Source organism: Gossypium raimondii, chromosome 9, assembly GCF_025698545.1.
Source record: "Gossypium raimondii isolate GPD5lz chromosome 9, ASM2569854v1, whole genome shotgun sequence".
Lineage (NCBI taxonomy): Eukaryota > Viridiplantae > Streptophyta > Magnoliopsida > Malvales > Malvaceae > Gossypium > Gossypium raimondii.
Window position 1 is genome coordinate 46625503 of NC_068573.1, and position 68531 is coordinate 46694033.

A 68531-nucleotide genomic window follows, 5' to 3' on the forward strand; every position below is an offset into this window, starting at 1 on the left:
TTGAGAGAATTTTGAAGGAAATTGATATTGAATTTGTTTGTGAAAATAAAAGGGTGGGGGTTTAAAAAAATTTACTGTTGGGGGCAACGGTCAATTTTTGACCGTTGAGCACGTTCACGCTGTAGCGACCATCATCGTCGTCACGTCGGTGCGACTGCCGACGTGGAGGAAATTGCGTCCTTGAGGAAGCGATTTCCTCCACGCCAGGTCGCTACCGACGTGACGCTGATGTCCCGTCACGCACTCTCGACATCGCTACCGACGTGGACGCGATTTTGGGAAAATGGCCCATTCCGTAAATAATTAAAAACCGCCCATTTCAAGATTTTTTAAAAAATTGGCTTTTTTGGTAAATTAGCCGAGTAAAACGCTCTTAAAAAATTATAAAACATTTTTAAAATAAATAAATAGTAATATTTTTCCACATCAAATTATAATAAAACATTTTAAAATAAATAAATCTATTATTAAATTATATATTTAAGCATACTAAATAAATAATATTCCTACTAAGCACTGTGATAAGAATTTAGGGATGGACATATTATACCACAAGTAATAAGAGTGAGCATTCGATAAAATTGAGTGAAAAAATTCTGAGTTGATGAGTCTTATTTTATCATCCTAGCTCGATTTGAAATTTTTTTCGAATCGAGTCAAGTAGAATCGAGTGAAATTATTCGAGTTAATTTAAAAAATTAAACATATCAAATTAAAATATTGTTACAGTATAACTAGTTACATGTTAGAGCACATAAATTTGAAACCATATATATTTGAAAACTTTTTCAAAGCAAAATAACAAAAAAATAAAGATATTTTAGTATGATAAACTTGAATAATTAATTAACTTATTTAGATCCCAAAATTATTATTTTAGAAAAATTTTAAAATTTTAACTTTCTTTATATATTCTTTAAATTTTTTAAAAATTTTATAATTTAAAAAAATAAAAATTTTGGAATTTTATAAATATTTTGAATTTTAAAATTATTTTGAATTTTCTAAATTTATTTTGAAATTATTTTGTATTTTTGTTAAGATAGAGAATAATTTGCTCATTTTCAAAATTAACCAGAACTAAAGGCGTATTTACACCAATCTATTATTCGAATTATTTGAGTTATTCGAATTGTAAAGTTCAACTCGACTTGAACTCGAAATTTGATTTTTTTTAAATTTTTTCGAATCGAATTAAGTTTTGCTCACCTCTACGAGTAAAAATAAAATCCCTTATCGTTTGCGAATGGACTTGATATAAAACATTGGTTTAATCTATACTTATTATTTATAAAGTCATTATTACCCATTAATCGGATTTTTCTTTTGAAGTTATTTATATCTTTTATATTTTAATAAGTCTAGAAAAATATTTTAAGATCGTATGATTTTCTCTTTAATTTTACCATTTCAACCAAGTTGGTTTGTATAAATTTTTAGGTATAATGACTTATTTGACCTTTTCAACTTAAAAAAAAATTATTTTAGCTCCCATTTATTTTTTTGCCTCTTTTAGCCCTTAAACTTACATTGTTTGAGTTGGTCAAATCACTGCCACGTGAATGTTATGTTAGAAATTAATTAATTTTTAAAAAAAATTAAAAATTAATTAATTGATGAAGCAGAAATCACGTATACGCCACGTCGGTAAAGTTTATAGATATTAACTTATCCATCCATTTTGAGTTGATTTAATAAACAACGCAAGTTTAAGAGCTAAAAGAGACAAAAAATTAAATAAATGACTAAAATGAATTTTTGTAAAGTTGAAAGGTAAAATAAATTATTATGCCAATTTTTTATAACTTTATTACATAAAACTTTCACCCACAATCCATACTCTAGTGATAGGTTAAGACCATGGGCAAAGCGATAATTTTTTTTTGAAGGGTGGAATTTAAATAATAAATTTTGGAGAGAGTTAAAATGAAATTTCATTATTGTAAGAAAGCAAAATTTTATAAATTTTAATGAATTAAACTATAAAATTTTCATTTTGTAAGACCATAATTAAATTTTAAAATTTAGGAAGGGTCAAATTATAATTTTATTATTGAATTAATTTAAAACTTTACAATTTCGAAATGTAATAAAGAAGTAAATTTTGTTAAATCTTTGGGACTAGGTTCAATCCGAATCATTTGATGTTATTCAAGTCGTATCATATACATGAGTATTATCCAAATTTATTCTAATTTAAATTCGATTATATACATATATTTTTTGTAATTTCAATTTTCATTATATCTATAATTTGCGTTGTAAGTTTTGATATATTTGATATATATGACTATACTTATATTTTATTTAAATTTAATTATAAAATATACAAACTTTTCTCTTTCGCAATTTATTTTTAGTATTTTTTAACTGTTCTTGTAGTGATTTTTCTAGAAAACAAGATCTATTAGATACTATTAAGTAAGAGATATTCATAAATAAAACTCGTTCTACTTTACTTGAAAAAAGTAGCAGTGTCAATAGTCCGCTATGCTTTCTCTAAAAGCGATGTTAATAGTTGTAGTTTTAGTGTTTTTTTTAAGGTGGGTTTGAATTGACGGTGCATTTAATTGCAGTTAGTGTAAAAACAGTAGTGAATGTGAGATTAGATACTTTAACAATATTGTAGCAAAAGACAAAAAATAAGCTAAACGCACTGCACCGCATCTGACCATCTCCAAACTCATGCTCAATTATTTTTTTACTTTTTAGATTTTTTTTTCCAAAATAGGGCCGTTTTCAGACTGATTTTATGCATCCTCAACATTACAAGAGAATTTTTTGAGAACCTTTTTTGAGAACTTTAACATTATGATCATGGTTAGCCCAAATTCATTATCGGCACAATTTAACAGTGATAAAGCTAAAATGAAATCATCAAAAGTTGATCAAGATGGTGCACTCTGTTACAAATTTAACCATAGTTATGGTGTATATCTTTTATTGTTTGCACTTAACTCTTCAACACGTTGAGTAAAATATGCCCAAAATTCAAATTTTGTCTCCTCAGTGAAGATGGATAACTGTAATAAAAAGTTGTAGATTATAGGTAAAAATGAATAAATTTATACTCGTGTAATACTAATGCTGTTTTTCTTTAGAGAAAACAAACATAACTTATGATGGGTTTGGATGGGCGATTGGGTGCGGTGCGGTGCGTTTAGTTTACTTTTTATCTCACGCTACAGTATCTAATCTTACCGCCACCATTGTTTTACACTAACTCATTTAGAACGCATCACCATCCAAACTCACCCTTAGTCAGTAGTGTCGGTGGAAAGCAACTTATTATTGAAAAGCAAAATGTTTTTAAAGAGACAAAAGACTAAAAACAAAAAGCTTTGATTGAGAAAAACAATAAAATAAAATTTGTCGTAAAGAATAAGAAAGTAGTGGGTGGGTTTCTATATGGTTAAATTTTGTTATTAATCCTTGTATTTTTTGAAAGTTGTAAATTTAGTCTCTATATTTTGATTTGAATAATTTTATTAATCCAAATTGTAAGATTTTAGTTTTCACGGAAGATAACTGTTAAATTTATCAATTTTGTTACTTTCAAAATTTGACTTAACTAACCATAATATTATATATGTAATGCTATGTTAGCTTGATATTTCAACATATCATTCACTAAAAATTCAGTTAATGAATTGATGATTGTCATTTGTGTCGAGAATAAAATTTCAAATATTGAAAAGTATAGGGATGTAGAATGATCCAATTGGATGACATAGACCAAATCTACAACTGTATACATAGTACACTACTAATAATTGAAATTAACCAAACATATTTAACTACCTCTGTTTGGGTTAGAACTAAAATTTCAAAATTCAAAAATATAATGACTAATTTTATCAAATTAAAGTACGAGAACAAATCCACAACTTTCACGAAGTATATGGACTAATAGAAGAACATAACATATATATTTATACTATATAATATGGCTAGTGTTTTTTTTTTCACTTATTTTCATATGAGTATAACATCATAATTTCTGATATTTATTTTCTATCACTTGTTTATATTTTTTTCAAATTTTGTAAAACTACTAGAAAATATTTAAGACCCTTCATTATATCCTCAACTACCTATAACTTGATTTCTTTTTGTCATTTCTTGAAGTAAATTAATATTTACTTATGACACCAAACTATCACCCTGGTTTTACCAAACAAGAAGGGCAATGACTTCACTTTGTATGTCATTTTCATTTGATGGCCTACTCAAAATCATTTATTATTTGAATAGTGATTATTAAAGCACACGCATCCTAATTCATGTCGATCCCTCATAACAATGTCAATTTTCGAGATTTGAATATGTATTTTATTATTAAAAATGTAATATATCTTATTATTATATTGCACCTAATATTTATTGGTTTGAGATACATTTATCAACTTTTTGTCTCAAACAGGGCTGGAGCCAGAAGGGCTGGTAGGGGCTCCGATTTCTCTAAAATGGATAATTTTTCATTTAAGTTCCTTTATAATTTATAAGATTTTAAATTGGTAATGGTAAAAATACATTTTGACCCCTCTAGAATGAAAAAAAAGTTGATTTAATCCTTTAAACAATTTAAAGATATAGGCTATTAAAATGAAAAATTACATTTTTACGATCGTAAAATATATAATTTAATTCCGCCCCTAATTTTTTTTTGGTTTCCCCTTATAATTATTAATAAACCTTCATTGACCCTTAGATATTTAACTTTTAGTTATTTTATTTGATCATTTCATATAAAAATAGTAAAAGATATAAACACATTTATATTAATATTCAATACTTTATTAAAATTAAAATTTTAAGTAATTTCTCTAATTAAGTTGGTGTAAAATTAATCCATGCCACCAACTCACTTAACACATTATATATAGTTAAATACAATTAAAAGTAGAAGTGTTGATATTTTATTTTGGTGTAAAGAGTAATTAGCCCATAATGCTTGCCTCTTTTGTGACATTAGTCTTAATTCTTTTCTTATCACTTGGTCCTCAATTTTCAAATTTTAATTAAATTACATTTATTAGATGAAAATATTTACTGAATTATTAAAATTTTAACGACATTGATGTGACAACTCATGTCTATTTCATAAAAGTTTAAAAAATAAAAAAGGTTTAATCTTTTTCTAAAAATATTTTTTATGTCCAACAAATTGTCATATAAATGTTGTTAAAATTTTAATAGTTCAAACATTTTTGATCAAAAGAAAGAATTTAATTAATTTTGAATGTTGAGGATTAAACTGATAAAATAAATAACACTGTGAGCCTAAATTTGGTTCAAATATAATTTACTAAATACATTTTATGTGTATATTAATTAAATTAGATTAGTGATACTTATATAGTAGGTAATAAGAAAATAATATTATATTAACAGCAAAGATTTTAACCCTTGCTTTAAGAATTATAAAATTTTCAACCTAGCTATTCATTTTCTTTTGAGATTTAAAAAATACATTTTCAAATAATTGATTTTTAATCATAATAAAAAATAAATACCTAATAATAAAATTTGTTGATTTTAGAAATTTGTAAATTTTTAACTACGTTGATATTTAAATAACTCGTGATGCTAATTGGTATAAAGATTTTATAGATGATATAAATATTTGATAACTTATTCAAAGTTGTATGGAGTATCCGAGGTTTATTTTGTATTTAATTTAATTTTTAGTTTATAAATATAATGATTTAATATATTTAAATAAGAATTTTTAATAATAGTCAAATTAAAATATCATATAAAATTTAAATTTTAAATTAAAAATACCCCTATATTTTCTCATCCGAATAAAATACAAAATATATTCGGAAATAACAAAATACAAAACAATGCAAGAATTTAAAAAAAAAAATAAAACAAAAGAAAATAAAATGACGATTAACATTTACTTTACTACTATATAGAGTAGGTAAGGCATTAGGTAATGAAGGTTGACCTTTGGAAAGGTTTTGATTTCCTGTACTGGACACCACGTGTTCCCACTTTTCCAACTCTATATTTTATAATGGGTTAAATCACAATGTGGGGCCTGAACTTGACAACTATTTTCACATTGGGGCTTGAATTTTTTTTGTCCAAATTAGGCCTTGAGCTTTGCAATTATTCGTACAATAGGGATTGAACTTTACGGTTTTTAAGGACTAACTTGGACAAAAAAAAGGTTAAAGTCCCAATGTAAGAACAATTGCCAAGTTTAGGGCCTAACTTAAATAAAAAAAGGTTCAGGTCCGAATGTGGGACAATTGCCAAATTCAGGGCTAACTTAGAAAAAAAAATTAACTCCCAATGTGGGAAAAGTTGTCAAGTTTAGGTCCCAAAAAAGTGATTTAACCCTTTATAATTTACCTTCCTTTTCCATTTACTACTAGAAGAAGAAGAACAAGTCTTTTGTTAGACTCAAATAACCTTATAAAAATTATTTTATATTAAATTAATCCCTTTATTTAACTTGTATTTCATTTTAGCTTAAATCATTATTTGACTTTTAAATTATTTTTTAATTTTGGTAAACTTTTGTCTTTCTTTGATATCATTTTTTCTCTCAATTTTTTCCAATAAAAACATAATGTGTGACAGATTCTTATTGGACATAATTAATTTTGGAGCAAAATGGAATGAAGATAATTGTTGAGATACTAAAGTAAAAAAATTAATATAATTCAAAGATAAACATAAATCAAAATAGTTGTTGTTGGTCCCTATACTTTAGCAAAAATTGACATTTAGTCATTGTACCTAAAAATTAAAAATTAAATTCTCAAAAAATTCTAATCCAATCGTTTACTCTTTTAATATTTTCCATTAAAATTTACCAAATCGGCATGTTTATTAACATTTCATATGTTAAATTGGCTAAATTTATTATAAGAAAATTTTGAAGAAAAATATGAACTGGTTTAATAGTTAAACTAAATTTCTGAATAAAAGAAAAGTAAATCACACAAATTTTTAAAGTACAGGGACTAGTTGTAGATTTAAACCTTTCTTTCTTTCTGGAAGTGGCCACTCTTTTTCACCTATAATTTTCAAATTCCCATTTCAATTCCACTAAAAGTCAGTACCCAATGGAAAAAGGCAAAATGAAAACCCGCTATTGAGCTCTAGAAAACGTGTCTTCTTTCTTTCTTCATCAACCCAACCAGCCCAGCTAATATAAATTGTCTTTTCTTTTACATATATATACATATAGACAGATAATCAAGTCTAAACTAGCCTACAATCATAAAGGCAGACCGCCTAATCTTGTACTATTCTTTTCTAACAAAATAAATGAACCCAAAGCTCCATTTCTATAGCTGGTGCTGATTTGAGGCTCTGAGCTAGAGATTTAGAGGAGAGCAAAAAAAAAAAGAAAAAAGAAAAAAGAAAAAGAAAAGGGTATGGGTATGGGTATGGAGGAAACTGAGAAACCAATAGAGGTACGAGCTGTGGAAGCTTTGGGAAAAGGGTTTGATATAAGTGGTGATTTCAGGTTGAAATATGCTAAAGGTACAAGATTGGTTGTGCTTGACGAAACCAATAAAAGAGACATTGTATTCCCAGGTGCTTTTACCGTTCAAGACGTTTCTCAAGATATTCGTCTCGATAAAGGCGATCGTATTCGATTCAAATCTGATGTTCTTGAATTCAACCAGGTCTGTTCCTTTTTTTTTCCTTCTTCTTCTTCTTCTTTTTTTAAAAATTTATTTGATGAACTATATTGGGGTTTAACTTTATTATGTGTTCAAAGTATAAATTCAGAAAAAAAAAATTCTCATAGTTTGATTTGTATCAGTTTCCTGATAAATCCATGAATTTGTTTATGTTGTGTTTTTTCATGGTTTACTTTGATGGGTCCAAAAAGATGAGCTAATTCTGTAGTTCTGAAATGGCTAAAGGTTGATTAAACTTGTGGGATTGAAAAAAGTGTGAAAATTTTGACCAAAGGGAATGCTAATGAATGCTAGTGTGGTAAGCAAAGGTGCTATCTGTGGAGATTCTTTTTCCATTGCATTTAAACTATATAATATATATTTTTAGCAATCTGAAAAAAATACTATATATTATTATACTTAGCTTATGCCTTCTGATTCATAGGCATTACTTTTTGGAGAATGAGCCTTGAAAATTGTGGGATGAAATGTCACCTTTATGTCACATCTGGATAAACTTGTTTATTCAACTCTTTTGACTATGGGCATCTCTTATGCAATTTCAGAGTTTAGAGTTGAAAAAACAAGTAAAGGTAGATTACTTGCATGATTGGTTTTGTATTTAATGATATTTGTTTAAAGTTGGAAGGGAAATTTGGGTTTTATTTGCATGAGTTGGATTTGTCTTTAAAAGTTCTTTTACTCCTTTACATGTGAAGTATGCAAGCATGTTTTGATATGTAACTATTTGAAAGTTTGAAGCTCAGTCAAGGGTTTATCCCTAGTTATTCTCTAGTATGATGTCAATGATGATGATAAACAATTTGTTGCCTTCTTTTTGTTTTTGTTTTTATGTGATGATTCATAATTTAAGTAAGCCATGAGCTACAAATTGGATGTCGGTAGAGTTGGGAAAATGATATTTCTACTTAAAAATCCTAATGTCAAAGTATCTTGAAGGGAGCAAAAGAACAGACGGGCAGGGTTTAATATGAAAATTATCAAGGACTATGCAGTCTGTTCAATTTTGTACTGATTAAGAGCCTTATATGGTTTCAATAAATTTATTTGATGCTGTATTGATGTTGTACCTTTTATCTGCTGCCAAAATCTTACTTCTCTTGCAGATGTCCGAGTTACTTAATCAAAAGTCTTCGATTCAAGGAAAAGTTCCTTCAGGCTACCTCAACTCTATTTTTGGTTTGAGAGGAGATTGGCTTCATGATGCTGAAGACACCAAAAATCTTGCTTTCGATGGTTACTTTATTTCGTTATATCATTTACACCTTACAGCATCTCCACTTGTACTACACGACAGAGTTAAGAAGTCTGTTCCACCGCACTGGGATCCAGCAGCGTTGTCTAGGTACCTTTTTCATATATTGTTTCTGCAATTTATTGGTGTAAGAATCATTATATCAATGAGAGATCATATGGATTATGTGGAGACTGTTTGCTTGAAGAAAGAAATATTAAGAAATAAGAATATTGTCGAGTGTCAACTGTATGTTATATGCACTCTTGTCTATTATTAGGGAAATATATTGCTTGTTTTGCAGAATTAAACGTGGTTTTCAAATGGTTATGTTGATCTTGTGACTGTATGCTGGAAAAAATATATATTTTAGTATAACTAATGAAATTATAAGATGATGAAGTAGCTGCAATAATCGAAAACCTAATGAATGAACCATTCGTTGATAGTTCATACAACATGCAACCACCCCTAGCTGTCCTAGGTGAACTATTATAATTAGTGTTCTTTATCTATTCATTCCCATTTTTGAGCCAGAGTAGTGTTCTTAAGATAACAAATATAAAATTTAAACTAAAACAGGAATGCTGAAGGTGTATATTACTAACATTTTGGTTAGAGCATCACTTTCCAATAAAAGAAGGGGTTGACCGGTTGGGGAGTCCCTGTATGCACACATATGCACATTGTAGTATTTCCTATCAACAAAGTTTCTGCATAGTGTTTTATCTGTGATGCATCTAAATTTGCAAATTCATGGATGCTGGGGAAAACATGCATCGTTTTGATCACTCGGCATTTATCATCATTATTGGTTTCATGCATTACATATCTAATAAATTGTATTAGGCAGATTCATTCGGACATATGGGACACACATAATAGTCGGAATGGCTATTGGAGGTCAAGATTTAATTTGTGTCAGACAGAACTATTCCTCTACAATTCCACCTTCGGAACTCAGAGGGTATTTGGAGGATCTCGGAGATGTTATGTTTTCAGATGGGAAAAGCCCTTCATTACTACAAAGAAAAATGGGAGATGGCAAACAAAAAGTATTAGCTTCTCATCGAGATTTAAAGTCTCTTGATTTGGTGAACAGCAATATCGTTTATAAATTCCATCTGTTTATGTAGGTGCCCGAGGTCTTTAACCGCATTTTGCAGTCCAACACCTTACAGTTGGCCAGCATTGCAGAAACATCAAGCAAAGATGTGAGTCTAGAGCTCGTGTGGTGTGATTTTTTTTAATTAATCGTTTGAATCCATGAATTTATTTTGTTTCCTCTATTTTCAACTTGAATAGGGACTCACCATCATTTGTTCGAAAAGAGGAGGAAATGTGTTCTTGCATGGTCACTCCAACTGGCTCCAGACTGTACCTGCGAAACCTGAGGGAATTTTGTTCAAGTTCGTTCCCATTACTTCTCTTCTGACTGGGATTCCAGGAAGCGGGTATCTCAGTCATGCAATCAACTTGTATCTTCGTTGTAAGTATTAGACTGCCGAACTTGTTTGACTACTTTCTTCTGCATGGTTTATATTTTGTGATTTTGAAGTTTGGTTTGGTCGGAGAGAAAGTGCTTCAAGATCTGAAGAGTCTATTTGATTGTTGAGGCATATCCTCTTCAAATCATTCGCTATATAAAGCCACATGAAAGAAATGCCACATAACCTGTTGTCTGAAACAGAATCTGCCATGTCAATGCCAAGTCGAGAAAAACATTATAGTTTTTTGTGATAGTAAAGTTCTTTAAACTTGCTGAATCTGTGTGTAGACAAGCCTGCTCCGGAGGATTTGCGGTTTTTCTTGGAGTTTCAAGTTCCACTACAGTGGGCCCCTATGTTTTGTGAGCTGCCTCTTAGGCATCATAGGAAAAAAGCTTCTTGCCCTTCCCTGCAATTTGCTTTCTTGGGTCCTAAGATACAAGTCAGCTCCACGCAGGTACTCAACTGCACATGAAGTTTTGTTTTATCATAGTCAATTTATCAGTTCTACTTTTTCATGTCTTCGTATTATCTTGTCACCTGCATTACGTTTTATGCTATGTTTCTCCTACTGTTCATTTTTCTTTAAAATGAGCATACTTTACTCGGGGACTTATGGTGAAATTTGTTGGTTTTGAACATGTTTTTCTGTAGTTTTACCTATACAGTCCATGTTTTTTTTATGTATATGTAGAAATGTATGTATAGGCTAGGCATGAAAATGAGTTAAATGTGTAAAATACAAGGATAAATTGCTTGAGCCCTAAGAGTTGCTATCAAGATTTATCTTATATTTACTTCTTTTAGATGGATTTTGTAATTAGCAACCGTAATTCAGTCATATTCAGTTATTACGTGTTCCGTAAATTTCAGGTTTCAAGTGATCTAAAACCAGCTGTTGGCCTCCGACTGTACTTAGAAGGAAAGAAATGCAACAGGCTGGCAATACACGTGCAGCATCTCTCGAGTCTTCCGAATATAATGACGGTCACATCAGGCCAATCATGCCGATGGCGAGGTTCAGACGACTATAAATCAAGCGACCAATTTTTAGAGCCCGTTCGGTGGAAGAGATACTCAAATGTGTGCACATCTGTTGTTGAACATGACCCTAACTGGTTACAAGAAGTCTCAAATGGTGTTTTTATAGTAACCGGTGCACAGCTCATTAGTAAAGGGAAGTGGCCAAAGACAGTTTTGCACCTCCGTCTGCTTTACACGCATATACCGAACTGCACAATCCGGAAGACCGAGTGGGCTGCTCCACCAGAAACTTCTCGTAAGGCCAGTTTCCTCACAAATCTCAGCACGACTTTCTCGTTCACTCAACGGGCAGTCACCGGACAACAAAAACCAGCTCCAACCACACTTAATTCGGGCGTGTTTCCCGAAGGTCCACCAGCACCAATTCGTGCCAAAAAGTTGCTTAAATATGTAGATGTATCGGAGGTCGTCCGTGGTCCACACGATGCTCCGGGACATTGGCTGGTAACAGCAGCCAAGCTAGTGAATGAAGGTGGTAAGATTAGTTTGCATGTGAAGTTTGCATTGTTGGATTATCCATGAATTTCTGGATTTAAGCTTCTTTTGTACATATAAAGTGAGATTTATATATGTTTACTATAAAAGGAAAAAAAAGTTGTTTTGAATTTTTTTCTTTTCTTTTAATCTACATTATTATAATAGTATGTCAAAATATACCGACACAAATTAGATATTAATTTAATAAAAGGTTAGGCTAAATACGTAATTTTATTGTTTTCTTTTTTGGGTCGTCACATTATTTTAATTGTTTAATCACTATATTTTCCATACTTAAATTAAGCAGCAATTAAAGTGAAGAAAAATTGGTTTTTTCTTCAATTTTTCGTGGGCTAAATTCTCATTAATACCGAGTTAAGCGCCCGTCATTTTAGGGGTGTGCATAATTCGGGGGTCGGTTAATTTTTTTATGATTTTTCGGTTAACGGTTAATTCGGTTCGAAACCGGTCGGTTAACCGAAAAAATTAATAAATAAAATTATCCAACCCAGCCCAAACTCAATTACCCAACTCAATAAAACTAAAACTAAAGTTCACCCAATTACCCAATCCAATAAAACTAAAACTAAAAGACAACCCAATTGACTAAAGTCTAAAACCCAATTTACTTTAATAATTTATAAATTTTTAAATTTTAAAATAAAAATAAAAAAATTCGGTAATTCGGTATTTTTCGTAATTCGTTAATTCGTTAATTGGGTAATTTTAACCAAAATAAAAATACATAATTTTCGGTTAATTCGGTTAACCGAAAAAATTTCGGTTCGGTTAATTTTTTTTTTAAAAATCGGTTCGGTTAACGGTTAAAATTTTTAGAAGGTCGGTTAATTCGGTTATAGTAATTTCGGGTCGGTTAACCGGTCGGTTAACTGAATGAACACCTCTACGTGATTTTCATGAACAACGTAAATATTCTCTTTGATTTAAATAATATTTAATTATAAAATATATGTAAATTTTAAGAAATTTAGTAAAATACTAAAAAAAAATTAAAAAAGAGATATATGATATTTTTAAGATTAGTTGTGGAATAAAAAATACAATCAAAATTATTTTTTAATATCTTTGAATAATAAAAATATGTTTTTGGTTCAGATTAGATATAAAAAAATTTATTTTAACTTTATTTTATTCAGATTTCGGTCAATAATTCGAAGCTTTGGAACCATGTAAGCCATAATAATAATAATAGGTGTGATCAAGAATTGGGTTATTTCTTAAGTTCGTTCGGAAAATGAACTTCAAAAAATTTAGATCTATTTAAAATGTAGACTAAACTCTAAGTCCAACCTTCAAAGTCCGAGCATGGCTCGACTTGACTTATTTTCAAATTTACAATATCTTGTTTTTCTTTTCTTTTATGTATTATGTAATTTATGTCATAAAAAATTGAATATACTATACTATAATATAAATTATAAAAATATGTCAAATTGTTTATATATAACCGTAGTAAAACAAATATCTTTATATAAAATTGCTACATCTTAAATAAAAATAATATATGTTTCAAATAAAAAAATAATATGACCCAAAGAGTTCGAATTAATCATTTATTAGTATAAGTGGACTTGAGCAACTATGTATATTATTAATATCATGATTTTCATCTAATTCAACCCATGAATATCAATTAGTGCAAAGTTATTATTATTTTTAAAAATGTTATAATAATATATTAATTAAATAAATTTAAATAAAAAATATAATTGAGAAGAAATTATCTGAAAATTTTAAAACAGGATTAATAAAATGTTATAAAAATCTTAAGATATTTTAAAACAAATGTTTGGACCATGATATATAATTTGACATATTATTATTTTTATTTTTATTTTTTGGTCCTTTGGAATCTTGCAATGAAAGGCATATATATAAATAGAGAAAGTGTTAAACTTAAATCATGGCACATGGCCTTTCATTATTTCTCTGTCATTTTCAGCCCCACAAACATGTAATTAATTTTCATAAAAATAATATTTTTAGTGAATTATAGGATGAGGACAAACAACAACGCAATTAACATGATCACGCTTAAGTTGATGAATACTCTGATCATCAGACCAACACACGAAATTTTCTTTTATGTATGATTTTTACAACCTTAATTAAAGAATATATATATATATATATATATATATATATATATATATATATATATATATGAAAACCTCTATTTATAGACACAGACAAAACCAAAAAAAAAAATCCAGACAGTAACACAAAAATTGCAGATACAATAAATTTTGTAAGAAGAGAAAACACATAAAAGAAAAAAGAAAAAAAACCCAAAATATAAAAAAAAGGGTAAAAATTCAAGAGTTGTTTGATGGCCAGTTCTTCTTGATTTCAAAGTGGTAATTCATATCCAAATAAGCTTTGCCATCATCATCTACAAACTGCATAAAACAATTTTTATTTTAATGTAGTTCTCTATCTTTGAGATAAATATACAGCAACTTCCTTTATAATAAAATATAATATATAATAAATTAATGGATAATGATGAATTTAGTCTTTGACGTTTCTATTTTTATCAATTTGATCCTTATTTTTTCTTAGTTAAATTTAACTATCGATATTTCAAAAGAGTCAAATTATATTTTTAATAGAAATGTGGCCTAAAATATTAATTTTTAACGATGTTGGCGTGACAATCTATATACACTTTATATTGTACACTATTTATTTTATATGTGACATTAACAAATGGTTTTAAAATTATAAAATATTCAAAAAATTAACATGAAGTATACGAAGATTACCATGCAAGATGTTATGTTTAAAATTTTAACATTTTAATATGTTGTTCTAAATTCGACTCTTTTTAAAATATGAAGTACGACATTTAGCTAAAAAAAGAATAAAAAATAATTTGACATGATTATGGCTATAATAAATAGTAGTTTAGTTACCTTGGTAGTTGCAGAGTAGGAGCCTCTAGCAAACAAACCAGAAGGGGTGGTTTCTTCTTCCAATTCATAAGTGTAAGGATCTTTTCGAGGGCTAAATGTTCCCAACATCACTTTTGTTTTCTCTACTGCCATGTTGTTTCATTAATGGATCATGTTAGAATTGTTGTGTTGGAGATTTAAGTTGGATTCTGACGAGATATCTTTAAATATAGATATGGCTTGTATCTATACATATCCCAACATGAAAGTATATGATACTCACCTCTAACACCGGATTTCCAGACAGTGTTAGTGTAGTTAAGACCAGAGACAACGTTGTGGGATACAGTGAAGGAGAATTTGAGACGATAACGACTTCCTTCCTTTAGTATAAACAAGCTGCTTTTAGGGTTTGAAACAAATGGAATGGGCAAAACAATATCTGGTCGGCCCCGACATACGATTGACAGCCTTTCTATCTTCACTTCTGCCGCCTCCATCTCTGATTTATCACAAAAATATAATTCAACACGTGTTTGCTCCTTGAATAACAGATAGGAAAAACAGTACCTCCAAGAGCAGACATATCAACGCTCCCAAGAAGCTGTTCTTTCCATCTCCTCAGACTTTCATCATCCTTGAGAATCAATAAATACAAAACACAGTGCTTTACTTACTTGGCTTCATGCAAATACATGCATACACACACACACAGAGATGTACCTTGTCCTTTTCAAGCTGCTCTTTGAGTGAAAGAGGAGGGCCAAGATCCAACTCCTTCTCGGGTTTCAGCTTGGGATCATCATCTTCTTCATCAACCTCATTCTCATCATCAACATTATTGTTCTTTGCTTCATTATCATCAACAAACTTGTTGTTGTTCTTCTTCTTCTCTTCTCTCGCCTCTTCGTTATTGTTTCTTTCATTTTTCTTCAAACCATCTTGTTTGGATGCTGAGAAAATTCCTACAGCAGCTGACATTTTTCTTTCTTTCTTTTTTCCCTACGGAGCTTTGCCCAAGGAAACCATTTATATATATGGTAGGGATTAAAGAAGGAAGCTTCACATTCAAAGTTGGTTTTGTGGGGTTGAAATTGCACCAAATTTTAGATGATTTAAAGGAAGAATTTATGGATTCTTATTAATGATTATTTTGTATTTATATCCATCAACATTCCTTGTTTGAGATTAGCAAAAAAGAAAGGAAGACATTAATTCATGACACAAGACCTGACATGAAAGGCAGTTGGAACAAAAAAAGGACGGTAATTAAAAGTTGAAAGTTAATTTTAAGTCTCTATCCATAGTTGAGTTTGCTTGTATTATTTTATATTTAATTTTATAAAAAATTATAGAAAGTAATAAAAATTGTATAAAAGGAAATCAATGGTTATTGAAAAAAGATATCAGTAATAATTATGGGCTTGAAATGGAAGCAGTGGTTAGGCTTTGGAACCATTGGCTTGTGGTGGCAATAGCACAGTGGTTAGGGTTGGACCAGCTCTTCTCGATGACCCACTAACTTGCTTAAAAACTCCACCCATCTAATAATATTCAAGAAATTAATCCATTACAACATCCCAATCAATATTTTATTTATTTCATGATTTCATCTCTTCAACTTGAATTCGGTGGTACAATTCAATAAAATCCTTTTTTTTCTTTTTTAAATTATTTATTATTTGTTGGGTTTTGAAGTTTGAAAACAAGCTTATCATTTAAATTAAAATTATATTTAATTTTTATATAAATTTTTAATAAATTTATTACATAATTATTTACTCATATGCTTTTAATCTAGTAATATATTATTTGATTTTTTTAATACTTGTTATATTTATATCTCATATAATATGGATGTATGATCCTTTACATAAGAGGAAAAAACTTTAAAAATATATATAATCCTATTAAACACGTACTTACATCCGAAATCCAAACAACATATGTAAAATAAGTAATATTTCAAAATTAATTAGAGATTAAAAAAGTGTTGAATTAATTATTTTAAGCACAATTTCAAAATTTATTCAAAACAGAATACAAATCCAAAGCTGTTATTCCAACTTCAACAATAAGCAAAAAGTAGGGAAATTGATGCTTATCAGCCAACTGCAATAGCAAAAGAATTATGGGGTTACCTTTCATTCTCAAAGTTGAAGAAGACATCCACAAGATTTAGATTTCCTCGATTCAACTGCCATCCTCGGATTTACATAAACTGACTGGCACAAAACAATAGACTGAACCTGCAGGGACAACCCTTATTCGACTATCTTTATATAATAAACATAAACTACTTGACATATTAGCAGTACCTCGAGATTGATAGAACCTCGTCTTTCAGCTTCCATGTACAAGTTTTATAATCTATAACTTGTGATTACGCAATCTATACTGTATATGCGAACATAGGTAGCTTAAAACCGCTTACATACTGGGTATGTAAAGAGTGGAACGCTTGAAAACGAAGACAATGCTTGCATTGCCAAAGATTGGAAGTGCTTATTTTCAATGTGGATGACAGTCTAATTAGATACATGCTAAGCTACTGGCCATTAGTGGGGTTGGGGGCGTGTCTGAACCACGTAAATATCTTCCCCGAGAAGACATCCTTCAACATCTTGGGGGCAGCCAAACTTCTGCTCCAGGAAAAGCCCAATGGCACCGAGATGCTGACTAAACTGCTGACGGAATTTAGGATCAACTGTTAACGGTTTTTTGCTGTAGTCTACTGTCAAATGGTGAACTTCCCCATCAGCAGGGTCTGCACCTGATACTGCCATCTCCTCACTGAAATTTGCAAATGCTAGTGTCCGGACAGTCCTGTCAAACTTCCCAGACAATACACGCCAGGGTGTGCCACGAGTTCCTGAAGCAAGAGTTTCGCCTAACCCTGGAGCAATCTCAGCCTCAACAATGTTATGGTCCTGTTCAGTTGGGCTGAGTGTGTGGAGTATGAATGAAAGATCCGGTAAAAGCATTTCTTGGACCAACACTGCCATTGTAGCATCTTTCTGCGATATACCAGCAGCTCGGCGGCTCAGCACTGCCCTTCGTGTAAAGAGTGAGGCCCATACTTGACTAACAGCATCAGAAAAAACTGTTGGATTTGATAGACTGACATTTGGGATCGATTCGTAAAGTCCAGCAGCTGACATCCCCGCCAAATCCTCCACATTTGCACTTGAACGAACAATCAAGCGTGCTTCGTCTGGAAACATGCTCATGATGCTATCGAATATGTCATCCGAGAGATGGAGGGAAGAGACCAGTAGCTGAAGTTGTTTGCATAGTTTGTCAAGTGCATCGTTCTCGACTCCTTCTGTTTCTATCTTTTGTAGAAGAGTCATGAATTTTTTCGTCGATTTGTTTTCCTCTAAAGCCAAGTCCATCGAACCAAACGGTATAACTACTCCAGCAGGAACACGAAATGAAGCTGACACACCATTGTCATTGTTTACCGCCATAAAGAAAAAAAAAAGATCAATGACAATATATGAATGTATAATTTATAAGATAGAAGATTAATCAAAGTCCAACACAACAAATACAAAATGAATTTGTAAAACCATTAGCATAGGAACTCTTAAACAAATAAAATACTTTTGTATAATACTTCATTACTATGATACTTGGAGTTGAGTGTGAGCGTCCAATAAGGATATGCATCCAATATAGGTATGTTCAAATCTTTTAAAGCTTTTCCATGTATTTGAAGGATCCTTGGAGAGTCATATCCCTATTCCTATGTCCAAGTACATATCAGAAATGCATGTCAAAACATAGATATTTCAAGAAAAATGAAGATTCGGAGAAAACATAGCTTCATTGGCCTCTATTATGGTATTTTTTCAACATTATTTACATACAATATCATATGACTGAAGCCGCATTTTTGGCATTGGAGGATTGGGGGTGGATGGGGAGATGGTTAAGGCCTAAGGGGCACTTACCCGTATTGGAAGCAGCTGCCAAGGAAGCTAAACGGCTGCAAGCAGCTGCCTTAGCTCCTGAAGTTAGTACATCTGCCTCGGCAAGTGGTATAAGTCTTAAGGAAGAATTTCCCTGTATGAAAAAGAAAAGCCACTATTTTAAAAGAAAAAACTGAGATTGCTAGTTTAATGCAGTTTAAAATGGCAAAGAGCGAAACATGCCTTATTAAAGGCCGGGACTTTAACAGCCACCCCCTTGGCTGCAGATGAACCATTATTCGAAAGATTCTTCTTAAAAGAAACAGCATCACGATCATTTGAAGATGGACTTAGGTTCACGCCACTTGATGATGCTTCTAGTCTTCAAAAATTTACAAAAACAAGGAGGAAACAAACAAAGCATTCAAGTCAACGGTAAAAAGAGTTGACTTTCAAAGCTGATTGATGAGGTTGAAAGTTGATTATAGACTGTGGAGTATTTCAGAAATAACCTCATGTATTTTCCTGCGTGCTTTTGTATATCGGAAACTTGTTCTTCATCTTCACATGTAACAAAGACAACCTTTTCCTGCATAAAAGCATGTCGTTCATTAGTCTATCACATACTCATGTTACTCGAATTCAGATGTGAGTATCTAATACGGGTATGCGTCCAAAACAGATATCACAGGTATTAGATACAAGTACTTCAAGCAAAACGAAGAGTCAAAATAACATTGTTTCTATCAAAAGTATAATAAGAAAAAATTCGATGTCATAAGAGAGAAAGAACTTGCTTGTCGGGCCCTAACACCAAGATGAGACAAGTGAGGCAATTCCTGCAAAAGTATGACTCCGGTAATATTGGATCCAGCTGTTGTCACCTGTCGAAATGTATCAAAAGAGGCCGTGTGACAACTTTGCTCGTACATAAATGACAAGCAACATACAAGGACCGGGACAAATAATGTATTGAGAACAATCTGAAACCTCCTCATCTCCTTCAGCTTTATTGACCATGAGAATAACAGGTCCTTCCAAAGATGATGGCAGTGATCCAGGGACAATTGTCTCAACCTGAAGCAAAACTAATTCGACATCATGTATAAATAAAGGGACAGAATTTCACATGTCGGAAGGTAAGGTAGCACATGAAAACAAAGAGAGACAAGTTTTTTGACTAAACAACACTGTTCTATTGTTTCTCTATTTTCTCTATTCCAAAAATTAGATATAAGTTTTTAAAATCTGGTTAAAGTTTTTCAGAGAGTAGCTAGGACAACGATATACACGGTGTCTCATGTATCAACCATATTTTCAACAATAAAAACATATGCAGGTTTTATTTCCTAATGTATAGGCTCATTGACAAGAAAGGAATGAAATGAGAGAAACAAAGCTGTAAACATTGCTATCCTTGTAATTATCTGCAGTCACTCAAGTTATTGACGTACCTGAACCAATGTCCCAGACACGGATCCTGGAACAAGGACATCCCAACCTTGAGAACCTAGTGCTGTTCTCACAGCTTTCAGAAGAAAAGTACATAGTTTTGAAACCTGAAAAATTACCCTACGAATGATATTTCCTGTTAGTAACATAGAAAAAAAAGTAAATAAAGTCACAAACTTAAGGAGCATAACATTCTTTTGAAATTTATCAGAAACTTAAATGTCACCGTACCCAGCTCGAATCTCAGCTTCAGCATATGTCCTTATGCTGTTTTCCGGAATTCCAAGAGCTTTACCAAGCATCTTCAAGAGTAAAAAAATAATAATTTCAATTGAGGATTCCAGTTACTCCATTTATAATTTTTTTAATAGATTACTTATAGTATGAAGCTGCATTATCTTTCCAGAGTTTATCTCACATTACCTCCAAAGGTTACAGTCTAAACAGCTCCTTAACTTTAGCACTAAGATGATTTAAACACTTCCTTCCATAAGAAACATTTTCTTAGGCTGACATCAATCTCGAGTATAAAAAATTTTCATCCTGCAGTATGGAGCTTTTCTTTTTCACAAGAATATCAAATTCTTTACCTGCACTTTTTTAGGGAATATTTGCAGAAGTGCGTCGGAATATTCCTCGGTTAGCCTCCTTGTCCTGTCGAGTGTAGCTTTGAGTCTTAATGCCCAAATTCTTTTTCCATCTTCGCTTCCTTCATAGCAAACAACAGGGGACAAGAAAATAACATAAACCAATGTACCTAGGGCTAATTGAGTAACCATGCAAAACATTTCAAGAACAAAGAGATTAAAAGATGAGAAAGGCTATCTTAGTCGGACCTGAATGTGAGTGTCAGACATGAGTATATATCCAACATGGGTATATTTGAATTTTTCCAAGTTTTTCCAGGCAATTGGAGGGTTATTGGAAGGTCATATCCCCGTACACAAATCCAGATATGTGTCAGTATTGGACACGGGTACTTTAGCAAAAAGAAGAGTCAAGAGTAACATTGGAGAAAGGTACCTTCTTTGTCAAGAAGACCTTTCTCTTGCCATGCAGTGAGCTCACTTCCAATAGCAGCACATTCTCCGGGTTTCCAACCAGATAAACCAAGCTGATGAACACCAAGAATTAGGGACCTAAGTGGATTATTCCAAGAACTAGCTTTCTTCGTATCCAGATTATCTGCAAGCCAATTGGTTCCTCCCATAGCTTCATGTGTATTGTGCAGCCTAAGTCAATGCAAGTCAGTGCAGCATGAATAAGAGAAATGGAGAGAAAAGGACGGTAACGCTAAAACACATCTAAATGGAGCGATGGGACACCAGAAAGTACAATAATTCAGTATCTGTAGGAAACTATATTATTTGGAAAAAGAAAAAAAATCGTTACAAATGCAATAAAGCAATTCTGTTGTGGCTGAATAGGTATGATATGGATGATCATAAACACCTTTCATAAAGCAATTGTTGGCAGGGTCAAGCATATATTTGCATGCATGATATTGCATATTGTGTTGTATGAATACCATGCACAAATGAGCAACATATACAACTTTCTGTTCCGAGATTAGAAGCTCACTTTAATTGGCTCAAGCAGCCCTAGCAAAACATGATATAGTTCCTTTATTCTAGCTCACTTTGTTGCCCTTTCAGATTACCAAAAATATGACATCATTACATCCTATTAATATCAAATCTTGATATCATAATATTCTATAGAACTTCCCGATTTTAAGCATTACGTGGATCTTAGCTACAAATTCTACAAACAAAAGAATATAGATAAGTGACATCAGACATCAAGGGCATTAACTAAAATTAACAAGAATTTGGTGAGTAAAACAAACCCATAAGCTGATTAGGATTTTTGGCGTAGAGTCATAAACTGCTAATAAATTATTCTTCATAATTGGCAGAGGTATCATAATAGCTGAAAATTTTACAAGTCTAAGCATAATTATCAAAGCAACCGGAAAAAGGTTTAGATATATACCTGCTTAAGAGGAAAAAGGTATAGTCCTCGAGGCCAATCTCACAAAGCCGCCACTAACAATTGCAAACAACAGTGACCAGCAAAATAAGATGAGAGCAAGAGGAGAAAATTTCGAGTCAAAATTTCTGTTTCTATGAAGCTTATACCTAAACATTAGAACAATTGGACTTACCTTTTGACGCATTGCTATGGCTGCATCAGAAGCATCATTTTTAAGACCACTTTCGAGGCCCTTTACAATTACTTGTCTCAAAGCGCTCAAGGAAAGCATGGTCTTGATTAAATCCAAAACACTATTTGACTCTGCTGCAGCATCCAGACTCTGAAAATATAAATATGAAATAGAGAAATTAAGCAGATGCAACAAAAGTTAATCACTTAGAAAAGATTTGCAATAACAACAAAGCATTTTCTACTGGCTTAAAAAGTTTCATTAGTTGTACAACAATAAGCCTTTTTAGTTTTACACTACATGGGATTGGCTACATGCAGTGGTGGAGCGTAGTGGAGATAATAGGCCCTAAAATGGTAAAATTTTAATTTAGGCCCTTTATAATTTATAAAATTTTAAATTAGTAATAGTAAATTTGCACTTTGGCCCCAAAAAATGATAAAAAATTGATTTAACCCTTTAAAAATGATAAAGATATAGCTATTAAAATGATGAAATTGCATTTTTACTATCGTAAAAACGGCAAGCAGAAAAACAACAACCTACCTTTTTGCATTCTAGAAATGCTGCAAGAGCTGAAACGCCTCGCTCATCCAAGGATTCTCTAAGTGACTCAAGTTGTTCAGTGAGGCTGCCATAATATAAAATCTTAGATGCATAGATGTACAACAAGGAGTCTTGAGAAGTAAGACATAGCAATAAATAAAGAACTGGATCACCGCATGAAGTGGAAAACTCGAAGTAATCATGCATATATGATGCAAAAGGTTTAGAGTAGAAATCCACTCTTCTTGGTGAGCAACTTTACGTAGTAAATTGCTGAGAGGAGTTAAAACTAGACAGGAAGGATGAGAAATTTAAAACATAAGTAGAAAGAAGTTCAAATTATTCGAAATGAACCTTCCTGCATTGAAAAAATCTTTGAGTTCCTGATGGAATATCTTGAATTGTTCTATAAATGCTTCACTATATTCTCCAGGATTCTTGGTGATTCTTGCAAGCATTGCTTCTGTCGAAACTAAGTCTTCAGGGCCAGCATTTCGATGAAGCTTGTTCTGTATTGTATGCTTAATTTCTTGCTGGAACGTGTAAATTGAAATTTAATATAAAGGGTAAAAAAAGGAAAAATGGCCAAGTATTTCTAGAATCTGACCTTCAGATCATGAGAAATATCATTCCGATGAGCAATGTCTCTAATCCGAGTCAGTGGGACAGGTGCTGTAAATTCTGCTTTAAAAGATGGCAAACAAGGATGGATCTTGCGAATAACAAGCAGTTCCTGAAAATATAATTGATGTAACTGACATTACAAAAAGGAAAAGATATGAAAACTATCAATACAAGAACTGCAGTAATAGAGCACCTGAGGTGAAGTGTCTTTCCTACAAGTGATTTTTTCTAATTCACAAAATATATCCCTGGAAATCTCAGCATGTTTGTTTGGCCGGTGATGACCGCCGTCTTCAAAACAAGGAATTTGGCCAGTGTTTACCCACTGCATAAGATGAAGATTAAAGAGCAGTACATGGAAGAATAAAAGACGAAACCAAAATGTAACAAATGATATACAATAATACCTTTAAATAGACAGCAGAGCATATTAGAGCCTCTAACAGTTCCCCAATTTCCAAACTTTCATGTATTAGCTCACGAACTACTTCGAGCTTTCATTAGCAATAGGAACATAGACAGTGAAATATGTCAATGGTCAAAGAAATATAAAACAATCACAATCATCACCCACAACAATAGACGTTTACTTGCTGAGCAATGATCTAAAATAATGAATGGACAAGCCTTTTATAAAATAAGCGCATTTACTGTAAGAGCAAGCATGTGAACATAGATGGCATGGAACATCATACTCAGGTAATCAATCAAATGAATTAATGCTACACACGTATCACAATTTCCATATATGAATTCTGCAGTTAACATAAATTAACCATATGTACCTTTCTCCACCAATTCCTTGCATTTTTATCTTCTTCAACTAGCTTTAGAGCAAACCCTTTAAGACCGGTTGTATCCCATTTCCTCTCAACTTCTCTATCGTGATGCTCATTCGACTGGATGAAGGAGGCAGCCCTCCCCTGCCATTGTCCGACAAAAGGACTTGTTCCAACCTCTGATGCATCGACAGTGGGCTTATGACCAACACCCTCCACTCTGTCTCGATAATCTTCCAAACCTAAAGGCAATAGTTTCACTGGCTCGCCTGTCGAGTTCCAGTGGCATACTATCACATAACTCCCTCCTTCAGGCAGTTTCAGGATACGGTTATTCCCAGTTTCCCATACCAAAGTCTTATCGTTCCCCACAATCACAAATTTAAACTCAGCAGACTGACCACCATCAAACTCGAAATCGCATACCCAGCCGCGTTCAGACCAGCTCATAGGCACCTGTTTTTTCCAGGATCCCAATTCCTTTGCAGACCCTAAAAAAACTACATGTTCACCATATTTAACTTGGTGATCTAAGCAAATATTAAGGCATACTTTTCCAGGTGCAGACAATTTCATCCTCGTTTTTTCTTCTTCTCTGTTCCCAAAAGCAAAAAAAAAAAACCACTTTAGTCATCTACAATCTTAACAACATTGCAATAGCATTTCATCAAATCAATCACAAAAAAACCAAACAATGGCATTTTCTTTTAGATCATAACAATACATTCCATTTTGGGATGGTACAAACTACAAAACATGTGATTTATCATAGAAAATGCTACACAACAGAAATGGTCATTCCATTTAAATCCATTTTTCATAAATATTTTTTTCAAAACGTTGAAGCAAATGAATACTTTATTATATAAGAAGCCATATCAACGAAAATCTTTAAAAAAAAGGTACATAGTGGGAGCAGCGGAAACTGCAAAAACGAGAGGCTTATAGGGATTAAAGCGGCGGTTGATTCCCGGAGAGAAAGGAAAAGAAAAAGAAATCCTGGGATAGAAAATGGCCGTGTTTGGGCGGAATGTGAGTTGCTTCCGAAATAAGAACTGGGAATGGAGTGAGCGTAGATAAATAGAACCCATTGCTTTGTTTTCGTTGATCGTCTTTGAATTTGAGTTTCTTTGTTTGTGTTTTCAAAGTTGAGAGAATTAATAGAGTGTTTTTTTTTTTCCTTTTTTGTGAGAGTTTCAGTGAATGATCATATGATCGGGTTTGCGCCATTTTTGTGGGAGTGTTCAAGCTTTGAAAGTGATGGTTCCGCGCCACGTGGAGTGCTGAACACATCCCAATGACTATCTCTTTTTATTTCCTTACATTTATTTCGTTGATTTTTTTCTTTTATTTACAACTATCACTTTTGAATTGAGATATTAAAAAGGAAATATATATTGTAATTATAAATGATTAATTTTATAATTAGTGCAATAAAAAATATAGCAATGAAAAAATAAAGCAGAGATGAACTTGTTGAATGGACCGGTTTAGGATAAATTTACTAACAATCTCTACGTTGTTGGCTCTCCCTACTTATTTTATGAGTACACTCCGTTGCCCATTTCAGTGTGTAAGGAGATTGAAAAACTAGCCCGTGCTTTTATATGGGGTTCTAATGCGTTGGTGCGGAAGCCTGCTTTGGTTAGTTGACAGACCTGCTGTAAGCCGATTGCGTATGGTGGTCTGGGGATTCGTGACTTCGCCTGTCAAAACAAGGTCTTTCTCCTCAAACTTGATTTCCAGATTGTTGCAGCCACTGATAAATTTTGGGTCCAGCTTCTTCGGGTAAGTATGGAATCCATGGTGTTTTGCCTAACACTATTGCGAGCAGCAGGTGCTCGTATCTTTGCGATGTCTATCTACTGTGTGGCCTGATGTCCTCGCTGGTGTTTATTGGATTGTTGGCAATGATCGAATTGTTAACTTCTGGAACGATGTCTGGGTACCTGACCTTCGTCCGCTAAAAAGGTTGTTCATTGGTTCTGGGCTGTTGGAAGAATCTGTTCGAGTTTGTGGTATGGTCACTGCTTCTAGGGACTGGAATTGGGGGCTTTTGACTTTGGTTTTGCCATTGTCGGCTTTGCATTTGATCGCGGCTGTTTTGCCGCCGTCCGAGGCAGCTGGGAATGATCGCATCGCTTGCCGCTGGTCTTGTGCTGGCGAGTTTTCGGTTGCCAATACATATGCTCATTTTCGACAGTTGGAGGGCTCAGCAAATCCGGTTGATTGGCATTTGGTTTGGCGCTGCCATACTCCTCAACGGGTTCGGGCATTTCTATGGTTGTTGTGGGATAATCGTTTGCTCACAAATGATGAAAGGGTTCGCCGGGGAATGGCTTCGTCCGGATGCTGCGAACATTGTGGGGCTTCCATGGAAAATTCGATTCATGTCGTTCGTGACTGCTTGTTTGGGCGAGGGGTCTGGTGCTCTATTGTTCCTGCTCATTTGCGTGGTACTTTCTTCACACTTCCACTAGTCCCATGGCTTCGGAGGAACTAGCAGAATATGGATCCTATAGCGTTGCCTGATGGTGAGTGGCCCACTGTTTTTTCCCTCATTTGTTGGTGGTTGTGGCGTTGCCGAAATCAGTTCGTTTTTCAGGGTGCTAGTAGCAGCAGCTTGGAGGTGGTTTCGATGAGTATGGGTTGGGCGAGATGTCTTTGGAAGGACCTGAATTGCAGCACTGTTGCTGCTGGCGTTGGTTCTATCGTTCAGTGGCATCCGCCGGAGAAGGGTTGGCTTAAAATTAATACGGATGGAGCGTGTGGTGGTAGCTGTCAACGTTCTTCTGTTGGAGGTGCGTGTCGAGGTTCCACTGGGGACTGGTATTTTGGTTTTGCAACGACATTAGGGGCATTCTCGGTTTTTCAGACGGAGGCGAGGGCTTTGACGAAGGTCTCCGACTCTCATGGGAGCGCGGCTATCGTAGTGTCGAGCTGGCAAGCGATAACGGGGTCCTCATCGAGTCCATTACTGCTGGTTGTGCTGCGGATAGTAACCTCGTGGAGCAGCGGCTTTTATCTCAACTCCTTCGTCGGAACTGGTCGGTTAGGCTGCGTCATGTTCGTCGTACTGCTAACCGTGCTGCCGATCATATGGCTAAACTTGCAGGCGCTGTTGAACAAATGCGGGTGTTTGTTCAGCCTCCTGGTTCGATCTTGAATATTCTCGCACAGGATATTTCTGGTTTATATGCTAGTGCATGTTAGTTTATATGTAACCAGTTCTTGTCTACCGAAAAACAAAATAGCGTCAAATGAAACCATCTGAATTTTTTAAACTACAATAGCATATCATTTAATTACGATTTTTTTATAAAACAATATTTTTAACTTACTACAAAATGATGATTTTACTCATTTTCTAATATATATTTTACACAAAATGTATTCCTCGGAGTTTCACAGTTCATAATCATAGATTTAATCTTTTATGTTTATATTTTTTTCCAGGTTTTTATTGTTTTTAACTAAATTTAGTTTTTATTTTTCAAAAATAGTTAAATCGTTTTTAATGAAATGATAATTAAAATGTTAATCTTTTATGTTATTGACGTGACTACTCGCATGACAGATTATGTGTACATTATTTGTTTTATATGTCACATCAATAAATAATTGAAAAATTAAAAATATAATTAATTAAAATTAAAATTTTAAAAATAAAATTTTCATAAATTAAAAAAATAGCATAGAGTATATGTGAATTGTCATGCAATTTGTTGAGTTTAAAAATTTTAGTTAGTATTAAAAATAATCATTTCGACTCTTTGTTAAAAAGTTGATGGACAAATTTGATTATTTTTAAAAAGATAATGGCAAAATTTAGCTTGAAAAATAAAGATCGAACAAACAAAAGATGTAAATGTTATAAACTAAGGGTGGGTTTGGATGAGCGATTGGATGCGGTGCGGTGTGTTTAATTTATTTTTTGTCTCACGCTACAGTATTGCTACAGTGTCTAATCTCACCGCCACCGCTGTTTTTACGCTAACTGCAGGTAAACGCACTGCCCATCCAAACTCACCCTAAATTTGATATTATGTTTTTATAGTGATGAATAATTTTGAGACACAGTGAAATGAAAATTTTTGAATGAGTAAAAAAGAGAAAATTAGGTAAAAATGTCAAAATAAAAAAAATAGAAAATTAAGGTAATAGTCCGATTTTAAAGAAAGAAACAAAAATTATACTATAAAAGTATTTTTCAAAACACACTTTTTATACAATGGTTTTTTTAATGCATTGGTTTTTGGTTAGATTATTAAATGTTAGTGGTTTTATATTTAAGATTGATTCGATTTTCTCTTATCAATATTTGTATTTTTATTTAATGTTGTTTTATTTTTATTTTTAATTAATAAATATATTATTTTAAAGTTTTTAATTATTTTTAATTAATAAATTTTTATTTATATAAATAAAATAGTAATGATAGAATTATATAATAAAAATATATTTTTATATATAGTTATGTTAGTAATATTTTAATTAATAATCTCTTTATTTATATATTTTAACATAACTATATATAATATATATTTTTATTATATAATTACTTATTTATTATTTTATTTATATAAATAAAATATGAATTAATTAAAATATGAATTAAAACTTTAAAATAATATATTTATTAATTAAAATTAAAAATAATATTAAATAAAAATACAAATACTGAGTATAAGAAAAATCGAAACAAAATTATTAACAGTTAACCTGACAAAAAAAAAACTAATGTATTAAAAAGAACAAGTTTTTGGAAAAACGCTGTTCTCATTCTGCCCTGGGAAATTCGGACGTAATTTTTTTTTTAATTTCGCCATTTTTACCTAATTTAAGAAAAACCCTAAAACTTGACTCCGTCTCATTTTCGACACTTGAATTTCCACTCTGTTTGAAGAATGAAAAAATAAGCTATATACACTGAAAAATCTGCTCATTGTAACAACCGCCAATCTCCACGGCGTTCGTCACCTTTCTCTCTTCAATCAGAGGTATTTTTTTATATCTATTCTTTCTTACGAATATTCATTGTTACCCCTTGATTTTTAGGGTTCAGTCTGCCGATTTCTTTAGGAACTTGTCACTTAAAGATGTTTTTAGCAAAAAAATGTTGATGTTGTTGTTGTTGTTGAGGTAAAATTAGCTATTTGGGGTAACTGGGTAGTGTAATTGTGAACTGTTCTTGAGTTAATTCCTTGTTTCTTTTGGATCCATTAAATTCGGATTTTTTAGGGTTTTCTTTACCCCAATCTCAAACTTGGTTCTCTTAATTCAGATTTTTAAGAAAATATTGAGTAAAATGTTCACAAAAAATTGGAGCAATTTATTTCCTTTCAAATTTGAAAGTGAACAACTAAAGAGTACATAATTTTAATTGTTATAATAACAAATATAGCTCTTGATGTTTATATATTGTAAATGTTCGCAAAGTAGGTAAATGTTGTGAGCTAAATTTGTTAATCAAATACTAAATTGATAGAATGCCTTAACTTTGAAGAAAAATATTAACATTGTGATTTGTTGTTCTTAGTTGCTCATTGTTGAAATTGATAGGGATTAAATTGTTCTTAGTTTTAGAGGGACCAATTTGCTCAATATCGAAATTGAGAGGTACTAGAGAGGTCTTTTACTTCTTTTCTCAATATACAAAGATGAGTACTTTTTAACTTAAATATGAAAAATGCCTATATATATATGTATAAAACTGTTTCATTTTCATGTAAGTTCTATTCTGTATCCTTCCTTGTTCATTTTTCAGTTTATAATGTTTATGTTTTTATTCCTGTAAAGACAAATACATCTTCGTTTTTGCTAATTTAGGGTGAAATTATTTTTCAGGAGTGCTAAAAAAGGTACATTTTTGTGTAATTCTTTTGTCCGATTGGAATTTGATTAGTGTATATTCGAACCTTTAAGGTCTTACTCGAGTTTTCTTATAGTTGAAGTTCAGGGACGACAAGCCAAATATGCGAACAGCTTCTCAACATCATCTGATGTATTACTTTTCGAGCAGGTCTGTGATAGACTCAAAATGAAATTACAGCTGATGCTTTATCTGTGAGATTTAATATCTTTAAACCTATTGTAGAAGAGGCTCTTGCAAATTCCATCAGGCGATTAAACCCAGAGTTTGGAATTCTAGTCAAATTAGCTTCACCGGAAGAGGTCAGAGTCTTCGATTTCCAGCACCAATCCGCAAAACCAGATTGTTTGTGATTTCAAACACGGATGATGGCTATGCATGTGCCCCTTTGCTAGAAGAAGAGCGCAATACGAACAATGTGCCCACTTCGGAATCAGAGACATTCTTTAGCGAATGGTCTCCTCCAAGTTTCTTATGGAGAGGATTGTCCGTTCTTGTCCTCGCAGGGCAGGTTATTATTCGGATTTTAAAGGGTAAAGTCCACTGGGGGAATACTCTCGAACAACTGGAGAGAGTTGGACCGAAATCAGTCGGGGTTTGTCTTCTAACCTCGGCATTTGTCGGCATGGCCTTCACCATTCAGTTCATTAGAGAATTTACCCGATTGGGTTTGAACCGATCAATTGGCGGGGTATTAGCCTTAGCATTCTCGAGGGAGCTAAGTCCTGTGGTTACATCGATTGTGATTGCTGGACGAATTGGAAGTGCATTTGCTGCAGAATTAGGAACGATGCAGGTTTCAGAGCAGACCGACACTCTAAGAGTTCTTGGATCGAACCCCATTGATTATTTAGTCACACCTCGAGTTATCGCTTCCTCTTTAGCTTTGCCGTTTTTGACTCTGATGTGTTTCACGATCGGGATGGCATCGAGTGCCCTTCTGGCCGATAGTGTTTACGGGATCAGCATTAATATCATCTTAGATTCAGCACAAAGGGTTTTACAATCATGGGATATAATTAGTGCAATGATTAAATCTCAGGTTTTCGGTATGATTATGTCGATTGTGAGCTGTGCTTGGGGAGCCACCACAATTGGAGGAGCCAAAGGTGTTGGTGAGTCGACTACTTCCGCTGTGGTTATCTCACTAGTTGGTATTTTCATGGCGGATTTTGCACTCTCGTATTGCTTCTTCCAAGGGGCTGGAGATTCTTTGAAGAATTGTGTATAAAGTTGTTCCAAGTTTTGGCTAGTTTGTGCTTTGACCATAAAGAAATAAGAGCTCGTTACCGGGTTCAATTCGGATAAAGCTCAAATGATAAGCGGAGATATTTTTGTGAAGTTTTTTTGTTCTTTTTTTGGCTAGTTTATGATTAATGTAAGTATTGCATTCTTGGTATATGTATTTATAGGTATTCATGGGTCGGGTCGAGTTTTAGTCGGGCTTAAGGATAATATTAACATATTATATTTGTTTTGCTCAACTTAAAATATGAGTATAAAATTTTGTTTAAATCCATATTGTAAATAGGTAATTTAAATTTATTTTAAGTCTACTCATGTTATTTTAATTTGTTACGAAAATATTTATATTATTTTTAATTTAATATTATATAATTTTATGTATTTTTATTTATTAAAATTTTATATATAGACAGAGTAACATTTTTAATATATTATATTATAGTGGCGAGAATCTTATAAAGATATAATAATAAAATATTAAAAATGTTAAAAAAAGAGTTGTAGAGATTTTTAAGATTACTTGTGGAATAAAAAGTATATATATGTCAAATAATAATCTTTTAATTATTATATATTATAAATTATATAATATGTAAAATTAATATTATATTGTATATTATAAACTTAGAAAAATGGACCGAATTAGGATTAGATATGAATGTTTAAGTTTGAGTACAACTCATATTTTAAATAAGTTTAATATTTTGTCCAAACTTATTTTTGAACCTAATATTTATTTAAGTCCTCCTAACTTTCGAATTTAAGAGGATGGCTCAATATTTGAATAAATTTACTCTTAAGAAGAATACAAATTTAAATTCTAGAAATAATGCTGAAAATAACAACTACAAACCTCTAAAATAATTAAACTTCACAAACCGTAAAATCAAAAATGAAAAGAAAAGTATTGTTGAAAACATTCAATTAAAATTCGAGAACAATTAGATTCTATCACTATTGAGTTTTGACATTTTAAAACACTTTTTTTCATATTATTTTTAATAAAATATTCTTTTCAAATTAAATTGTTCATAACAATAATATTAAACTAACCCTAAATAAAGTTTAAAATGGGAATAAAGCTTATTTTATTTCAAATATAAAGTTCAAAAAAAAAACCATGCTTGAGAATCAAATTCAAAATTTTGATCCCATTTTGATTTGAGAGTAATTAGATTAATTTAGTTTGCGGAATATACGATTCCAATTTGCAAATTCATAATTATTGTAATCGAGTTTAATTTTATTTTCTATACATTTTCACTGATTTAACTCAAAAATACACAAATGATAAAGCAGAAAATTGGTCCAATGAACCTTCAATTGTCATCAAGCATGGCTTTATTTTGTTTATTAATTAAAAAAAACAACTTTATGGCATTGAAGGAGTTAAGATTAAGCAACAGATTAAAAAATTTGAAAAAAAATCACTTATTTTTAATAGAAAATCGTTTATTAATTTATATATAAATTAAAAAAATCATAATGCCCAAGTGATTTAGATCCATAAAATATGGTGGTAAGCCATGTAACTTAACTTTAACGAAGAGTAAAACTTTAAAAACAATTTAAATATTTTTATTAGTTTCAATACTATATTAGTATTGAATGTGGTAATTTCTATATTTACTACGCATGTTGATGTTCATTTTCACGTTTTATAATCATATTTATATTTAATCTAAATAATTAAAATATAAATTCTAAATTCCTAAGTTATATCGATCCATAAAATAGGGATGGTCAGCCATGTAACTAGTAAATTTTCTCTCTCTAAATTAATTTAAAATATTTTACAAATTTTAACGAAAATATTTTATTAATTCTATCTTTTAATGGGTTGACAAAATACGAAAAATTAATAACGGGTTCACTCTAATAGATACCTTAAAAATCAAAAAATATTTTATTAATAAATTGTGGGCATTTATGTTGCATTTATATTATTTTCATAATGAAAAATATAAATTGGCAGGTTTACAATTGGGTTAACTAATAGGGTTTGGTTTGGTTTAATTTCGAAGTTGAGGTCTTAAGATCTTTGAAATTTTGTATTTGAGTCCTCTTATATAATAGCAGTTGGGTTAGTTGTTTAATTCAATTCATTTCGGTTTAAGTTGGTCGTAGTTTAAATATGTTAACTTGGTTGGTAGGCAATTTATGCAATTATTAATTAAAATGGTTGAAATAATGCAGTCTTTTGAGATTATATCATGTAATCACCTAAATTATTTTAGAAAAATATTATTTTGTATTCTCAGCAGGGGTTACTTATATATTCTAATTTTATAAAATTAGTATTTTTATAGGTTAATTATTAAATTAAACCTTTTTAATGTTGAAATTATTAATATTCTAGTTTTTCTAATATTATACTTATCTTTACTTTACTTTAAACAATAAATGTAAGTTTAAGTGAATATTGGAGAATAAAATCGTAACCAAATCTGTGTAATATTTGATTATCTTTAATTAGCTTGCTTGAATCATTCTATATCTTCTTCTTCTTTTTTAATAAATAGATGGTATGGACTTAGGGACTAAGGGTGAGTTTGGATGAGCTGTGCGTTTACCTGCAGTTAGTGTAAAAACAGCGGTGGCGGTGAGATTAGATACTGTAGCGATACTATAGTATGAGACAAAAAAGAAGCTAAACACACCGAATCCAATCGCCAATCCAAACTCAACCTAAATTTTTGATAAATTCAGGGGGTGTTATAAAAAATACACGGAAATGGAAACCTATTAAACGTAATTAACTTCGGAAAATGTAATAAAAGGAAACGTGTGATTTGCATGTTTAGAACTTTCCATAAAAGGAACCAACTTTACCTTGAATATTCCTCTGCATTTTAATGGCTTCTTCTCTGTACCTAATAATAACGACATCAGACATATCACTCCGCGTCAGTTTCTTTTTTGTCTTTCTTGTTTCTCAAACCCATTTCTCTCATATGATTTTCCCATTTTCCGCCGCCGCCGCTAGACTCTTCTTGTCTTATTTTCCTCTGTGATTTCTTTCTCACCTTCCACTTTTCTCGTTTCAGAATTTCGTCTAACACATGGAGAAGCCGATCGTCAATGGCAGCCATTGCCATAATCAACTCTGGTTTATTATTCGTGCTTCCTTTGTTTTTTGCCTTGTATTGCTTTGCTTGGATTATTCGGTTCTCTCCGGTGTTAAAAATGGAGTCTTTCCCTTAGTTTCCCAAAGCTTTTCTGGTTCTCAGAAAACCCACAACGCTACCCAGTTTGCCGCCATTGATGAAATTTCAGTCCCAAATCCTATTTCCAGTGATGCCCATCGGGATTTTCCTTTCCGGGAAAATAATTATAATATTACTTTAGCTAATGTAACTGATCCATGTTCAGGTAAATACATATATGTTCATCGTCTTCCAACAAGGTTTAACAATGGCGTCCTGAGGGATTGTCGGAACCTTATCAAATGGTTCAATATGTGTCCTTCGTTAATGAATTCAGGGTTTGGTCCTAAAGTTGTAAAACCCCAAGGTGTTTTGTCGAGAAAAAACTGGTTCGAAACGAACCAGTTTATGTTAGAACTCATTTTCCATCAAAGGATTAAGCAATACAAGTGCTTAACCAATGATTCATCAATGGCATCAGCTGTTTATGTACCCTTTTATGCTGGCCTAGATGTTGGTCGTTACCTATGGGGCTACAACACATCGGTGCGAGACTCGGCGGCTTACGGTGTCGCAGATTGGCTTCGGAAACAACACGAATGGAACCGGATGTTCGGTCAAGATCATTTCTTCGTAGCGGGGAGGATCGCTTGGGATTTCCGAAGACAGACCAATAACGAATCCGAATGGGGTAGTAAGCTAATGAACTTGCCTGAATTTATGAACATTACAATGTTGTCTATTGAATCAAGTTCATGGAGCAATGAATTCGCTATACCGTATCCGACTTACTTCCACCCGTTGAGAAATATCAATGTTGTCCATTGGCAAAAACGAACCCGAACTCGAAAAAGGCGGTATTTGTTCTGTTTCGCCGGTGCACCACGTCCTACTATGGAGGGCTCGATCAGGGGTGAGATCATCAACCAATGTTTATCGGCCCCGAATCGTACATGCAAGTTTCTCGATTGTAAGGCGGAGGGAAACAAATGTGACGCACCAGTTGAAGTGATCAAAGTGTTTAGAGACTGCAATTTTTGCTTACAACCTCCAGGGGATTCGTACACTCGGCGTTCGACTTTCGATTCGATTATTTCCGGATGTATTCCGGTTTTCTTCCATCCGTATTCGGCTTACGCCCAATACATATGGTACTTCCCGAAGAATTATACTAAATATTCGGTCTATATTCCTCAAAACGACATCAAAAACGGCAATGTGAGCATCAATCGGGTGCTTTCGAGATTCTCAGAACATCGAATATCGGAAATGAGAAAAGAGGTTGTGAAATTGATCCCTAAGGTGATATATGCAAACCCCAAATCAAGATTTGAGAGATTTGAGGATGCCATTGACATTGCATTGAAAAAAGTTACTGAAAGAGTGAACAAAGTTGGGGAAGTTATGAAAGAAGGCAAAGATCCCAGTGTTGATTTTGCTGCTGGGAATCAATGGAAGTTGAAATTAGCTGGGATTGTGGGAGATCAGGCATTGGAGACATTGTTTTAAAGAACAAAGAACAACATGTGAAAAAAAAGACAGATTTTAGACAAAACTCAATCCCATGTTTTTTATGATATCTCTCCATTGTTTGTTTTATTCTTTCTTTGATTGAAACTTTTGTGTTTGGATAAAATGGATTTGGTTGATCATCTGTTTATTCTTATTGTAATTCCTGGGGTGTATATGAAAAATATATTTGTTATGGTTTCATTGATTATATTGGAATGTGAGTATCAAATACACTTACCTATCAACGAAGATTCGGACTTCCATAAAAAAAATCTTTTTCACTGAATCATACATTCAAATCATATTGAGAGGATATGGTCAGACCTCCCATCCGATTAAATGATTTTTTATTATTATTACATTTAGTTATCTAAAACAAATATTAAGTAGGGCAAAGAATTAATAAATATACATTTCATATAACGATCTAAATATTGTTCCAATACAAGAAGTACAAGAAGACGAGTTCGAACGAGTTGAAGCGCGTTTGTCCTTGAGAGGGGTTATAATGAGTATTTGGGTATTTAAAGAAAAACAAAAATTCCGAGCAAAATAGTTAACTTATAATCCTATGCTCCATGGCTAACCTCAAGTAGGATGAACTGCATGAGCTCTTCTGATTGTTGAACCAGATGCCTCAGATAGACCTATATACTTTATATTTCCTTCCTCAACTGATTTCTTCGATTCTCCAACCTAAAAAAATTTCCCAATTCTAGCATATACCGTAAAGGTAATCTGTCGATAAAGTATTGGACTCTTAGTTCGACTCGATTCAAGTAAAGAAAAAACGAGGAAAAGGATAGATCAGAAAGCAACTTACTGTGATTTCAATAGGGACCTTGGTGTCAACCCGATGCTGATGGTAAAGATCAATACAGTCCAAACGAAGGCGTTTCAAGCTAGCTTCACATGCTGCCCTTACATAAGCAGGGCCACCCCCGATTTCCATTTTACCATCAACAAAACAAGCACCAAATTTAGTAGCCAATTTTCCTAGAAGGATTTCATTAGCATGTGGACCATAAACATCTGAAGTGTCAAGGAAAGTGACTCCACTGTTGATGGCATGGTGGATAAGGTTGATCATTTCTGGTTCAGGTTTGGGTGGACCATAGAAGGCTGACATGCTCATGCAACCCAGACCTTCAGCTGACGCTTCAAGGCCTTGGGTTCCTAGCTTTATTCTCCTCACCTTTGCTTCCATTTCTTCTTCTTTAAACAGTATCTTCAACAGGTTCAGCAATGGAGTTCTTTTTGCAGGTCACTGTATCTTTTTTTCTAGCTTATACAGCAAAAGAAAGCAACAGCCATAGTGTTGAAGGGACTCATTGAGTTGTGTGGGGCTAATAACCCCACTTCCAGCCAACTTTATTCAATACCGTGATTCATTTCACATCTTTATTTCTTGCTTTCTATAATCAGACAAAACATGTTATTTCAAGTGATGTAAGGAATAAAAAAAGATCGGATAGGATGACAAACCAATCAGTTACCATTCTTTTTACCAAATAGGCCAGTTTTGTACTAGTTCGAGTAATGATTGGTAACCAGTCCATCAAATTTGGATTTAATCAATTTTTCTAATCCATGCATTTTAGATTAAGATTATAGTTGGACAAAATTTAGATAAAAGTTATTCAATGAATCAACTTTATTGCTCATATATCATATCATATTTATATTTCACTCAAGTGTACTTTAGCCTAGGTTTCAAGCTTGACCAAGTTTTTCAACAAGGTTTGGATTAAAATTTTAAACATGATTTAATCTTTAAAATATCAATTTCAACACGTAAGAAAAATATTGAAATAATATAGAAGTTCTTTTAAATTAGTTTAATTTATACCATTGTTGCAACCACTTTCAACTTATGTTACTTGGACTTAAAATAACTATCATATATAGGTATATGTCTAACACAAATACAATCTACTTTTTCCTATGTTCTTCTTTATATATATATATATATATATGTATGTATATATTTGTAAAGATCATACTGGTACATATGCTGGAATATGTGTTAGACTAATATGTCAAATACGAAGGAAAACAGAGTTCATAGCTTGTGCCAGAAACTTTGGCTTTCATTATCCCTGGAATACACAATCTCAACATGACCAACTTGGATAAACTGCTACAAACTTTGCAGTTTACCATCACACCAGAAAAACAATTGATACTTTTGACAGAAACTTATTCTCTGAGAGCAACATAGAGACTCAATCTTGGTGGCTTCAAAACACATATCCAGGGCGTTACATTAAGTTTAAGACCATACCTCATCATGAAGATTGCATCAAATGAGGCAGTGGATTGAAGTATTCATTCAGCGTTTCCATGAAGATAATGGAGGAGTTTCAGATGCATCGTGAGTAACAAGGACACCACCATATCTGTCTCCTTCCACAGAATCTGCTTTAGCAATGGATTCAAGCTCAGACATCTCTTCAGGTGTTAGTTTTATGGACAAAGCTCCAACATTCTGGTTGAAGTTCTCAATTTTGGTGGTTCCAGGAATGGGGCAAACATCATCTCCTTGGTTATGGACCCAAGCCAATGCAAGCTGTGATGGGGTGCGCCCTTTCTTTGCTGCTATCTCATTAACTCGATCATAAAGGCGTCGGTTATGCTCCATATTTTCAGGCTGGAACCTTGGTAGAGTCTATGGAAAAAATTGCACGTTTTCATTCAAATGAATGTCATCCAAATTAAAGACACCCAAAACCAGACTATTTCATAATTCAAGTCAGCCAACTGTTTGATAACTCACGCATGTAATTATTTAGTTGTCAGAGAATGGACCTAATTTTGCTTAATGGCCCAACTAAAGTCATGCTATGGATCACAAGAGGGACCTTCAGTTTTGCAAAATTTGAGATAAAAGAGCCATTATCCGGAACTATCTTGTTTGAGCTCGGATGTGTGTTGAATATAAATATGTTATGAATGTTGGATAGAGATTCATGGTTGAGACGGATATATTTAATTTTTTTAACATTATTTTTCATGTATCTAGGGGATCTATGAAAGACCATATCCTAAAATACAGGTCTGACTGTGAAAATAGCTACAAACCTTCCTAAAGTCATCATTGGACAAAGTTTCCACAATTTTAGGCCCAGATGAGAAGAATCCTCTTCCCAGGGGACTATAAGCAACAATCCCAATCCCAAGTTCCCTGGAAAAACAGAAAAAGGAATCACATTAAAACAATTCCCACACTTTTTTCTTTATTTAATAAAATTTGATTAAGTCTTATGAAAAAATAAACCTGCAAGTTGGAATAATGTCAGCCTCAACATCTCTGGACCACAAAGACCACTCTAACTGCACAGCACTTATAGGATGCACCGCATGGGCCCTCCTAATCGTCGAAGCCGAAGCCTCAGATAAACCTATGTACTTCACTTTACCTTCTTCAACCAGTTTCTTAAGTTCTCCAATCTGGGTCAAAAACCATCAATATAAATAACCGTTTCAGTGTGACATTCATGAATCATGCAAACACTTAATCAACTACCATAGTATCCATATTTAAATCCATAGAAACAAGCAAAGGGATACCGTGACTTCAATGGGAACCTTGGTATCAATCCGATGCTGATAATAAAGATCAATACAATCAACACCAAGACGCTTCAAGCTACCTTCACAAGCAGCCCTAACATAAGCAGGGTCACCACGTATGTCCCTTTTCCCATCGGTATAATCTATGCCAAACTTGGTAGCCAATTCAACCCTTTCTCGAACACCATCTTTCAACGCCTTCCCAAGGAGGATTTCATTGGTATGAGGGCCATAAACATCGGAGGTATCAAGAAGGGTAATCCCAGAATCAATAGCATGATGTATGAGCGCAATCATGGCGGATTCAGGCTTTGGTGGACCATAGAAAGCTGACATCCCCATGCAACCAAGGCCTTGAGCCGACACTTCCAGACCCTGTGAACCCAACTTGACCCTCCCAACTTTTGCAGTCGCCATTTTTGATGCTTCACTGAATCTGCTGCAAGTTTCTACGATTTATGGTGTTGGGGAAGGTGGGTTTCAGTGGTGTTTAAATAGTGGGTGGAAAGGGATGACGGAGAGTGGGAGAGTGAGACACCGGAAATTTTAAAAGCCATTTACGTAAGAGCCTATGCTATAGGCATTATGAAATCGAATTTCCTTTAACTTTTTCTTTGTGTGTGTTTCTATAATTTGTTAACAATAAATACTTTATAAATACACTAATATTATAAATTTGCAATAGTGGAACTACCAACTTTTGTATTCTAATATAATGTTAATTATTATAAAGGGAAATTATTTACTTTTATAATAAAGGTATTTTTTATTTACAAACATAAAAAAAAACTCATGAAATAAAATATAAAAAAATACAGCATTATTGCAGCTACCATAATGTACCTTCTTCTTTTTTTATAATTAGACCACTATTGCAAATAGCCGCCGGATTAAAAAAGTGGGAAAATTGGAAAAGGAAATGAATCCTGCAAACTGCCCTAATTAAAATTTTATATAATTACCTTTTAGCAAGCTGATTAAAGTTTTATGAATGTCAGCAATTTTTAGGGTTTCAATTAAAATGGATTCGATGGATCGAAAATAAATCTTGGCGTTAGTTTAAAATAAAGAATTGCACCCATTGATTTTTAAATTTTTTATTTTTTTAAATTCAATAAATCAATTGAATTGGTGGTAAAATTAGTTTAACTATATATCTGGTTTTGAAAATTTTGTTAACTTTGTCACTAAATTATAATTTGTCGTGTTTTCTTATCTAATTTGTCATATCACTGCTAAACTTGTCCAACCTAAAGGCCCTTTTTTAAACGGGCTAGGCCTTAAGTAAGTTTTTTTGTCTGGGTTCAACTCAACTTGAATTTGCAGTAGACATGTCCATGGGCCGGGCTGGGCCCACAAAAAATTTTAGCCCGTTTACTAGGCCCGGGCCCGGCCCGAAATATGGGCCTGAGATTTTGCCCAGGCCCGGCCCAAAGAAAAAATATGGGGCCCGAGCCCAGCTCGGCCCGGCCCGTTTTAAATTAAAATTAAAATTAAAATTATTTTTTTAATAAAATTAAAACTAATTGTTATTAAAATTAATTGTTAGTAAAATTATCAAATTATTAATTGTTAATTGTATTAATTGTTGTAATAAAATCTAACATTTGATTAGTAAATTTATCAAATTATTAATTGTATTAATTGTATTAATTGTTGTAATAAAATCTAACATTTGATTAGTAAATTTATCAAATTATTAATTGTATTAATTGTTGTAACAAAATCTAACATTTGATTAGTAAAACAAACTTGATGTTTTATTATTATTATTTTGTAACACTAGTCAAGGAAATGAAAGTAAATAAACTTAAAATAAAAACTATTATATTTTAAAAAATAAAAAATATATATTTAATATTTTTCGGGCCGGGCCCGGGCCAAAAAAATCTTGCCCGAGGCCCGGCCCATTTTTTAAACGGGCCTAAAATTTTGCCCAAGCCCATATTTTGGGCCTATATTTTTACCAAAACCCTCCCATATTTCGGGCGGGCCGTCGGGCCGGGCCGGGCCGCCCGGCCCATAGACAAGTCTAATTTGCAGTAACTATATATATATGTTATAAAATGGAGTAAATGGTTAAATTTGTTAAAGTCTTAAGCACAAAAATGATAGTTATTGAGAAGTATGGTAACGTGAAAGGTTCTAAGGGGGTTGAAATACTTCATGTAATATTGAGATATAAGAGCATAAAAGTATTTTATATAATACTGAAAATTATTTATGAAATTGAGTTAATGCATCTATGTCTGAGGGCCTTTTATCTAGAGATAAAATTCATCCACAACACAACTACCAATTACTATATAATTAACCACACAAATTTTTGCAACTTTAGTCTTATATAGACTTGTATAGGTCTGGTTTGACTAAAAATGGTTTAGTTTGGCCCAAATAAAAGAAGTTAAAATTTAGACTTAGTTCGATTGTATAAAATTATTTTATTTTATTTTTATATAAAATAAAATATAATGCATCAAATATATTAAAATATTTCTCAATAAATTAAAAATAAATTTTAAAAAGTTTTATACTTAAATAACACTAAGATAGGTGCAAATTAATAAGCAATTGCCTCTAAAATAGTAGTAAAATTAATAATAAGACAAGAGCTATATATTATTCAAAAATAACAACAAAATAGTAGCAATTTAATAGTAAAATGGTAACAAAACAGTGAGAAAATAGCAGTAAAACAGTAGAACTTTTTTTACAAATCCAAGCTAGGCCAAAAATTTTTACAGTATTTTTTTTTTGCCGAAATTTATTTTTTGAAAATATATTTTTAACTAAACCTTCTTTTTTAAACGGGATAATCTCCTAGACTGCTTATGGACTGAATCTCTCACTGAAAACAAAATGCAGTAAGAGAGACGTTCTTCAATCAATTGATTTTGTTCATTCTCATGTTGTTTAAATAACCTCTTCAAATAGCTGGAAAATCTGATCAAATTTAGATTAAGTTGTGATCAAATAATTATCCCATCATGAAAGATGATTCAATAAATTCCGTATTTTAAGAAATTCAAAATTTCTAAAATTATATTATTTATATTCCTAAATAAGTTATATCTCTCTTTTAGTACTTGCAGTATTAGGGTGGGTTTGGATGGGCGATTGGGTGCGGTGCGGTGCGTTTAGCTTACTTTTTGTCTCACGCTACAGTATCACTACAGTATCTAATCTCACCGCCACTGCTGTTTTTACACTAACCGCAGGTAAACGAATCGCTCATCCAAACTCACCTTTAGTAAAGAAGTATTTGGTTTACGAAATCTTACATTCTCGATAATAACATAAGATTTGAAAAATATGATTTCTATATAATTTAAATATTATATACATTTTTTAAAATATTTTTACATTTGAACACAAATGTTAAATTTTGGATAATGTTACTCTTTATTTTTATTATTTTATGAAAAATAAAAGTTTTTATAATTTCACTTTCAAATACAAATTTACCAATTAAATTATAGTTAATTTAAAATATTTTATATGAAATTTAAAAAAATTAAAATATGCTTTAAATCTCTATATTTTATATTTTAAAAATTAATTCTTATATTTTTCAGATTAAAAATATAAGTGTATTTGTTAGCGTGGTTAAAATTTGTCTTTTTTCTATTACATGACTATTAAGTGAGTTTTTTTAATCTTAAAATGTTAGACCAATAAATTGAAAAAAATTTAATGATGTTAACGATTTGACTTGAATTTTAAAATTGATATTTAAAATAATTATAATTTAATTTATAATTATTTGTTAACATATATGGAAAAAGTTATGATAATTATAATTTAAATTACATTTATTAGTTAAAAATAGTTTGATGCAAAAATTTGTGCTAATTTTATTGATGTAAGATTGATTTATTCCTTGAATAGATTATTTTGAATAATATTACTTTATATTAATTTAATCAAATTTTGTGTTGAATATGTTTAAAATGTTTTAGTTATGAGTGAGTTGAAAATATTTTTGATACAATATTAGGGTAAGTGATGGGTCATTTGGTTTAAATCCATATCAAATGGGTGTATGTTTGTGTAACAATAACTCTAAATTAATATATTTTAATTATATTCAATAATTTAAATAAAAATATTTTTAGTAATTAAAATATAATATTTAAAAAGTTGATTAAATATGAAAGAGGGAAATCGGGTTTTTACATAAATAGGTTGAAAAAAAATTTACTCAAATAGGGTGTCGGAAAAAGTATTTACCAAAATGGGTTACTTTTTTCATTGGAGCCTATTAGATAGGCGCCAATGAATAAAATAATAATAAAATTTTTTTGAATAAAATATTTTTATATTTTTAATAATTTTTTAAAAAATACGGGTCAAAATACGGTCAACGGTCGGGTCGGGTCGGGTCGCGCCTATCGGTAGGCGCCAATGAAGGTGCCTCATAGAGGCGCCAATGAAGGTGCCTTATAGAGGCGCCATTACTAGACCTGTCCATGGGCGGGCCGAGCCCAAAAATTTCGGCCCGACTCTAGGCCGGCTCGAAATAAGGGCCTAAAATTTTATCCAGGCCGGCCGAAAAATCATATGCCCAAGCCCGGCCCGGCCCATTTTTTAAATAAACACCAAAAAAATTTTAAAAATAAAAAATAAAAATATATTTATTGTATTCGGGCCGAACCCTCCTATATCTCAGGCGGGCCATCGGTTTGGGCGCCCGACCCATGGACAGTCTATGGCAAGAAGGCCTCATAAATTTAGGATTATGTTATAAATTTTGTGTTTGTAATTATTTAAAATTTAATTTATTAGTAATAAATTACTAAATTACTAATAAGTTACTAATAAATTTATAACATAATCTTAAATTACTAACAAATTAATTATAAAATAATTACAATATTCATACAAAAATTACAATATTACAATATATACCGACATTCAATATTCATACAAAATTATAATATTACAATATTCATACAAAATTACAAAATTACAATATTCATATAAAATTGCAATATTTTTGTTATTAATTATTAATTATAAATTATCTATATTTAGTATGAATATTGTAATTTTTTGTATGAATATTGTAATATTATAATTTTGTATGAATATTGCAATTTTTTGTATGAATATTGTAATATTATAATTTTGTATGAATATTGTAATGTCGGTATATATTGTAATATTGTAATTTTTGTATGAATATTGTAATTTTTTATAATTAATTTGTTAGTAAATTAGGATTATGTTATAAATTTATTAGTAATTTATTAGTAATTTAGTAATTTATTACTAATAAATTAAATTTTAAATAATTACAAACACAAAATTTATAACATAATCCTAAATTTATGAGGCCTTCATTGGCGCCTAGACACATCAATGGGCAGCAGGCCCAAAAAATTTTCGGCCCGACTCTAGGCTCGGGCCCGCCCAAAATATGGGCCTGAAATTTTGTCCAGGCCCGGCTCGGGCAAAAATCATAGGCCCAAGCCCGGCCCGACCAGGCCATTGGCGCCTCTCGAATGGCACCACCATTGGCGCCTCCGGTGAGCACCACCATTGGCGCCTCCGGATAGGCGCCAATACTATGTATTATACGGTTTTATACTAACTGAAAAGTAAAAAAATTTATTCAAAAAATTTTTATTATTATTTTATTCATTGGCGCCTATCTAATAGGCTCCAATGAAAAAAGTAACCCATTTTGATAAATACTTTTTCTGACACCCTATTTCAGTAAATTTTTTTATTTTTCAACCTATTTATGTAAAAAACCCGGGAAATCGCGTGTAAAATTGAAAGCCAATTACTACAGTGGAATTCATAAAAGAACTGCTCAATTGCCTCAAATATTAAAGAAAAATTGAGAAAGAAAAAAAGCTCATACCAACAAGAAGTGACTCTACAATCTTCCATCTCCTCAAACTTCCCTATTCCCAATCTATGCTGGTCGAATTCCCATGTAGCTTTTGAACAATTTTCATACTTTTAAATTACAAATTACTATCTTTTCTATTTGGATTTTCACCATGAATAAATCTTCCCCATTTACCATTTAATAAGAAAAACCCTCCATTAATATCAAAATGCTGCTCTTGTTCTTCATCTCCTCCTCCTGATTAAAGCCAGCTTCCTATTTTCATTCCCTCTTCATCTTCTTTCCCTTTTAATCATCTCCTTGAATGTTGGTTTTTATTTTCTCAAAAACCATTTCCCAAATTTCCCATTTTCCCCCATCCTCTGCTTCCTTTGTTCTCGCTGTTTAAACCCTCTTAGGTCTTCAAAATTAATGGCGAGAAAAAGCTTATGATTTTATGTACTTTTCAGCCACGTTTATCTTCCTTACAGCTTTTGGGACAATATTTTAAACTGGGTTCCTTCTTGTTTCGATTTTCGTTGTGTTATATCCAATCGATACTAACTGTTTGTTTCTTAACGTACGGTTCGTTTGTAAGCTTTTTTCTTTGCAGCAAAATGAAAATGCATTGTGATGATGATGATGATTATGTCAATGGTGAAACTAAACCAGGTTCCAGACCCTTCTCCCTAAGGTAGATTTTTCTCATTTCCCAATGCCTTACTATCATTTTACTTTATTTTCTTGCTGTCATGATCCTTAATTAATTTACAAATAAATTTGCATTTTTATTTTTGCCTTGCATTTTCTTTAAACTTTAGCTAAATTTCTTCTATATTTGCTTCATTTCTTGGTTATGTACCATTTCATGCATTTGGGTGTTTTTCAAAGTGTTATATATATAGTTACGTTTTGTTCTTGTGTGTCTGATTGATTTTTAGATTGTTGTTAGCAATTAGTACTATCTTTAATTGGAGTTTATATGTAATAATTTATGCTGAATTAAAAGCAGCAAGATTTCTTCAGTATGTTTCGGAACAAATTTTTTTATCCCCAGACTTTAGTTTTCAACTCAAATTTTGTTTTAAATGAAACTAAATATTTGCTTGTAATATAAATATTGATTAAATTTTTGAAAAATTATTAATTTCTCAGTTGGTGATGAACTCTGTTCTATCATATATGATTCTTCTATTCCATGCTTGTGTGTATGTATGTGCGTTTATGTTTTGAAACACTGTATTTTCTCTACATGGATGTGCTGTTTCTTTTTTTGTTCTTCATTGTTTGTGTATTTTCAGCAATGCATGATAACAAATTCCATTAGAGAATTCAATGCAATGCTCCATATTTAGTTTTATTTTTTCAATTTAATAGCGGTGTTTTTTTGTCGAAAACACCGGCATTTGTAACAATAAGTCGCTGTAATTCGATCTCTTGTTTTCCAGACAGTTTGTTGTTGATGCTAGGAGGAAAGATATTTTTCAGTGTTGGCCATTTCCAAAGAAATACTTGCAAGTTTGTATGAAATATGGTATCACTAATGTGTTACCACCCTTTGAACTGTGTATTAATCCGTCTACTCGAGCAATGAACAAGAACATCGGCCAGACATGTTCTGATCAACAATGTAAAGATCATGTTTCCTTTGAAAATAAGGCGGTTTTGCAGGAGAAATTGATCAAAGATGAGTGTAATTGTTACTATGATCAGATGCTGCTATCAAACACCCCCTGCAACGAAAGCAACTTAAATTTTGATCACACTTCTGTTGTCACAGTTCCAGTAACTCGAGAATCGAGTTCCGTACAAGGTTCTAACCCCCATGTTCATTGGAGAATCGATACGGTTTCCCCCAAGAAGACGAGACACAAGCAAAAAAAACGTAAAGGGAGACAGAAGAAACGATTGATGTCAGATATTTTAGCAAGAGCAAAGCCATGTACTTTGGAGGATTATAGTATTAGATGTAACTCAATAACCCTCTCTAATGATGATGAAGAAGCCATTGATGACAAATTGTCAAGCAAAGATGTTAGGGTTCTAACCATAAAGTTTGGTGGATGCATATCCAAGACATGGAACATCAATTAAGGTACATTTCCTGCTATAATTTTTGCATCAAATGTTAGTGTTCTAATTGTATTCTTAAAGCTTTCCAAAGTAACCAATATACATACATGTATTATAGGTTATAAGAAAGTACTGCTAGTATTTTCATTGATTATCCACGTTACTCGGATTCGGGTGTAATGTATGTGTGCGGTTCGGCATTGATACGTTTGATTTTCTCTAAGTTTTTCCATTTATTTAGAGATGCTTGAAGGGTCATATCCCCGTATGTGTATTCATATACCAGACCAGATTCGAGATTAATTGGTAGTTTTGATGGGTTGATGGTGAATTTGTAGTATTTGAGATTTATTAGTAGCACCTAACTTATGATTCTCCAAGTGAAGGTATATCATACTCGTCTATATAAATATATATTTATATATTGGGTGAATTATGAAAAGAGGACAAGTACGACTAGTGCGATTTGAATTCAGGCCACATTTGAGGCGGTGAACACCATAACTATTAAATCAACACAAGAGATTTGAATCATATTTATATTTGACACTTAATTCGATGTGACACTTCACTCAAAATCAGATAAAGTACGTTTTGAATTTTTAATCAAGGGATATAGACATAGAGGTTAGAACTTTATTGAATAAAAGCTGCTATGAATGGATGAGTATAATTCTTTAAATATAAAAGTTATTTGGATTTTTAAAAAATACTAATAGTTGCATTTTGAGTCGATATTTTTGGATTTGTGTAAGAATTATGATTTATAATATTTTAAATATATAAAAATACTTTAAAATTTAGATACACTCATATAAGACATGTACATGTATCACATTGTTTTGAGATAAGAATATCACACTTGGAAAAAGAATTTTGATGATAAAGATAAGAATATCACACTTAGAAAAGAATTTTGATGATAAAGAAATAAAGAAAATAAGTACCTTTTAAAAATATTGTATTTAAAAATATTTAGAAAAATATTGTGATTTTTAAATTATTTTTTCTTCTAAAAGTGAAATTGACATGTTGTAATTTAATTATTTTAAAAAATTATAAAGTGTGATACATATCATATGCATAATGAATTGATTATCGATAAAACGGAATTATTTTTTGAAGAAGAAATTTTATCATATTTTTAAAAATAAAAAAAACCACTATTTTCAAATAATTTTTAAAATACAATATTTTTATAATAAATTTTAAGATATGTAAATTTTGATTAAATATGGTTGAGTTGAGGAGTAACAAATCTTTTAGTTCTTCAGCTAATATTAAAAAATAATAAGAAGTAAAGAAAAATTGATGGTTAAAAAATGAGTTGTTAAAATATATTGAAAAACTATTTAAAATATATAATTCAATTAAAAATTAACTATTTTTATTATTAATCTTAACTTAATTTATATAAATATTATTGTCAATACAAAATATGTAAATTCGAATAATAAATATAAAAGAAATTAACTACTTTTGCTAAAAAAAAATCCACACAAATTCCAGTAACATCGATGAAAATATCTCAAACAAAAAACACACTCACACAAAGAAGCATGCCATGTGGCTACATTTGTGCGTTGGCGTTGGCGTTTGCGTTTGCGTTTGCAATATAATAGAGAAGCCATCAAGTAGAAAACGCCGACAGTGACGTCCAATCGCCACAACTCTTTTCTATAATTATCTCCACAGTCCCTAGTACTTTACTACTGTTTCTTCTTTCTTTCTAATAAAAGAAAAAAATAAAATAAAAATCTGCAAACGATAATTATCCACCCAACGCCCAAAGCTTCCATAAAACCTGGCCAATTTTCATGTAAGAATTTCCTTCTCTCTCTTTTTTTTTTTTACTGATTTGTATGCTTTTTTTTGCTTGTGCTAGAAAAATGAAAATTAGAGATTTGATTGAACTATTCTTTTTTAGGTGAGTTTAAGGATTTGGGTTTTCTTTTTTTGTTAATTGTTTGGATATAACTTATTTTCTTTGTGAATTCTAGGAATAACCTTTTGCTTCAAATCCCATTTCTTTTTAGGGTTTTTGCTAGTTGTTTGTTTGGAAAGATAATTTTTTTCATATGAAATTTGGGAATACCCTTTTATTACCTTTTTTAACGGTTAGATATTTTGCAGCTGAATGAATATATAGCATGTCTTACCAGCAAGTAGAGGGTTTTGATTACATGGCTGAAGATTTTTTCGATGATATGGATGAAGACAGCTGCGGTAGTGCTGCTGATGGAGACGTGGATGCCGATGAATATGACATGGTTTGTTTTACTTGCACATATACATATACACACACAGATGCGTTTATATATGTTACATTCAATTTATGATTGGATTCTGATGTTCATTACTTCAAACTATAATTTGAGCAGCTGACCAAGGTGACTGATACATCCGCTGCACAAGCGCGCAAGGGGAAAGACATACAGGGGATTCCGTGGGAAAGATTGAACATAACTAGGGAAAGCTATAGACTGACGAGGCTTGAACAGTACAAAAATTATGAGAATATCCCGTCCTCAGGTGAAACTGTCGACAAGGTTCGTTTCTTCCCTTACAATCTATAATTGAACTAGTTTAAGGAGAATAGCAAGATAAACTCCACGGTAATCGGTATGTTGCTGTTTCAGGAATACAAACAGATAGAAAAGGGTGGGAGCTACTATGAATTTTTTCACAACACGAGATCGGTTAAGCCTACAATCCTCCATTTTCAGGTTCATAAATCAGAAATCCTTTTGTTATTATCATTTATATTTGCTTTTCCTTTTAGATGATGATATAAACTTTGATGTGTTTAATTATAGACTACATACTTGTATTCAACATTTGCACCAGCTTGGAGAAGTGTCTACTGGTCTATACATTCTGTTTCTGAAGGTTTATTATATGACACATTATACAAGCAAAATAGACGGTTTTTTTCCGTGTTATAATGTCTTCAGTAATAGAATCCCTGTGTTATGATATATTTTTTGCTCTCTAGTATGGAGGAGCATTTATCGGTTTTGATTTTTTTTTTTCAATTTCTAAGTGTATCTTGGCACCTGTTATTTGAGCTTAAATAACCTGTTGTGGAATGAATTTGCAGCTCAGAAACTTGGTTTGGACTACTTCAAAGCATGATGTTTACCTCATGTCCAATTATTCAGTTATGCATTGGTCATCCTTATCATGTAATCTGTCCGAGGTCCTTAATTTTGCTGGGCATGTGGCACCTACCGAGGTATTATAGCTTTAAAACATGTGTGTTTTTGAAGATGGTTCATTATTTTAGTATTCTTTGATGCTTTTATCGGCTAACTTCTATTTTATTGTAATTTAGAAACATCCGGGAAGTTTGTTAGAAGGTTTTACACAAACTCAAATAAGCACGCTAGCAGTCAAGGATAATTTTATGGTTGCAGGAGGCTTCCAAGGAGAGCTTGCTTTTAAGGTCAGTGTTATTTGCAGCCACGTTGTTTTAATATTGTTCAAATATTTGTTTATAGATTAGATAAGGTTATTATTAAATTATGATTTTGAGTTCTAATAGAATTCAAGAAAATCCTAGAAATTAGAATGCTTGCAAGTTTCTAGAAAGAGTGAAGGACTGTCTGAATGCTTTAATGCCTGCATATGCTTTTGCATTATCGATTTTCATATTCCTGTTGTTGCAGCACTTGGACAGAAAAGGCATAACCTTCTGTACTCGGACAACATATGATGATAATGCAATTACGAATGCTATTGAGATATATGACAGCTTGAGGTATCTTGAGAATTTCGGATTTGGCTGGTTGATTGATTGGTTGCTATAAATTGAATGAAAAATGAGTTGTAATTTTTGAACCTGTTTTGCAGTGGTGGTATTAATTTTATGGCCTCGAATAACGACTGTAGCATGAGAGAATACGATACCGAGAGATTTCAACTTTTGAATCATTTCCAATTCCCTTGGCCTGTAAACGTAAGCCCTTCTAGTTGTTTTGTAGTATTTATTCGCAGATTTTAACTTAATTTCTTGTCACATGACTGAAACTCGTTTATTCTGATCAGCATACATCAATCAGCCCGGATCGGAGACTTATTACTGTAGTTGGAGATCACTTGGATGCATTGCTTGTGGATTCACAGAACGGAAAGGTATAAAAGTAGTGTCACTCATCATCTGTAACTTTTCCGATAGTAGTAAACAGTCATTTATTCTGTTTGTAACTTTGATAAGAAGCAAAACGGACAGTAGATATGATTGTTCTTTACTACTATCTTGATCTGAGCTTTAACTGATGATTTTTGTATCAATATTTAAACACTGGAATCACATTTTCCATGTTCTCAGACCGTAGCCACAGCGGTAGGTCATCGAGATTACTCCTTTGCATCGGCATGGCACCCAGACGGACGGGTATTTGCCACAGGAAATCAAGACAAGACCTGCCGTGTATGGGACATAAGAAACCTGGCAATGCCGGTTGCGACTCTAAAAGGAAACTTGGGTGCTGTAAGATCGATCCGTTTTTCATCCGATGGCCAGTTCATGATAGTTGCTGAACCAGCAGATTTCGTTCACGTGTACAATGCAAAATCCAATTACACGGAAAGACAAGAAATGGACTTCTTCGGGGAGATATCAGGTGTATCGGTGAGTCCAGATGATGAATGTCTATATATAGGAATATGGGATAGGACATATGCTAGTTTGTTGCAGTATAACAAAAGACACAGTTATGGATACTTGGATTCTTACTTGTGAATATGTCTTACATAATCCTCTTAAATAAGAGTCTGCTGTTGTCTGTACTGTAATATATTATCAATAATAAGAATTTTCATGTGCTAAATAAAATAAAATAAGAATTTTCTGTTTAGGTGTTTTTGTTTGGTTAATAATTGAAAGACATATTCTTATTATATTAATGTTTAAATGTTTTTAATTAAATTTCAATAAAATGAATTCACATTATTAAATATGAATTAAGACTGAGTTAGATTAGTTTAAATATATAAAATCTTTGATTAAAATTCAATTTATATATATTCGAATTCAAAATAAATTTAAAACTAAAAACAACTCTTAAATTATGAAAATAAGAAATACTATATGTTTCAAATCCGTTTAGAGACACTAAAACTTTACTGAAGTAAATACACAAATGGTATGCTTTAAATTACATCAACGGTTGAGATTAAAGCCTTTATAAGATGAGAGCTCTAAGGAATTTAAACACTATACAATTTTATCTTTTACAATTACAATATTTATCTTATTAAAATACAAATTATTGGAGTGTTCACATTTTCACCGAGTTTCAAGTAGATGTGTTTTGAGTCTCTCCGAGCAATGATAAGTCCTGATGAACCAAATGACCCCAAATCAACAAGGATATTAGTGTGTGCGCATTGATCACTGGCTTTTGTGCATGACCCACAACACTGACATATGACATACACTCATCAGTTTCTTTTCTTCTTTTTTTTTTTCTCATTTTATGAAAAATAGTTAATTTTTATTTTTTGTCCTAATAGGCTTAAATTTGTGATTTAATCATTATACTTTAATTTCTACCATATGATGTCTATATTTTTATTAATTAATTTAATATTTTACAATATTTTTAATTATTTCAAATAATTAATATTGTTAAATTACCATTATTTGTTTTATCTCTCTTTTCATATTAAAAAATGGTTAAATTTTAATTTTAGTCTCTTCATTATACTTTAATCTTTATACTTTAATTTTAATATACTTTGCTCTTTATATTTTTATAATGCTATTAGTCAAAATAGTTAATATCATTAACTTTTCAATTAAAACATTGCATGGTTATATATAATTTAAAAGTAGATTTTAAATTTGGAAAATTGAAGAGCTAAATTTTAAATGTACGAAGTATATAGAAACTTAGAGTATATTTTAATTTACAAATTTTATTCTATAATTTAACACAAATAAATTATCAACTCAACGTGAAGTATGATTTGACCATACTAGTTGAATTTTAAAAAAGTTGTATAATAATAATGTGCCTCGATTACAGTTCTAATAATAGGTTTATGAAAACATTTTAACTAGATTACAATTTGTATAATCATAAATATATATGAGATTATTTTATACTATATATTTTTAAAATTTATTGTTTGATAATTATATTCTCTTATATGTAAAATTTTGTTAATATATATTTGTTGAAGGGAGGACTTTGTTGGGAGAAGTTCGTAAAGTGTCCTCTATCGGGAGCTGACCAACGCTTCAGTGGGTCAATATTGTCCTTGGTAGAAGGTTCCCCCTCCGACTCTATTAAGTGCTTAAAGAAGTATTGGTGGCGAGTTCACAATAAGAATACCTCATTAGATACTTAATAAGGTGCACCATATGGAACTCATTGAGAGACACTTTGCATATATCTCCGGACAGAATCGACTTCCCCTTGACAAAACTCAATTGGGCAGTATTGTACCCGATGTGATTTTATGTCACGACTTTACAGAGTGCCTAAAAAGGCATCGATAGCGTAAAATAAAAGTGTCTTGTTAGGTGCCTGATAAAGTGAATTATGCGGATTATGCATAATCACCCACTAAGTAAGTCTCATATATTTGCTTGATAAGGTTTCAACCCAACCAAAATCCTTAATCTTAAGGGAGGTCACTTTGTAACTTCCCCTCAATTATGAGGTAAATTATTATATATCTGTAACCATATGATTGCTCCACCAAGATCAATGCCTCGCCTGGAGGCAATGTCATGCCAAACCCAATTGCCTCATTAACTAACGAGCTTTGCCTAGTCGGATAATTTTTACCCATCCATCACATACTTTACGCTTTCATCACATCAAATCATATCACCAACCTAACAAGGAAACATCACTTATTTAATAAAGGCCCATCATTTTCCTTGAACCCATGGGCACATATTCAAACCCAAAGTAGTTGCCCACTACCCTCGTAAAGACAAGTGACTCTTCCAACGACTCTCTTTCATCTTTTTTCCAACAATAATTGTGAAACAAATAGTTAAATACTTTTAATTTACTTAAAATTAAAAATTTCATATGATCTACATGAATAAATTCTAAAATATAACACTAATATTGTTAAAAAAATATTATAAAAATTGTAAAACTAAAATTATTACCACTATATTCCACACGAATAACTATAATTTAATAAATAAATAAATTATGGATGTGTGGAATTTAAATTTAAGCTTTATTGAAATTTGAAGTAGTGAAAATCTTTGATAGGAATCTAATCGATGTTACATATGAATGTGGAGTGAAATTGACAATCATGTAACACCAAAAATATCATTTTACTACCCGATAAAGTTGTCTTATTTATTTATACTTAATATTGGACGTTGATCCAATCAAAAGCCACTTATTGCCGTTGGATTATTTTGCCCGTGACTTGATTGATTTGATTTTACTTCTTCAAGTAATTTCCATTCTATCTTTTTTACTTTATACAATATTTAAAATAATTTATAATCCTATCTTAATCCCTAAATAAGAAAATAATGTGTTTCAGCGAACTTGAATTCACACCCTCTTGTACTAGTAACAACGTAAATATTAATCGAACTAAACTGAAGCAAACTAAAATTAAAAGTTAAATGAAATAGAGTACCTTACGGATCCATCCCATTAATAAGATTAAAATACATACATGATTTTTTAAAAAATAAAAATCGAATTTAAATGTTAAAATTTAAAACGATAACTTTTGCTAATAGTGTTAAAATTTTATTTGCAAATACTTTTTTAAGAATAATTTTTATAAGAATATACAATAAGGTACTACTTTATAAATTGATGAGGAAATATTAGGTAAACTTTTTTATTTTTGTTTTTTAATTTGGGTTATTAAAAATTAGTGTTGAGTAAAATTTACATTACTTTAATAGATTTTTATTTAGAAATTAGACTTGACCAAAATAAATGACAAAAGCACGTGAATGCTTGGACTTATCACATTTTTCAACAAAAGATTAAACATTAAAATGTGTCATTTCTCAAGAAGAAAAAAAACAGATTGCCATACATTCGGTAATCAACTATTTAATAAATATATTTTTAAATGAATCGAATTTTAATTTAATTGATATGATATTATTGTCAATGCTGGAGAACATGAGTTCAAGTGTACATCCTCCTATTTATAGGTTGGGAGGGACCATGGATAGTTTTAAACATTGTGTCAAAATGAGCAAATATTATCAGAATCTATAATGTAAAAATGTTTAAAATTATAGTGTCTTAAAGTTAAAATCATATTATATGTGTATTTTTATATTTTTATATAAATGATAAAAGGTAAAAATACCTTTAAAATAATATGGTAAACTATATCATTGGTCACTTAACTATGGATAAGTTTTCATTTTAATCACTTAACTAAAAAAAGTTATAATTTAATTAATAACGTTTTCTAATTTTTTTGTCACAACAGTGGCAATTTTTAGTTAGTATAATAATAATTTTAATCATCATCTTTCATACTTTCTATCAATTGGGCCCTACTTCCGTAACTAAAGAATAGAATTTACTTTATAAAGTAATGATATTTTAATCATTACCCAACTAAATTATTACTTGATTAACCTGTAAAATCAACTCAAGTAAGAGCTTAATATACCATATAGATAAACATTAAAGATCAAACATAAAACTAAAAATAAAATAAAATTTTAACTAAACCATCAATCAATTTTGATAATTCTTTTAAAAATTAAAATATAAATTGTTTAATCTTGAAATTTATAAAATTTTGAAAGATATAAATAAAATTTATTAATTTTAAATTCATTATTTTGAATAGTACAGTGTAATTGAATGAAAATATAATTATTAGGGTAGTCTTGTAATTTCTAGAAATTGTAATTTCGTTGATAGTTTAATTGCATCGTAATTTCCTATGTCATCATGTTTGATAGTACAAATTGTAATTACATGGTTACATAATTTTATTTAAAAAATACTGATTATTATAAAAAATTATATTTTTGAAATGGTACTATAAAAATATTAGTATGATAAAATAATTTCTAAACAAATAACAAAAATTAAAATCAAATAATTATATTATTATATTAATTTAAAACTGCAGTTGATAGTACAATTACTAAAAAAGAAAAATAAATATCATATGTAATTTTATTTAATTGTTCTAATTCAATTATTCCCACTTTAATATTCAATATATGTTCCTTATCATCATTTGTTGGTCTTTGATTGAGTTCATTATCATCTTAATCTGCAGCATTAAGATTATCAAGCTCCCTTCTTCCATGTACTTTTCGAAGTATGAATCATCTCAGTTTCACTTATAATTAAAGTAACAAAATATGCAACATGCTAGTATGATTCAATTTTTTTTCTTATGTTATACTTAGGTGGTGGTGTTAACATGAATTTTTTTTATAACAACAAATATTTTTTGAACCACATTTCAAAGCCTTAAATGTTATAAATTAAAGAGTTCGTGAACTGTCTATTGTGCTTGTGTATAGCACCATTATTTCAAACGATATATTTGCATAATTAACATTGACCTTATAATATTTGACTTCACAATCGAAATAGCTTATAGTTTTAATTATAAAACTTAATTTGGATAAAGGTTTATGCTAGATTATATTTCTTTTTATAATACATAGGTTTAGTAAAAATAATATAAAATTTATGATAGATAACCTTTAAAAATACATATTATTTTTATAATATATTTTTTAGGATTTATAATATAACAAATTTTTTGTCATAACAATCCCAAGCACTCATACATGTTCATGCTTATAATATAATTTTAATAACTTGCATAAAAATAATTTTTTAAAATGGGATTTCAGTGTAATTACTCCAATTCTTAGCCTCCCTGAGAATTGAAAAGTGTGATTGAGGTGCTCCAATTACATCCAATTCGGTGGGACCCACCAATTATAATAGTTACTCAAACATGTCGTCTTTGTGGAATTACAAGAAATTACATCAAAATATAATTACTATGTGGTTTTGTAAACACTACCTTAATGTCCAACTAGAAATTTTATCACATGCACATGTGTGTGGAAATCACATATTTAGACTATAAGTGTGCAGTTAAAATAACATATAATAAATAATGAAGCGTAAGATTTGAGAATAACAATAACAACACATATACAATAAGTAAAAATAAAAATAAAAATTTAGTTTAAATTGTGAGTAAAAGAAACTTAAATAGGTAAATCCATCAGATTAAGGATATTAAATGCACTCGAATTGTTTATCATGATATTGCCATTTTTCTTGAGTTGGTATTGAGTTGACTTGTGATACCAACTTAATCACGCGCTTAAATAATAACATAGATATGCAAACAATGTGAGTGAAATAATTTGTATAATAACACTGGAATGTATAAAATGTTAAAAATAAAATTTTGGTTGGAGTGGTAATGAAAAGATTTTGTAGATGTCAATGGCATAGATTTAAATCATAACACTTACAATTTTTTATTGGTTTTAAAATTAAAAAAGTATTTAAAATATGTAAGGCTATTTTGGTAATTTGCTTGAGTGAATTAGTGTTGAATTGACTTGTGACACCAATTCAATCACACACTTAAATAACAATATAGAAGTATACAATATGAAAATGAATAAAAATATTAAAATAAAATTTTGATTAAAGTGGTGATTTTTTTTTATAATTACGGATTACATAAATTCAAATCTCAACATTTATAATAATTATTTTTAATAAAAGGAATATAAAAATATTATCGTAGTAATATAATTTATTTAAAGTATATAAAACTATTTAAATTGAATTGATATCGAATTATTTTATAATACCAATGTAATCATACACTTAAATAAAAATCGATAATATGAATTCAATCAAAGAATAATATATTTCACAAAAATCAATTAAAAAACAAGATTGCAGAGGAAACTGATTGGGGATGGGACTTTATGGACGGTGGTCTGATTGCGGACTACAACCCAAGTATAATATTTTTTATAAATTAATATAAAATTAAAAAAAACTTTAAAAAAATTAAATACAATTAAGAAAAGTATATAAAAGAGAGACAGGAATAAGGACAAAAAAGAGAAATCTTGTGAACCCAAATTCCCCCCACACCCATTGCTAAGGCTAAGGCTAAATGCAATCCGTGACCTTAACTTGGATCTTGTGAACACTGCGCACGTTGCTTTGGGCCCCTCCACCTTCTATTTTATTTTTTAAAACAATATATTTTGAGATAAATAAATAAAAAAGATTGTGTAGATGTTTATTAAAATTTTAATTTTTAAATAAAAATTATAATATATTAATAATATTAATTTATAAGATTATTTATATTTAATAAAAACATATAAAATTTATAATTTTGGAAATAAAACTAAGTTTACTAAAATTTAAGATAATAGACTGTTATTATACTTTATGATGATAGTTATTAATATAACGGATAAAAATAAAATATAAAAAAACATTTTTACAATAAACTTATTGTTATAAAAGAGTGGATGATATATGAAAACAGAAAAATAGGACACAAAATGAATATAAGAATTTGGTGCGGATAAAATGTATTTATTAAAAATAAAATAAGAAACAAATAAAGAAGTTTTGTGTGTTTTATTGATTTTATATCAAAAGTTAAAAATATTTACTTTATAAAATTGTTATTTTAATAGTGATAATAAATCGTAAAAGAAAATTGGTATAATTCTAAATTGTAACTGTCATGTCGTTTTTTTCCTATCATTGATGAATCAGAAATTAAAATAAAAATCGTGAATTCAATATTTGCTAATAATTCAAAGAAAATGATGTGTAATGACTATTATTAATTTGTTGAATGAAAAAATAATTGAGAAAACGAAAGGCAAAAAAGGAAAGAAAAGCGTGGATGAAAATGGCATAAATAAAAAAAAGGAGAATCTGACAGATAAGAGTTTTTAACTTTAAGCTTAGGGACAAATGGAAAATGGGTTCGATGGATGTCGTGTTGGAAAATCTGCAATGTTTCGACCACTTGTTTTTGCTTTGTCTCATCACTTCACGCTCTCCTTAGTAACGTAACATAGTAAGTGAGCAATTTGAAATTGTTGTAAAAGGCTAAGAATTTAGGTTTTTGAATATTTTTTAATAAAATATTAACTATAAAAAACTTAAGAAATCACTTTAGTTTTATATTGATTTAAGTGGAATATTTATATTAAAAAGAAAAATCTGTTTGTAGTAAGAAAAATAACTGAAATTCAAAACTTCAAATTTATTATAAAGGTTAAAATGTGTTCTGGGTTCTTATATTTTCTGAGCATTTAGAATTTAGTTTTATTTTTATTTTAAGGATTTTAGATTTACTTTTGAATTTAAAATGCGAGCCCAATCGTTACAGCAATTAAAATTCCTCTATTAATTTAAGGTTTATTATAATGTTCTTTTTTTATTTATTTATTTCAAAAGATCAAGTCATTAAAATTAACAGAAATAGTTTAATGGTATCAATAAGTAGACCTAAATTTTAAAATTTGAAAAGCATGAAAAATTTGTAAAAATAAAATAGAGGGACTAAATTTCTAATTTATAAAGAATATAAGGATTTGAAGCATATTTTAAGGGTGTTTCCATGCCTTAGTTGATAACAAAATTGAAACTCTTCAAAATCTTGACTTGCAATTTTGTTTAATTGTTACATGCAGTCATTGTATTTCTTTTAAAACTTTTGAAATTTAATCGAATTTTATCTATTTAAAATTAATAAACTTCATCAAATTTAACTAGCACTTCAATATTAAAAAGTCTGGGTTTAAAAATTAAAACTCAATTACTAAAACATATTCAAAGAGTATTGTGGATTGGGTTTTAATTTTTAAATCAAATTAAAAATAGAGGGACTAAATATTAAAAATACAAAGCATACAAGGATTGGTTATAGCATTAAACCATTGATAGGACGACATGACTGTAAAATTGATATTCGAGCTCCAAATTTAAGAATGTCAGTATATTGAATTCATATTCACTTTGATTCACTGTTTTCTCGATTTCTCAAGTTTTTATTTTATTTTTATAAGAAAGAATCCTCATCTCAAAACTGGAAAAAGAACTCTCGTGAGTACAGTACTACCACTGACCCAAAAAACCTGCATTTCTTTAGCAAAAAACTATGAACGAACCCATTGTTTTTGAGCACTGAAAAAGCTTAATTTCAAGGGTGGGGTTTCAAAAAGAAGATGAGAACAATGGGGATGTTAACGAAGGGTTCTCTTCATTTTCTGATTTGCTTGCTTCTTTGCATGGATTTTTATTGCATGGGAGATGATGAATCTTCTTCCGTTCAACTCAACGATGATGTACTTGGCTTGATAGTGTTCAAATCAGATATCAAAGACCCTTCATCTTATCTTGAATCCTGGAATGAAGATGATAACTCGCCTTGTTCATGGCGGTTCATCAAATGCAACCCAAACAACGGTCGTGTCTCAGAGGTATCTCTTGATGGGTTAGGATTATCGGGAAAGATCGGCAAAGGGCTACAAAAGTTGGAGTATTTGAAGGTATTATCACTGTCTCGTAACAATTTCAGTGGGATAATTGGTCGGGCATTTGGTGTGCTTAACAGTCTTGAAAGGCTTGATCTTAGTTATAATAATCTTTCTGGGTCAATTCCTAGCACTTTTGTTAACATGAATTCTATTAGATTCCTCGATCTTTCCAGGAATTCTCTTTCGGGTTCAATCCCTGAAGAACTCTTTCAAACTTGTTCTTCACTTAGATTCCTTTCTTTATCTGAGAATTCATTTGATGGCCAATTACCGAGCACATTGTCTAAATGTTCATATTTGAATTATCTTAATGTTTCCAAAAACCATTTCTCTGGTAACATAGATTTTGTTTCTGGGATTTGGTCGATGTATCGGCTTCGAGCTTTGGATCTGTCTTACAATTCATTTTCTGGGTCAGTTCCAGAAGGTGTTTTAGCATTGCATTACTTAAAACAGCTCCATTTACAATTCAATGGCTTCTCAGGACCAATGCCTGCAGATATTGGACTATGTCCTCATCTAAATTCATTGGATTTCAGCCATAATCTTTTCAGCGGACCACTTCCAGATTCTCTTCAGAGACTAAATTCATTGGTTTTCTTCAGTTTATCATATAACATGTTCACCAGTGAGTTTCCTTCATGGATTAGTACCTTAAGCAGCTTGGAACACTTGGATTTCTCAAGCAATAGTTTAACAGGTAGCTTGCCATCATCAACTGGTAATCTCAAAACTCTAAAATATTTGAGATTGTCAAATAATAAGCTCGTTGGTAGCATACCAGCTGGTTTATTTGATCTGGGATTGGAAGATATGGATCTTTCTGATAATAGGTTAAACGGTTCGATCCCAAGAGGTTCAAGTAGTCTTTTCGAGTCTCTTCGAAACTTGGATCTGTCTAGAAACAATCTTGAAGGTACAATTCCTGCAGAAATGGGGCTTTTTGCTAACCTGAGGTACTTGAACTTATCTTGGAACAAGCTTGAATCAAGCATACCACCAGAACTCGGGTTATTTCCAAACCTGACCATGTTAGATCTTCGAAACAATGCTTTATCCGGTGATGTTGCAGGGGATATATGTGAATCTGGGAGCTTGGTTATTCTTCAATTAGATGGGAACTCATTGACTGGGCCGATTCCGGATGAGATCGGCAACTGTTCGTCATTGTACTCGCTGTAAGTTCTCATTAATGCATTTTTGTTTTATTATGATGTAAGCTATGATTTCCTGGACTAATGATTATGCAAAACTGTATCTTGTTTTGTAGGACATTATCTCACAACAATCTAACCGGTTCAATCCCGAAATCGATTTCGAAGTTGACCGAGCTTAAGATTCTCAAACTCGAATTCAACGAACTAAGTGGAGAAATTCCAAAAGAGCTCGGGTTGTTGGAAAATCTTCTTGCTGTGAATGTATCATACAATCAACTTATAGGTAGGCTTCCTGTAGGAGGCATATTTCCAAGCTTGGATCAAAGTGCTTTGCAGGGAAATTTGGGGATTTGTTCGCCATTGTTGAAAGGACCGTGTAAGTTGAATGTGCCGAAACCTTTAGTTCTCGATCCGGATGCGTATAAGGGTCGAATGGGTGATCATAGGCGAAGAAACGAATCTGCAAACCCGATAAGATTCCATCATCGTAACTCCCTTAGTGTTTCTGCCATTATCGCAATTTCAGCAGCTGTTCTGATTGTATGCGGGGTGATAATTATCAGCCTCTTAAACATTTCAGTTCAAAGGCGACTCGAATTTGTGGAGACAGCACTGGAAAGCATGTGTTCAAGTTCAACAAGATCCGGAAGTCCAACCGCAGGCAAGCTCATTTTGTTCGATTCAAAGCTATCGACTAATGGGATCGGCAACCCTGAAATCCTCCTCAACAAAGCTGCAGAGATCGGTGAAGGAGTTTTCGGAACAGTTTACAAGGTCCCATTGAATCCTCAAGGAAGATTCGTAGCAATCAAAAAGCTGGTGATATCGAACATGATTCAGTATCCAGAAGACTTCGACCGAGAAGTTCGAGTTCTCAGAAAAGCAAGGCACCCGAATTTGATATCACTGGAAGGATACTATTGGACACCTCAATCTCAACTTCTGATAACAGAGTATGCAACTAATGGAGACTTGCAAACAAAACTCCATGAAAGACCAGCTACAGCCCCACCACTTTCGTGGTCCAACCGCTTCAAGATAATCCTTGGAACAGCTAAAGGATTGGCTCACTTGCACCACTCATTCAGGCCACCAGTAATCCATTACAACATAAAACCAAGTAACATCCTCCTCGACGAGAACTACAATCCGAAGATTTCGGATTTTGGATTAGCAAGGCTTTTAACGAAGCTCGAAAAGCATGTGATCAGCAACAGGTTTCAGAGTGCACTAGGATACGTAGCACCAGAGCTAGCATGTCAAAACTTAAGGGTCAATGAGAAATGTGATGTATTCGGTTTCGGGATGTTAATCTTGGAGCTTGTGACCGGACGAAGGCCGGTTGAGTATGGGGAAGATAATGTCGTGATACTGAGTGATCATGTTCGAGTTTCCGTCGAGCAAGGGAATGTGTTGGATTGTGTTGATCTAGGTATGGGTGATTATCCAGAAGATGAGGTGTTTCCAGTGCTGAAATTAGCACTGGTTTGTACTTCTCAGATACCTTCAAGCAGGCCTTCAATGGCGGAAGTGGTGCAAATACTTCAAGTTATCAAAACCCCGGTTCCACAAAGAATGGAACCATTGTGAAAAAAAAAGAGGCTATTTCTTTTTCGTTTTTTATTTTTCTGTTATTGGAAATTTTCTTTTAATTTTACTAATTTCTCCTTTAATGATAACTTCATGCGATTTTCAGTTCACTTATGCATTACTGATTACTAATTTCTCCTTTAATAATATACTTAATAAATTTTTATATGCATGTCATATTTTTTTTTTTTTTCTATCAAAATTATGCAAATATACAAAACACAAATTAGTAAATATTCCAAACCAAATATATAAAAATTAATCATGTTATATCATATTAATTTCATATTTACCAAATGTATCTTTTATTCTTGATTATGACATACGCACAAATAAAATTATATACTAAATATATTTATAAAAATTAATATCAATATTTGATTAGATGAAAAATACATACATGTTAAAAGCTGTAAGTTTGAGTTCAAATTCTATGTGTATATTTTATTATTTTTATATAAAATGACAAAAATATCCTTATACATCATCAGTCATGTACCACCCATTAATAATAAAACAATACATTATCGCTCATGTAAATAAAAATTTTTGAAAGACATCAAAATAAAACTATTAACTTTATTTAAATATAATTAAATATTATTATAATTATTTGTTTCCGTTTCAGGTATTGAATTTCAAATTTAATGTTTTTCTATTTATATATTTTTAACAATTATAAACAATATTCTTTTTAAAAATAAAGGTAATTATATTTGTTTTTAAACCTTTAAATGTATCATCTTAACTGATAGTGTATGACACTCATTGGGCATCAGCGTCAAGATTTGGAAATTTTAATTTTAAAATTTTAATTAGATCACTCAAATTTTTAAAATTTTAATTCAGCTCTCCTAAAATTTTTGAATTAATCACAAAAATTCAATTAGACCCACAATCCTTTTTTTTTTTTTAATTTCATTAAACTCCTAAAATCATCAAATATCTACAAGTAAAGTATTTTCAACATTATCCAGCTAAATCAATGCGACTTAAACATATTTTCACTACCCAACTAAATTAATACCCGACTAACTGAAAACACAAACGATGATTGTTGATTCTGAAATTGCAAAATTCTCGATTCTAAATATATGGTTATATAAATTCTTAAGCACCACTTAGAAAAGCAAAGTGGAAATCCTATTTTTTTTCTTAAATCAACATAACATCGACGACTTCAATTTTCATTTTAAAAATACCACAATCTAATTTAACAAAATTCTTTTGCGAATGTTCTCAATTTAACATTAATTATAAATTCAAATAGGGCTAAATTCCTAAATTTAAAAATAAACTAAAATTCAAATATGCAAAGAAAATAATTAAACATATATTCAAATATTTAGTGAAATCCAACGAAAAATGTCATTTCATATTCAAATAGTAATACTAAGATTTAATGCGGGCAAATGATCAGGCTTACAGATTAAATGTAAAACATTAACAGCATGGGAAAAATTTTCAATCACATTCATCTTCAAATAAAAATCACAACCATAAATTATAATTCTACTCAGACATTGCAAAAATTTTCAGCTAATCTAGACAATGCATCATTTATACCTGCAAAAAATTGCAGACGACATTGCGAGTTTCAGTTATCGTGCAACGATTTCATTAAATACAATCTGTTGAAGCTCTGCCCAGAAACCCTGCAAAATTATTTTAACACCGTTAGATGAAGATTGGTCAAGGAAAGGCATGGTTTTCAATTATGTTGCACTGTGCATTGATTCCGGTCTAAAAGGAAGAAACTACAAGTGAAACAAAAAAAAAAAAAAATCAAAGAAACAGGTTGAAAAGGTACATTATAACCACTACTAGACTTCACAATGTCAACCTGCAGGAGATGTTATGTCAGTCAGGTTATCCTAAAAATTAATTGTTAGATCTAAAACAGACATACCCGTTGATTTGGTTGCAGTAATTTGCGATTTGATTTGTTATGAGGAAGCTCTCCAACCGTGATGGCTCAGGGATTGGCTTGAAGATGGGATTTGAAGGGTCCTCCTCAGGCAAAGGATCCTCCCCGGCAGCTTTTCGTTGCATGTTATCTGCCCTACAATTACGAAAGAGATGAAATACATAAAATTAGGTGAATTAAGGGAACAAAAGCACAATACGAAGCATTTTCATAAAACAAAATATGTTTATCCAAGTAAAAGAGAGGCAGCTTCAAACTTTTAACTTTCACTGGAAAACAATTTTCTTTTTCCTTTCCCCTCTCTTCCCAGTAAAATCATTCATAAGTCCAACAGATGGAATTCATTTCAATAATATGGATAACTCAAGCTATGTTACTCAGACTAGGGTGTAAATGTGGATACAGGTATGTGTTCCACCACAGGTATCTTAAGCTATTTTCTAGGTTTTCCATACATTTGGAGGGTCCTTGAAGGGCACTTCAAGGAAAATGAAGAGTTGAGCGACAGAGATCAAGTATACTACCTTCTTTTCTGAAGCCATGCCTGTTGCTGGGCTTGTTGACGTGACAGGCTCCTGTAGTAAAATTGGAACTGCCAAAAGGGAAATAGAGAAATGCTATTTATGTTAAACATAAAATTAACAGAAATGACACCGGAGTAATATGGGAGAAACAATAATTCATACCTTCTGCTGTTCCACTGACAAATCATCCATGCATTCAATCAAAAATTCCATATTCCTCTCCATATATGGATTGTTTGACAATTGCAGACGATCATAATCACACTAAAGTGAAAAATTATAGTTAGAAGACAAATTTCACAGATACAAGATCTTTTACTGTGGTACAACTAAAAATTATTTAATCAACACTATATAGTGCACCTGTGTAACTGGAGTGTCAGATTCCAGCTCAGTCATAAAGGCACTGATAAGGGCAGAATTTGAGACTTTGATCTGTCATTACAAAAGTATCACAAAAATTAACATGAAAGTGGGAACGATTATCGTTTCTATTGCAAATAAACTAACTTATCAGTAACATTCCAAGTACTACAGGATAAAAATCATGACAAATCCTCAATATTGAGTGAATCTGGTTAGTTCTGGATTGGGTCAATTTGGGTTTTAAAACTCCCAAGTCATTTCTGTTCAGTTAATTTCAGGTTCAGATAGTCTCAGGTTTGGTTGTTTTTGGTTTGGGTCATTTATGTTTTTTGGGTCAGCAGTTTCGGGTTCTTTTCGTTTCAAATTTGAGCAATATTGGCTTTGGATTGTTGACTTCCTAAAATCAAATAGGATTCGGATCAGATTTGGGTTTGGGTTCAGGTTGATTGGATCAGATTTTCGGGTTCTTAATCTTGTTGGTTTATTTTCATCTCACATTCTAACACTGCTGAAATAGTTGGCCATTCATCATATGAGAGCAATTATCATGATGCTTCACTTGTTTGAATTAGGTGCAGTATGATCAAAGGTACACCAGTATGATCAAAGGATAATGCAGTCTCAATGATTGATTATATTACTTAATAAAGGTAGTAAACAGTCAAAGCGGTAGAAGCTTACAGGAATTTCCTCGAAAATATCCATCCATGACAAGTTTTTCTCCCTCAACCTATAACAGCAAGAGAGACCATCAATATGAGATCACATGATATTCATATTCATAATTTTTTGACAGCAAGGAGAAACCGTACTTTTCTCCAGTAAAGCTATTAGCTCGGTAAAGTTCCATAAAAGAATCAGATAGCTTCAAAGCCTTAAGAGCCAAGACACCTTGATTAGACCTCGAAGGATCGTAGATAATGCATACACACCTCCTAATATTCTCCTGCACAGTTTACCAATTAAGCAGATAAAAAAAATGAAGAACTAAACTTTGATGAGTGAATTTGAATGTAAAGGCACAAAAAGTTGTCAGTCCAAGCAAACAGATATAGAACCCTTTTTACATTAGGTTTTATTTTTCTTTATCATCCATAGAATGGTGAGAGATCTCGTGTTCATCATTAGCAACAGGCTTATACGCAATTCAGGAGATTCACAATAAAATTGCCACCAAAGTTAAAAAATGTTTCCTCTACCTGATAATTCATAAAAGTCTCAATGAGCTCAACTGTCTGATATGAACCCAAAATCGTTGATTGGTACCTGAAAATATGCCAGGGAAAGACAACTGCATTAAACAAAAGTACGGAGTATACGATTTTACCATTAACTAAAGTACAATTTATTAGAATAAATATAACTATTAACAACATATGCATACAGCAAGAATGGTATCACCATCCGCTATTAACCGAACCGAACTGACATCATAAATAGCATTATGATTCATAATTCCTTAAGTATCTAAGACAACATCCATCAAGAACTACAGAATGCTAGCCAGCAAAAAAGACAAGACATTACCATCCAACAGTGTTGTTATCAACATTAACCTCCCTTAGACATCTCATCATCTCAAGCTGATAATTAGCTCCATCAGCTTCAATCTCCTCATCTTCCTCGCGGATCTGTACCAATGATTAGAACATAAAAAAACATTCTAATTCAAAATCGAAAACATGAAAACAGAATAATAATAATAATAATAATAATAATAATAATAATAATAATAATAATAATAATAATAATAATAATAATAATAAGGATATTTGCGGAATTACCGGGAAAGGGAAACAATTGGTAACTTCAAGAACACTGCCAACATCTAATCCAAGAAGTTGGCCGG

General features: G+C 31.5%; 11 protein-coding genes across 20 annotated transcripts in view; 6 read left to right on the forward strand and 5 right to left on the reverse strand.

Annotated features, from left to right (window-relative positions):
- The first annotated feature begins 7091 nt into the window (after nucleotides 1-7091).
- Nucleotides 7092-12043, forward strand: LOC105800405 (MACPF domain-containing protein At1g14780). Of its 2 annotated transcripts, XM_012631521.2 has the most exons (7): nucleotides 7092-7655; nucleotides 8780-9018; nucleotides 9761-9962; nucleotides 10044-10121; nucleotides 10213-10396; nucleotides 10685-10851; nucleotides 11268-12043. In XM_012631521.2, exons 1-7 carry the CDS (start codon nucleotides 7401-7403, stop codon nucleotides 11958-11960), a joined length of 1818 nt encoding a protein of 605 aa, XP_012486975.1. In that variant the 5' UTR covers nucleotides 7092-7400; the 3' UTR covers nucleotides 11961-12043. The 2 variants fall into 2 exon arrangements, with proteins under 2 accessions (XP_012486975.1, XP_012486976.2); XM_012631522.2 differs by lacking the exon at nucleotides 7092-7655 and having other exon boundaries at nucleotides 8875-9018; nucleotides 9757-9962.
- A 2124-nt stretch (nucleotides 12044-14167) lies between these two features.
- LOC105800406 (rho GDP-dissociation inhibitor 1) lies at nucleotides 14168-15990 on the reverse strand. 2 transcript variants are annotated; one of them, XM_012631524.2, is made up of 5 exons: nucleotides 15554-15990; nucleotides 15401-15467; nucleotides 15114-15332; nucleotides 14852-14973; nucleotides 14168-14335 (listed from the first exon to the last, which is right to left on the reverse strand). In XM_012631524.2, the coding sequence occupies exons 1-5, from the start codon at nucleotides 15809-15811 to the stop codon at nucleotides 14252-14254; spliced, it is 750 nt and encodes a 249-aa protein (XP_012486978.1). In that variant the 5' UTR covers nucleotides 15812-15990; the 3' UTR covers nucleotides 14168-14251. The 2 variants fall into 2 exon arrangements, with proteins under 2 accessions (XP_012486978.1, XP_012486977.1); XM_012631523.2 differs by having other exon boundaries at nucleotides 14183-14335; nucleotides 14852-14976; nucleotides 15554-15969.
- A 982-nt stretch (nucleotides 15991-16972) lies between these two features.
- Nucleotides 16973-25494, reverse strand: LOC105800407 (phosphoglucan, water dikinase, chloroplastic). The gene is made up of 19 exons (XM_052621436.1): nucleotides 25219-25494; nucleotides 24319-24907; nucleotides 23941-24027; nucleotides 23727-23858; nucleotides 23517-23642; nucleotides 23264-23442; nucleotides 22910-22994; nucleotides 22364-22513; nucleotides 22192-22244; nucleotides 21220-21428; nucleotides 20787-20905; nucleotides 20428-20498; nucleotides 20199-20316; nucleotides 19735-19821; nucleotides 19542-19628; nucleotides 19257-19333; nucleotides 18988-19126; nucleotides 18791-18898; nucleotides 16973-18297 (listed from the first exon to the last, which is right to left on the reverse strand). The coding sequence occupies exons 1-19, from the start codon at nucleotides 25401-25403 to the stop codon at nucleotides 17389-17391; spliced, it is 3510 nt and encodes a 1169-aa protein (XP_052477396.1). The 5' UTR covers nucleotides 25404-25494; the 3' UTR covers nucleotides 16973-17388.
- Nucleotides 25495-29069: 3575 nt separating this feature from the next.
- Nucleotides 29070-31703, forward strand: LOC105800408 (protein TRIGALACTOSYLDIACYLGLYCEROL 1, chloroplastic). 5 transcript variants are annotated; one of them, XM_012631531.2, is made up of 4 exons: nucleotides 29070-29312; nucleotides 30142-30173; nucleotides 30261-30334; nucleotides 30410-31703. In XM_012631531.2, exons 3-4 carry the CDS (start codon nucleotides 30288-30290, stop codon nucleotides 31413-31415), a joined length of 1053 nt encoding a protein of 350 aa, XP_012486985.1. In that variant the 5' UTR covers nucleotides 29070-29312; nucleotides 30142-30173; nucleotides 30261-30287; the 3' UTR covers nucleotides 31416-31703. The 5 variants fall into 5 exon arrangements, with proteins under 5 accessions (XP_012486985.1, XP_052476904.1, XP_012486980.1 ...); XM_012631529.2 differs by having other exon boundaries at nucleotides 29071-29312; nucleotides 30160-30173; XM_052620944.1 differs by having other exon boundaries at nucleotides 30160-30334.
- A 2644-nt stretch (nucleotides 31704-34347) lies between these two features.
- Nucleotides 34348-36248, forward strand: LOC105800409 (probable xyloglucan galactosyltransferase GT12). The gene has a single exon (XM_012631533.2). The coding sequence runs from the start codon at nucleotides 34492-34494 to the stop codon at nucleotides 36082-36084; it is 1593 nt and encodes a 530-aa protein (XP_012486987.1). The 5' UTR covers nucleotides 34348-34491; the 3' UTR covers nucleotides 36085-36248.
- A 238-nt stretch (nucleotides 36249-36486) lies between these two features.
- Nucleotides 36487-38036, reverse strand: LOC105800410 (IN2-2 protein). 2 transcript variants are annotated; one of them, XM_052620947.1, is made up of 2 exons: nucleotides 36911-38036; nucleotides 36487-36783 (listed from the first exon to the last, which is right to left on the reverse strand). In XM_052620947.1, exons 1-2 carry the CDS (start codon nucleotides 37292-37294, stop codon nucleotides 36676-36678), a joined length of 492 nt encoding a protein of 163 aa, XP_052476907.1. In that variant the 5' UTR covers nucleotides 37295-38036; the 3' UTR covers nucleotides 36487-36675. The 2 variants fall into 2 exon arrangements, with proteins under 2 accessions (XP_052476907.1, XP_012486988.1); XM_012631534.2 differs by having other exon boundaries at nucleotides 36487-36825; nucleotides 36911-37976.
- Nucleotides 38037-38156: 120 nt separating this feature from the next.
- Nucleotides 38157-40226, reverse strand: LOC105800411 (probable aldo-keto reductase 2). Of its 2 annotated transcripts, none has more exons than XM_052620946.1 (4): nucleotides 39676-40226; nucleotides 39365-39537; nucleotides 39169-39271; nucleotides 38157-38755 (listed from the first exon to the last, which is right to left on the reverse strand). In XM_052620946.1, exons 1-4 carry the CDS (start codon nucleotides 40075-40077, stop codon nucleotides 38420-38422), a joined length of 1014 nt encoding a protein of 337 aa, XP_052476906.1. In that variant the 5' UTR covers nucleotides 40078-40226; the 3' UTR covers nucleotides 38157-38419. The 2 variants fall into 2 exon arrangements, with proteins under 2 accessions (XP_052476906.1, XP_012486989.1); XM_012631535.2 differs by having other exon boundaries at nucleotides 39658-40217.
- A 5279-nt stretch (nucleotides 40227-45505) lies between these two features.
- LOC105800412 (uncharacterized) lies at nucleotides 45506-47804 on the forward strand. Its single transcript, XM_012631536.2, has 2 exons — nucleotides 45506-46193; nucleotides 46948-47804. The coding sequence occupies exons 1-2, from the start codon at nucleotides 45949-45951 to the stop codon at nucleotides 47591-47593; spliced, it is 891 nt and encodes a 296-aa protein (XP_012486990.1). The 5' UTR covers nucleotides 45506-45948; the 3' UTR covers nucleotides 47594-47804.
- Nucleotides 47805-49225: 1421 nt separating this feature from the next.
- LOC105800415 (uncharacterized WD repeat-containing protein C2A9.03) lies at nucleotides 49226-52431 on the forward strand. Of its 2 annotated transcripts, none has more exons than XM_012631537.2 (10): nucleotides 49226-49391; nucleotides 49706-49842; nucleotides 49954-50121; nucleotides 50212-50298; nucleotides 50673-50807; nucleotides 50907-51017; nucleotides 51241-51332; nucleotides 51425-51530; nucleotides 51620-51706; nucleotides 51903-52431. In XM_012631537.2, exons 2-10 carry the CDS (start codon nucleotides 49723-49725, stop codon nucleotides 52314-52316), a joined length of 1320 nt encoding a protein of 439 aa, XP_012486991.1. In that variant the 5' UTR covers nucleotides 49226-49391; nucleotides 49706-49722; the 3' UTR covers nucleotides 52317-52431. The 2 variants fall into 2 exon arrangements, with proteins under 2 accessions (XP_012486991.1, XP_012486992.1); XM_012631538.2 differs by having other exon boundaries at nucleotides 49342-49499.
- Nucleotides 52432-60583: 8152 nt separating this feature from the next.
- Nucleotides 60584-63975, forward strand: LOC105800416 (probably inactive leucine-rich repeat receptor-like protein kinase At3g28040). Its single transcript, XM_012631539.2, has 2 exons — nucleotides 60584-62296; nucleotides 62389-63975. Exons 1-2 carry the CDS (start codon nucleotides 60807-60809, stop codon nucleotides 63863-63865), a joined length of 2967 nt encoding a protein of 988 aa, XP_012486993.1. The 5' UTR covers nucleotides 60584-60806; the 3' UTR covers nucleotides 63866-63975.
- A 1234-nt stretch (nucleotides 63976-65209) lies between these two features.
- Nucleotides 65210-68531, reverse strand: part of LOC105800417 (eukaryotic translation initiation factor 3 subunit H) — a 3722-nt gene continuing 400 nt past the window's right edge. The window contains exons 2-11 of the mRNA XM_012631541.2: nucleotides 68467-68531; nucleotides 68210-68313; nucleotides 67882-67948; nucleotides 67495-67628; nucleotides 67364-67412; nucleotides 66680-66751; nucleotides 66479-66580; nucleotides 66317-66384; nucleotides 65775-65927; nucleotides 65210-65520 (exon numbers count right to left, since the gene is read on the reverse strand). The exon at nucleotides 68467-68531 is cut by the window's right edge and continues 52 nt beyond it. Coding sequence (XP_012486995.1) covers nucleotides 65463-65520; nucleotides 65775-65927; nucleotides 66317-66384; nucleotides 66479-66580; nucleotides 66680-66751; nucleotides 67364-67412; nucleotides 67495-67628; nucleotides 67882-67948; nucleotides 68210-68313; nucleotides 68467-68531 — 872 coding nt within the window. The 3' untranslated portion in view covers nucleotides 65210-65462. The remainder of the gene's footprint in view (nucleotides 65521-65774; nucleotides 65928-66316; nucleotides 66385-66478; nucleotides 66581-66679; nucleotides 66752-67363; nucleotides 67413-67494; nucleotides 67629-67881; nucleotides 67949-68209; nucleotides 68314-68466) is intronic.

Excerpts from the sequence above, each read along its gene's own strand:
- LOC105800405 (XM_012631521.2), top strand. The coding sequence starts at position 7,401 with ATGGGTATGGGTATGGAGGAAACTGAGAAACCAATAGAGGTACGAGCT. Across the intron at positions 7,656-8,779 it reads ATGTTCTTGAATTCAACCAG|ATGTCCGAGTTACTTAATCA; the intron begins GTCTGTTCCTTT and ends CTTCTCTTGCAG. Across the intron at positions 9,019-9,760 it reads GATCCAGCAGCGTTGTCTAG|ATTCATTCGGACATATGGGA; the intron begins GTACCTTTTTCA and ends TGTATTAGGCAG.
- LOC105800406 (XM_012631523.2), bottom strand. The coding sequence starts at position 15,811 with ATGTCAGCTGCTGTAGGAATTTTCTCAGCATCCAAACAAGATGGTTTG. Across the intron at positions 15,333-15,400 it reads TGATATGTCTGCTCTTGGAG|AGATGGAGGCGGCAGAAGTG; the intron begins GTACTGTTTTTC and ends GTGATAAATCAG. Across the intron at positions 14,336-14,851 it reads CCTACTCTGCAACTACCAAG|TTTGTAGATGATGATGGCAA; the intron begins GTAACTAAACTA and ends TGTTTTATGCAG.
- LOC105800407 (XM_052621436.1), bottom strand. The coding sequence starts at position 25,403 with ATGGGTTCTATTTATCTACGCTCACTCCATTCCCAGTTCTTATTTCGG. Across the intron at positions 23,859-23,940 it reads GCTCTGCTGTCTATTTAAAG|TGGGTAAACACTGGCCAAAT; the intron begins GTATTATTGTAT and ends CATCTTATGCAG. Across the intron at positions 19,629-19,734 it reads AAGCTGAAGGAGATGAGGAG|GTGACAACAGCTGGATCCAA; the intron begins GTTTCAGATTGT and ends ACATTTCGACAG.
- LOC105800408 (XM_012631531.2), top strand. The coding sequence starts at position 30,288 with ATGCGAACAGCTTCTCAACATCATCTGATGTATTACTTTTCGAGCAG. Across the intron at positions 30,335-30,409 it reads ATGTATTACTTTTCGAGCAG|AAGAGGCTCTTGCAAATTCC; the intron begins GTCTGTGATAGA and ends AACCTATTGTAG.
- LOC105800409 (XM_012631533.2), top strand. The coding sequence starts at position 34,492 with ATGGAGAAGCCGATCGTCAATGGCAGCCATTGCCATAATCAACTCTGG.
- LOC105800410 (XM_052620947.1), bottom strand. The coding sequence starts at position 37,294 with ATGGAAGCAAAGGTGAGGAGAATAAAGCTAGGAACCCAAGGCCTTGAA. Across the intron at positions 36,784-36,910 it reads AGGTCCCTATTGAAATCACA|GTTGGAGAATCGAAGAAATC; the intron begins GTAAGTTGCTTT and ends AAATTTTTTTAG.
- LOC105800411 (XM_012631535.2), bottom strand. The coding sequence starts at position 40,077 with ATGGCGACTGCAAAAGTTGGGAGGGTCAAGTTGGGTTCACAGGGTCTG. Across the intron at positions 39,272-39,364 it reads GACATTATTCCAACTTGCAG|GGAACTTGGGATTGGGATTG; the intron begins GTTTATTTTTTC and ends CTGTTTTTCCAG. Across the intron at positions 38,756-39,168 it reads CCAATGATGACTTTAGGAAG|ACTCTACCAAGGTTCCAGCC; the intron begins GTTTGTAGCTAT and ends TTTTTTCCATAG.
- LOC105800412 (XM_012631536.2), top strand. The coding sequence starts at position 45,949 with ATGATTTTATGTACTTTTCAGCCACGTTTATCTTCCTTACAGCTTTTG. Across the intron at positions 46,194-46,947 it reads TCCAGACCCTTCTCCCTAAG|ACAGTTTGTTGTTGATGCTA; the intron begins GTAGATTTTTCT and ends CTTGTTTTCCAG.
- LOC105800415 (XM_012631537.2), top strand. The coding sequence starts at position 49,723 with ATGTCTTACCAGCAAGTAGAGGGTTTTGATTACATGGCTGAAGATTTT. Across the intron at positions 49,843-49,953 it reads ATGCCGATGAATATGACATG|CTGACCAAGGTGACTGATAC; the intron begins GTTTGTTTTACT and ends TAATTTGAGCAG. Across the intron at positions 51,531-51,619 it reads AATTCCCTTGGCCTGTAAAC|CATACATCAATCAGCCCGGA; the intron begins GTAAGCCCTTCT and ends TATTCTGATCAG.
- LOC105800416 (XM_012631539.2), top strand. The coding sequence starts at position 60,807 with ATGAGAACAATGGGGATGTTAACGAAGGGTTCTCTTCATTTTCTGATT. Across the intron at positions 62,297-62,388 it reads TGTTCGTCATTGTACTCGCT|GACATTATCTCACAACAATC; the intron begins GTAAGTTCTCAT and ends CTTGTTTTGTAG.